Source organism: Schistocerca serialis, chromosome 2 (assembly GCF_023864345.2).
Source record: "Schistocerca serialis cubense isolate TAMUIC-IGC-003099 chromosome 2, iqSchSeri2.2, whole genome shotgun sequence".
NCBI lineage: Eukaryota > Metazoa > Arthropoda > Insecta > Orthoptera > Acrididae > Schistocerca > Schistocerca serialis.
In genome coordinates this window covers 377,987,759-378,055,084 of record NC_064639.1, presented here as the reverse complement: position 1 = coordinate 378,055,084, position 67,326 = coordinate 377,987,759, and the positions used below count along the sequence as shown (strand labels likewise).

General features: G+C 41.6%; 1 protein-coding gene and 1 non-coding gene across 2 annotated transcripts; both read right to left on the bottom strand.

Moving 5' to 3' along the window:
• Positions 1-13,493: 13,493 nt before the first annotated feature.
• Positions 13,494-43,417, bottom strand: LOC126456007 (postacrosomal sheath WW domain-binding protein-like). Its single transcript, XM_050091763.1, has 3 exons — positions 43,355-43,417; positions 20,665-20,773; positions 13,494-13,780 (listed from the first exon to the last, which is right to left on the bottom strand). The coding sequence occupies exons 1-3, from the start codon at positions 43,382-43,384 to the stop codon at positions 13,494-13,496; spliced, it is 426 nt and encodes a 141-aa protein (XP_049947720.1). The 5' UTR covers positions 43,385-43,417.
• Trnas-cga (transfer RNA serine (anticodon CGA)) lies at positions 32,354-32,428 on the bottom strand. The gene has a single exon. It is a non-coding gene; the product is annotated as a tRNA-Ser (tRNA).
• Positions 43,418-67,326: the final 23,909 nt, after the last annotated feature.

Below are 67,326 nucleotides of genomic sequence, written 5' to 3'. Positions count from 1 at the left end.
CACATGCGTGCCTTTCATGGAGACCTACAGGAGTTTGCAGTATTGACGAAAACGTTTTTTTCTGCGTGGGTCAGATACCACGAAAGAGGAGTTCCGAATTCGAATCCTAGTCCAGAACCAAATTTTTCAGTGTCTCAGGTTCAGTAAAATAAGAACCCTATGACCTTAAATGACCACTGGCTCATCAAATAAAATAAAAGTTCTAGTGTAGGGAAGCTCACTGGCGACAGAGTCTGCCGTGATCTTATATCGGCTCTGTCCCATGTGACAGCGAAGGGATATGATGTTTATAATGCGCATTCTGAATTACGGTGCAACCTGACGATCTTTACTTGGCATTACTAGAAGCGAAGGAGTTCTGTTCTTGTATGTTTAAAATACACGCCGGAAGTGGGAATCTAAGAAAGTAGGATCAATCCAGCAGACTACTTTTTTTTCTGATGTCATTCGTTTACGTAGAATTTACCTAGGTTTTAGTCGGGATAACACAACCTTCTTCAGAATAACGGTAACCACCGTTTGTCCATAGTGGAGATCGTCAAGCTAAAACTACAAATCCATAAATTATCGTCAGACTGTAAAAACTTATCTGAAGCTGCCTCGTCTCCTCATGGCGACCGCGATGCGACAACCACGAGTGCTGTACTCATATCATATCATTTACAGTATAACTACTAGAGATGTACTAAAAATGTGAAATATATCTGGCGATGAGCCTTTCAGCTTTAGTACACTTAAGGCAGAAAAACACAAATAATTGTGACAGTTACTTATTTGTGTTATTTACTTTGCAGTCGGCGCATCTGAGTATTATTAGTGACAACACTCTAGTCCCTAAACCAAGTTACGGAAACGCAAATAAGAATCATTAACATACACTTTCGGTATTTCAGCGCTCGACCGCTACGCCTTTGAGAGACGATATGTATCACTTCCTAAAATTCTCAGGGCTGGTGCTCTTCCTGCCAGAAGTGTAAATGAATCTTGGCAACAACGCAGGGTATGTGTGGCAACCCTGTGACGGACGAGTTACTTCCTGCATAATACAGAATTAGCCTACAAAATTCACTTGACACATTCGCATCATTTCCATTAACTAGCCCGAGTGATTTTCACGTAAGCTGTGAAATATAGTTATCAGTTTACGATTTTGAATGCAGGAAAGTCACCCGCCGTTGGAATTGCTATTAATCTCGACTTTTATGCTGTGGGTTTGTATGTCCTAGCGAGCACTGGAGCAATAAGAGAGAGCACAGAGCAACAAGTTGTGTGGCAATGTACTCGCCTGTAAAGCGGGGGCTGATTTGATTTCCGGTTTCATTCTCGCTGAAAGACATATTTGTAGCCGTTTCTTGGCAGGGCCACAAGCAGCCATATCGAAAATCAATGAGGAATTTTATTTATTAACTGCCACATGTCTGTACTACTTCACTGTGACACACTACGGCAAGTAAACACAGACTGTTTCGAGACCAGAGTGAGTAACATGTTTGTAATTCTTGCTGAAACAGGCACGCTTCTGTTACAGATACTTCACGTTTTATTAAAATAGACCTTCGTGTTAAGGATATCGTGGTAATTTGAATTTCATATGAATCGATACAGTGCATATTTTAATAGTATTGTCCATTATTTTATTGAACACAACAGTAAACTTCAGAGAGAAATTAACCATCAATAGTGTATGTCGAGTCTGACAGTGCACAGGTAATTTACCGATTCCATCTCTGTAGAAACCTACTGGATCTGAGTTAAAGCAGGCATCGAATGAGATTTGAAGTGCATTTTCGCCCAGAGAGGAATTTTCTAGACTGTTTCTCGTTAAGCAGCTGCAAGGTAAGCATTTGGGGGAATAACATCAGAAGAATAAGTGCATGAGGGATGTATTCTAAAACTCCTGGATGGTTTAGTCATTGAAATCGGCAGAGTACGTTATTGTGTTGTATCAGCAGGTCATGAAGTTTTGTTGGTCTTTTTTCGTACACTGCGACTGAGACGTGTCTTAATAGTCAACAAAAAGTATCGGCAACGGCATTCTCTCCCCTGGGAAGGTTTTCGTAATGCACAACGCCTTTTTTGAGCCACCAGAGGTAAAATACTATTCTCATACTGCCCTTTGCTCGAGTATATGTCTGTTGTTAGGGCTCAGCCATTAATTCTTTTTAAGAAGTTAATATAAAGACAATACCACTCTCAATGAGTCAATTGATAACTATCAAGGAGAAATTGATTTTTGTTGTTTTAAATTAGGGCATGCAGTACTACCGCTCTCGGATTCTGAACCTCGTCTTTTGAATGCAAACGTCACGCGACCACTAAATGGGAATAGGAGCGTTATCGTGGCTTTCAGACTGCGCAGAATCATTCGCGCCATAACGATCTTTCTTGGAGCAAAAAAGTCTTTTTCTTACTTGTTTTTGCCAAAAGCACTCTCCCCACATTCAGTGTAAAGGTTCAGAGCTGCCTCTACTGCCTTCACCCCTCTACTAAACCCAAAGAGAACAATATACCGCAAACGTTAGACCTTCTTCCAGTTGCGACAATATTTTATCACACTTGAACAACTTTATAAGCTTCAGGCATTCAATATCCAAATCGTAACTGCGAGATAAATACGAGAACTTCAAATAAGTAAATGACCGTTGATAAATATACTCATAGCGCCGCGCCACGTTCGCCTAGCCGGAAGCGTCTGACGGCGGCGAGTGGCTTGTGCGCGGTAGCCGATTGCTGTTGTGCGGCGAAGAAACTCTCGAGCGTAAGCTATTCTGACCTTGAAGCAGCTACGAGCTGTTTGGCGGAAATACTTCTGAAACTTTTTACTACTATAGATCCATTAGAAAATGGAACGAACTATGTCTGAGAGTCCATCAGTCTGATAACTTCAGCAGGTATTCGATATGCGATTTAAAGAAACTGCGGAAAGGAGCAGATTGGATCGCGCGACTTTACGTTTAGAAAGCACGAAGCTTACTGCTTTCTGATTTTTTTTTATGTCGAATTCCCCTGAGGCACCATGACTTGCCAGCAACACAATTTTTTTGCCAAATTAATTAAAATAATGGACACTAGGTAGCAACTCTCTTAACTGAAGCAAGCTAGCCAAAAATTACCTCTTCTTTACGGTAAAGTGCGAAGTTCGAAATTTTTAACCAAAGCTTTGTACTTCGGACTTTTTAAAAAAATCATGGTGCTCTTCTATTATATATTGTATATATTCACTTAAACTCGAATTTTTGATCGTAGCTGCTAAATATACGAACCGGCTTTCCGCACGAGCAGTTGCCACACGAGTAAATTTGCCTTCACTGTGTCGACATTTTATGTCACTTGCGTTCGCAGCTATTAAGTTCTTACACTCTCTCCCACACGACAACTCCAAAACAAGCAGATCTGATAAACACCTAGTAGAATACCTACTGTCTCACTTTCAATGAGTATATGTTCTTCATGACTCCGTTCATGGCCAACCGGTGTGGCCGTGCGGTTCTAGGCGCTTCAGTCTGGAACCGCGTGACCGCTACGGTCGTAGGTTCGAATCCTACCTCGGGCATGGATGTGTGTGAAGTCCTTAGGTTAGTTAGGTTTAAGTAGTTCTAAGTACTAGGGGACTGATGACCACAGATGTTAAGTCCCATAGTGCTCGAAGCCATTTGAAACATTTTTGAACTCCGTTCATGGAATTCAGTGTCAGATGACAAGTCTGCATTTCCGTCGTCGACACAACGAGCCGCTTTCATTCGGTGTATCATTTCTTTTTCATGGAAAAGGTGTGGCATCATAGACCATATGATACCATTTCGTAAATGTAATGTACGGTATTGGTGCAAGGGCGTAGTGCTTAAGGCAGTCCCTTTCTAATCTGCAGGTAGGGGGGTTCGAATCCTGATGCTTCCATGAATGTTAATTCGTGTAAGAGTTGTCAGTTTAGGAGGAAACGAGAATTACTAAGTAGCCATACTTTTGAAGTATTCAGAAGTACATAATTGAGGATGTAGTGGACTCAAATGTTTGACTTTACTTCCACGCCGCCGGTCTTTCGTCACTGGTTTTCTTTATGTATTGCAATTTCTGACTGGTGTTAAAAGAAAACGATATCTTCTTTGTGCTTTCGTCGGTATTGGCGTCCTGTCTGTGTGTAAATAAAAAAACACAAAGTAATATGATGCTTTTTCTCAGCATAAAAATACTAAATACTCTCTCATTAGCTCATGTGCCATGTGACAAAAAAAAATAAAAATTGTTTCATGTTTGTATCAGCTTTTTTCATCAATGGCTGTAAAAATTTTAAAAATCAAGTCTATTGAAAGACTGGAAGAGAGAGATAGATAGCCTAGCTTTTATGTATAATATTCTCCTCCTTTTCTTTTGTTTTTTAAATAAACTTCGAGGGAAAACAAAATGCTCATTTATCGTAAACAAAATTTTCTCCATTGTTGTTGTTGTGGTCTTCAGTCCTGAGACTGGTTTGATGCAGCTCTCCATGCTACTCTATCCTGTGCAAGCTTTTTCATCTCCCAGTACCTACTGCAAGCTACATCCTTCTGAATCTGCTTAGTGTATTCATCTCTTGGTCTCCCTCTACGATTTTTACCCTCCACGCTCCCCTCCAATACTAAATTGGTGATCGCTTGATGCCTCAGAACATGTCCTACCAACCGATCCCTTCTTCTGGTCAAGTTGTGCCACAAACTTCTCTTCTCCCCAATCCTATTCAATACTTCCTCATTAGTTATGTGATCTACCCATCTAATCTTCAGCATTCTTCTGTAGCACCACATTTCGAAAGCTTCTATTCTCTTCTTGTCCAAACTATTTATCGTCCATGTTTCACTTCCATACATGGCTACACTCCATACGAATGCTTTCAGAAATGACTTCCTGACACTTAAATCAATACTAGATGTTAACAAATTTCTCTTCTTCAGAAACGCTTTCCTTGCCATTGCCAGCCTACATTTTATATCCTCTCTACTTCGACCATCATCAGTTATTTTGCTCCCCAAATAGCAAAACTCCTTTACTACTTTAAGTGCCTCATTTCCTAATCTAATTCCCTCAGCATCACCCGACTTAATTAGACTACATTCCATTATCCTTGTTTTGCTTTTGTTGATGTTCATCTTATATCCTCCTTTCAAGACACTGTCCATTCCATTCAACTGCTCTTCCAAGTCCTTTGCTGTCTCTGACAGAATTACAATGTCATCGGCGAACCTCAAAGTTTTTATTTCTTCTCCATGAATTTTAATACCTACTCCGAACTTTTCTTTTGTTTCCTTTACTGCTTGCTCAATATACAGATTGAACAACATCGGGGAGAGGCTACAACCCTGTCTTACTCCCTTCCCAACCACTGCTTCCCTTTCATGTCCCTCGACTCTTATAACTGCCATCTGGTTTCTGTACAAATTGTAAATAGCCTTTCGCTCCCTGTATTTTACCCCTGCCACCTTTAGAATTTGAAAGAGAGTATTCCAGTCAACATTGTCAAAAGCTTTCTCTAAGTCTACAAATGCTAGAAACGTAGGTTTGCCTTTCCTTAATCTTTCTTCTAAGATAAGTCGTAAGGTCAGTATTGCCTCACGTGTTCCAGTGTTTCTACGGAATCCAAACTGATCTTCCCCGAGGTTGGCTTCTACTAGTTTTTCCATTCGTCTGTAAAGAATTCGTGTTAGTATTTTGCAGCTGTGACTTATTAAGCTGATAGTTCGGTAATTTTCACATCTGTCAACACCTGCTTTCTTTGGGATTGGAATTATTATATTCTTCTTGAAGTCTGTGGGTATTTCGCCTGTTTCATACATCTTGCTCACCAGATGGTAGAGTTTTGTCAGGACTGGCTCTCCCACGGCCGTCAGTAGTTCCAATGGAATATTGTCTACTCCGGGGGCCTTGTTTCGACTCAGGTCTTTCAGTGCTCTGTCAAACTCTTCACGCAGTATCATATCTCCCATTTCATCTTCATGTACATCCTCTTCCATTTCCATAATATTGTCCTCAAGTACATCGCCCTTGTATAGACCCTCTATATACTCCTTCCACCTTTCTGCTTTCCCTTCTTTGCTTAGAACTGGATTTCCATCTGAGCTCTTGATATTCATACAAGTCGTTCTCTTATCTCCAAAGGTCTCTTTAATTTTCCTGTAGGCGGTATCTATCTTACCCCTAGTGAGATAGGCCTCTACATCCTTACATTTGTCCTCTAGCCATCCCTGCTTAGCCATTTTGCACTTCCTGTCGATCTCATTTTTGAGACGTTTGTATTCCTTTTTGCCTGTTTCACTTACTGCATTTTTATATTTTCTCCTTTCATCAATTAAATTCAATATTTCTTCTGTTACCCAAGAATTTCTACTAGCCCTCGTCTTTTTACCTACTTGATCCACTGCTGCCTTCACTACTTCATCCCTCAAAGCTACCCATTCTTCTTCTACTGTATTTATTTCCCCCATTCCTGTCAATTGCTCCCTTATGCTCTCCCTGAATCTCTGTACATCCTCTGGTTCTTTTAGTTTATCCAGGTCCCATCTCCTTAAATTCCCACCTTTTTGCAGTTTCTTCAGTTTTAATCTACAGGTCATAACCAATAGATTGTGGTCAGAGTCCACATCTGCCCCTGGAAATGTCTTACAATTTAAAACCTGGTTCCTAAATCTCTGTCTTACCATTATATAATCTATCTGATACCTTTTAGTATCTCCAGGGTTCTTCCATGTATACAACCTTCTTTCATGATTCTTAAACCAAGTGTTAGTTATGATTATGTTGTGCTCTGTGGAAAATTCTACCAGGCGGCTTCCTCTTTCATTTCTGTCCCCCAATCCATATTCACCTACTATGTTTCCTTCTCTCCCTTTTCCTACACTCGAATTCCAGTCACCCATGACTATTAAATTTTCGTCTTCCTTCACAATCTGAATAATTTCTTTTATTTCATCATACATTTCTTCAATTTCTTCGTCATCTGCAGAGCTAGTTGGCATATAAACTTGTACTACAGTAGTAGGTGTGGGCTTCGTATTTATCTTGGCCACAATAATGCGTTCACTATGCTGTTTGTAATAGCTTACCCGCATTCCTATTTTCCTATTCATTATTAAACCTACTCCTGCATTACCCCTATTTGATTTTGTGTTTATAACCCTGTAATCACCTGACCAGAAGTCTTGTTCCTCCTGCCACCGAACTTCACTAATTCCCACTATATCTAACTTCAACCTATCCATTTCCCTTTTTAAATTTTCTAACCTACCTGCCCGATTAAGGGATCTGACATTCCACGCTCCGATCCGTAGAACGCCAGTTTTCTTTCTCCTGATAACGACATCCTCTTGAGTAGTCCCCGCCCGGAGATCCGAATGGGGGACTATTTTACCTCCGGAATATTTTACCCAAGAGGACGCCATCATCATGTAATCATACAGTAAAGCTGCATGCCCTCGGGAAAAATTACGGCTGTAGTTTCCCCTTGCTTTCAGCCGTTCGCAGTACCAGCACAGCAAGGCCGTTTTGGTTAATGTTACAAGGCCAGATCAGTCAATCATCCAGACTGTTGCCCTTGCAACTACTGAAAAGGCTGCTGCCTCTCTTCAGGAACCACACGTTTGTCTGGCCTCTCAACAGATACCCCTCCGTTGTGGTTGCACCTACGGTACGGCTATCTGTATCGCTGAGGCACGCAAGCCTCCCCACCAACGGCAAGGTCCATGGTTCTCCATAACAACACAGTAATTCAGTACCACAGTCAGTTTCTGTCCTCCTCTACAAATGCATTTAGACACCAGGGGATAGAGGCAACAAGCTTCCGGATGAATCTGTTATTCTGCTTCGGTCACCGCTGGCTTGGTTCTCGGTGCTGGTCTTCAACACCTAATAATTTTCTCCATCTCTGCCCATACGTGCTCAATTGGACTGAGGTGAGCATCTTTGAGAGGCCAGTCCAACAGTTCAACGTCTCAATTTGGAACCAGTACCGAGTGAATAGGAGAACCGTGATGTTGGAAGATTATTGTGCCTCCCGAAAATCTCTGAGGAACAGAAGGAAGCATTACGTTCTCCAATATTTCACAGCATTAATGACTAGAAAACGGACAATCCAGTTGCTACAGAACCCTGCAACCACCTGCTGATATCCATCTCCATCTGTGACAGCAGTTCGGACAACCTTTTGTCTGCGATGGACATATTTGCTGGTGAATCTCGCTCTACTTGGTCGATATACTGAAGTATTTGGTGCAGTAGAAGGCACCTTCTCGTCCATAAATATAACTTGCTCCCAGTACGAAAGCGTTTCCTTCTGTACGCCAATGCGAAGTTTAATCTGGCAGCCCGATGTTGTTCCTTCAACATTTCATTAACCGCCATATCTTCTTTTCTCGTCAAGACGACGGCGAATGGTCGACCTGCTTACACTCAGCTGGAGGATAGTCATAATTTCTGTGCTAGTCCTGAAAGGGTCTTCACCACTGCAGTGGTAGTCCGTGGATGCCGAGGACGATGGCGACGGTTGACGTGGATTTCGCAGCCATCGTCTTCATCCAGGGATGCATCTTATTATTTGCTGTGTCTTAGGCCACGGGAAATGGCGCTGATACAGTATCTATCTTCGTAAAGCGAAAGAATGCGACCTTTATCAAATTCCTTGACCTGTGGCATTTCACGAGTAAGAGCCTACTGTCAAAGCAGGAGGAAACGAAGTGCGATACGAGGTGGAGGGCTCTTCTTTCGCCTCAGAAGTCAGATTCATTCCCGATTACACGCTTTGAAAAAAGATTCAATGAATTACGAGGCGTGTTTTTTTAAGTAAGTACCGTTCTGAAATTGAAAAAAAGACGTGCTAAGATATCTCAATAATTTTATTTTTACACGAAAGCCTGTACCTTAATCTACTTCTCTACATAATTTCCGTCAATATTGAGGCACTTGTCATAACGTTGTACCAGTTTTTGAATACCCTCCTCATTGAATTCTGCTGCCTGACTTGTTAACCACTGCATCACCACTACATCATCTTGAAGACGCTGACCGCCCAGGTGTTTCTTCAAGTGCTGGAACAGATGGTAGTCACTGGGTACAAGATCGGGGCTGTCCCATCGAAAAGATGTGATGAGATCTTTGGTCTGATTCGGCGCATGCGGACGGGCATTGTCTTGCAGCAAAACGATGCCCTTGCTCAACTTGCCACGTCTTTTGTTCTGAACTGAACGGCGCAGATTGTACAATGTCTTACAGTAAGCTGCTGCGGTGATTGTCTCATTACGAGCCAGAAATTCCACAAGCATTACTCCTTTTATGTCCCAAAAGACTGTGCACATGATTTTCCGGGCAGAAATTGTTTGCTTAAACTGGGTGAATCTGAATGCCGCCATTCCATGGACTGTTGCTTTGATTCTGGTGTGACATAGGCCACCCGTGTTTCATCGCCCGTAACAATTTGGCTTAAGAAATCATCACCGTCGTTGTGGTACCGCTCAAGGAAAGTCAATGCACTGTCTAAACGTTTGGTTTCGTGCACATCCGTCAACATTTTCGGTACCCAACGTGTGCACAATTTTCGGTAATTCAAGTGCTCTTGTCACAATGCCATACAAAACACTACGAGAAACATTAGGAAAGTCATCCCGCAAGGAGGAAATCGTAAAGGGTCTTGTTTTCTCTCACCTTATTGTCCACTCCCTGCACCAAACTTTCATTAACAACCGAAGGTCGCCCACTCCGTTGTTCATCATGCAAATTTGTGCGGCCATCTTTAAATGCTCTCACCCACTTTCTTACCATGCCATCACTCATAATGTTTTCTCCGTAAACTGCACAGACCTCACGATGAATATCGATCGCTTTTAGGCCTTTAGCACTAAGAAATCTTATAACAGCCCGTACTTCACAGTCGGCGGGACTCACGATTATCGGAGGCATCTTAAACACTCAGTACACAACGTAAACAAGAAGAATTAGACTGTATTGGCGTCAGTGCGTAGACAACAGATGTAGGTACCCAATGCGCATGTGCCAACGCCGAGTTTTCAGAAATTACGTTTTGATGCAGGTCATGTTGATCCGCCTATTGCATTTTAGTCAGCTGTGTTACCCTACAGATCACGCTGCAGAAGTCTGTAACAGCGCTTCATGCAAGTGGTAGAATAGTGGTGTAGGTAAAGCGATGAGTTTATTCTTTCTTGTTATCGGTTTCGTGTCCTGCCGCTTCTACAGATCTCAATTAATTATAAACAAACAATTGTTGGTTTAGGAGGACAACATCAGTTGTAACGCTAAAGTACCCGTGCTATTGTAAACATTTGTGTATATGGGTTCCAATGCACGTTGGAGAAAGGCAAGGACAAACTGTCTCTTGCAATGGAAAACAGTGGAACTTCTACAATATTTTTTTCCTTGTTCTACTTGAGATAAGTGACGTCGAGGAAGTCATCTGGAGAAAATCATCGTGACATTTAACGAATGATGTTAATATCCACTGGCTTTGAAAATGGTGTTTACCGCCACTTTTAGCATTTTACAAGCATCGTTGGTAAGCACAAGTAAATGAAGTAATGCAGCACAATGTCTGTTATGAAGTAACGTCTTCTTCAGTTAATTTAGTTGTAATGTAATCTACAAATATTTGGAGATGTCCGATATTAACTTGAAAAGTATTCCCTATACATGGAAAGAACAAAATAACTTCTTCTTACGCCCCAATTACCACAGGAGGCCGCAACCATTTGCAGCGAATGTTTACCTATTTTTGAGCAACGGGTTCTAAGAATGACTGGGAAGCATTAAATGCTTCCTTCAAGCACGCGTGTAGCACCAGCAAAATGAAGAAGTTAATAGAGATAAAGGCGGTAATAATCGAAGTATCTAGTAACTTCATACTCTTCAGTGGTATTTCTCCATCTAAGAAATTTCTTGACATAGCGAAAATTCCAAAATGGCTCCAATCAACTAGCCGATGGAAAACCAATTCTTTTTAACCGTGCCTAATTTCTAAGCTAAGCGCACCCCATTATACTTATTTTATACTTAGAGATTGACTGCTCAGCAACACGAGTGATAGAGGCCAGCCGTCAACCGATCGTAGTTCTTTCTCGAGTGGCGGGCTCACTGTGTTGGCTGTTTTGTTGTATAGGAACATGCAGGTCACTTTCAAGTGTATCTGGCTGCACGACTGTAACATTGTCTCCCCCCCATCCACCCCCCTCCCCACCACACACATTCTGCTGCAATCTGTCAAAAAACTACTTTACACAATACTTACCATCGCAGATCAGAACAGATGTCTAACTACTATATTCCAATTAAAAACACTATGTGACTGACGTTTCAGAGAGTCGAGTGGTAGAGGCCAACCACCATCCAATCACATTTCTTCCTCTAACGCCACTTGCTCGCTGTATTGCTTATTTTGTTGGTACGTGCAGCGCCTTGTGAAGTGTGGTTGGTTGCATGCCGGCAACACTGCCCCCGCCACTTTAATCACAAAGTAATTCTAATTGGATTATACAGCCGATGAAGCTTGTAACTATTTCTCGACAATAGCCAGTTACCCCAGTACACGAACCAATTACCATGTTGCCTATCCAGTTTTCACATGAAATAATAATTTAATGAGATAATTTTAGAACTAGAGCAGCCACAGCTAAAATACTCATACGTAACTGATTGACCAATTCATACAGAGTATCAAGTGGATATATACATATGTTAAAACTATTAAAATAAAACTGAATGAAAAGTCCAATAAAGTCGATTAGGCAAAAAACGGTACACCGTCGGAAGACGCCTTTGAAGACCTAATGGTACCGACCGGTCACCGTGTTATCTTCAGCTCTTAGTCGTCACCGATGCGGATGTGAAGGGGCATGTGGTCAGCATACCGCTCTCCCAGGCGTTGTCAGTTTTCGTGAATGGTGCCGCTACTTCTGAATCAAATAGCTCGTCAATTGGCCTCACAAGAATTACGGAATGCCGCAGATTGACAGTAGTCGTGGGTAGGCAAAGTTCTCAGTCTTCAATTGGTAAAACCATCATCAACGATGAACGTTCAACCCTTAAGAGCGAAGGAATGGAATTAGAATTGCAGTATTCTGTAATAACTCCCTATACCATATGATATAGCATCGTGAGTAACCATCTTTTGGGATGAAAATACAATTCTTAGTTATTGTATATGAACAGGATTGTTCTTTGTGGGGCATATGTGATCCACACTTAGTTTCCTAGCTAGATGCATAATATTTTCTTCCTTGTTTAAGCTTATTCACTCAATATTTTAAGAGGAATCAGGTAATTTCATTTCCCTTTTATAAAAATACTAGTATACATAAATTTTGTGCAGATATACACCAGAAGATGCAACTTAAAAGTTGAGAAACAGGTCGTGTGCATCTCTAATCGACTTCAATGAAAACAGCTACTGTGGACTATTGGACTTTCATTTAGTTTTACATTTTAATAGTTTTAACATCTGTATACATACACCTGATATACCGTGTGAATTGGTCAGTCAGTTATGTGTATCTAATCATCCACAATGAAAGCTCTAACCCAAGCAATCAAAGTTGAATTGAAGAACTCTAGTGAGACACTTATGTTGGTATAATCGAAAATTACTTGTTTTCCAGGCTGTCAACATTGTTATGTTTAAATTATACAGCTATCGCTACACAGTTAAAATATGAAATTCAAAATATGTAAACAGGAAGCGAACCCCAGTTTTCCAGGTTGACTATGAAGAGAACATTCTCTTAGAATAGAAATATACATACTGCAGATTATGCACTAAGTACTTGGTGCAACAGGCTTTTCAACTGACAGACAATTAGAAGAATCAATAGCCAACACATTAATGCACTGTTTTGTTTGCTTCTAAAGTAGTGATCATATGAAAAGTAAAAACTGATGGAGTTAATGGTTTTAAAGGTTGAACCATGTGATTCTCCCAGTTTCAAATATTCATCAACGAATAAGCCCCAAAATTTGGAATATTCTGGCTACTTTCGGCACATTGTCATGTCCTGCGTTTATTCTTGGTATTCCATTTCAAAGTACTGTCTCTTTTTCACAACAAATGCAAAGCCCACATGCAGATAGCAACTTAATAATTTTAAGAACATTGATGTTCGTTTCTTCTCTTGTTGTCTAAGTTTAATAATTATGTCTGTAGTATACTATAACCTACAACCTTCTCTACCAATGCTACAGCAGCAGAATTCTTGAACTCCATGGAGTCATCTCGACCTTGCCAGTTCGACGTCTTTACCTTCATTCACTGTGACTGAACTCGTTCAGAGTTCCCAACGCAAATTTGTTTCGTTACTGACTATTTACATTACCTTAAATATAATTATGCTTTGTAGAAATAAGACTGACCAAGTTCTGTGTAAGATAATTTATTGTCATAAAATAAAAATGTTATATCATTACTATCACATTCAATAGAGTAACGAAAATGAGTTCAATAAATAGTATGTGATTTATGAGGTTTATAGCATTCATTCTTCGTTGGCGACCATAAATCTGTGTCTTGGTCTCAGAACCAAGTACTGCGGCTTGTGCACCGCTCTCCTAACGTAGCGAGGGACTGGAGGAGCCGCGTACGAGACGTGTGGCGCCGCGTAGAGGGCGAAGGGAGCACCAGGCGCCGACGGCGGCGCTGCGTAGTGGCCGGGATGGGAAGCTGCCAGCGGTTGTTGCAGTGGCAACTGCGGGGCGGTGTGCGGTCCTGGGAAGAAGTAACCCCGCGCAGGCACCAACGAACCAGCCGCGGGTACTGCAACTCCTACACACAAAAATACACCCTCACTTCATAGCGACCAGAAAATCGGGACATCATTGTGAAATATCACTCAGACCCTAGCTGTTGAAAAGTTCGCCGCCACGGTCGTATCACATGCGGTCTGACTTTCAAGCAAAGCGCTATCAATGGACGACGTAATTGCAGATGTAGTTTAAAATCTGTTTAGTTATAATAATTTTCTAACAATACATCAATTTTAAAATGATTAGTATGCCTCAGGATCTTACTGGCTAGCGCTGATGAGCGATATACCACATACACTGATAATCCTTCTTGTGAGGTAATATCTCATTTACAATCCATAGAGTGTATATATCCATAGAGTGAGCACACTCTACTGTGCATGTTCTCAACATCAAATAGGGTAGTCACATGATTTTGGGACGACGCTGCTTGCCTATAATTTGTGGTAATAGCGCAACTTGAATGTTATATGTATTCGCCTTGTTTGATAAACACGTCTGCACGTTTGAATTTTAGAACAGCTATGGTGCAATACTGTCGTGGTGCTACAGATGTGAAGAGAAATATGTTAAAATAGGACCAGTTACTTTTCATAGGTACATACAATGAATGTATAATTGTAAATGTCATATTGATATGAGGCACTTTATATTTTAAAAAATACCGAGGCATGGATTATAAAGTCTTGTACTGTAGAGATAATTTCTACGATTTATGGCATGTGTTTCCTAGACAAGTGCTGGATGAAATTGCAAGCGTGTTTGAGTAAACTGCTAGTCAGTGTGTATATATTGCTGCTATGTTCATTTGCAGATAAAATTTATGCTTGACTGTCTGATTAATTTCCTCAGACTTATCCGCATTCTCAAACCCTTACGTGTATCCAAACATTTTTGCATGATACATTTTTCTATGCAGAGACCCACCAGGTTAGCTGAGAGAGCTAATGCACTGCTTCCTGTACTTGGGTAGGCGCGGAGGATTAACGACGAGGACCAGTGTGCCAGCCAGCCTGGATGTGGTTTTTAGACGGTTTTTCACATCCCACTAGGTGAATACCGGGCTGGTCCCCATGTCCTGGCTGAGTTACACGATTCGCCGACATCTGAAAACGTACACACTATTTCATGGCTCACACAGCTGGGGTACACTACTTCCGTCACAGGGGGTGCGGTGTACCGACAGGAAGGGCATCTGGCCATGCTCTGACACTAACATTGCCAAATCCATAGTAACAGGGCTGACCCTGCATTCGCTACGGTCGCAGGTTCGAATCCTGCCTCGGGCACGGATGTGTGTGATGTCCTTAGGTTAGTTAGGTTTAATTAGTTCTAAATTCTAGGCAACTGATGACCTCAGAAGTTAAGTCGCATAGTGCTCAGAGCCATTTGAACCATTTGACCCCGCATTGAAGTGGGACAAAGGTTGAAGCAAATGATGATTACAATTTTCTATACAGTGTCATTGTAACGCAATTAATTAGAACAGATTCGGCGATATGAATCAGTGCAACAGAAAACGTAAAAAAATATTGTTGGCTGTCTCTTATTTTTGTTACTGTAAAATTCGAGCATTGATCTTTATTGTTGGCTGTCACTTCTTTTTGTTACTGCGAAATTCGAGCATTGATCTTGCATTTCTTACTTTTTATGCGTAGTTTATGGTTTTTCTTTTATGATGAGATGGCGAAAAAATGTTAAATATACGTTATTAGTCTATAAAGAGCAGAAGCGTAGATAAAAAAAATTGGAAATAATAAGGACAATCTTATGGCCTACCAAAAATCGAGAGCAAAAGCGTATGTCATCACATTCATTGACTTTCAAAAGGCGTACGACTCCATAGACAGGGAATCTCTAATCTCCATATTAAAAGAATTGAACCTAGACAATAAAACTACAAATCTAATTAGAGAAACCATCACCAACACATACTCCAAAATTAAATTTATGGGAGAACTCTCAGACCTATTTGAGATAAAAACTGGAGTACGACAAGGTGATGGACTCTCTCCATTGTTATTTAATTGTGCCCTAGAAAAAATAGTAAGAGAATGGAACAAGAAAATCAATAGTGGAATCCGACTAGGAACAAAAAACAAAGGCATCAAGGTTAATTGCCTAGCATTTGCAGATGATATGGCCCTACTAGCTGAAACATGGGAAGAAGCCAAAGAACAGATCCTCGAATTACAGAAACAAGCAGAGAAAATAGGCCTTAAAATTTCTTTTGAAAAAACCAAAATAATCACAAATATAAAAAAGCCAATGAAATATCTTAAAGTAAGAGACCAAAAGATCGAAATTGTTAAAGAATTCAAATATCTTGGTGAATGGATTAGCTGGAACGCCCTTGAGAAAAAAGCAATAGAATTAAGAAGAAACAAAGTTGAACTAGCCTTTCAGCTTACTAAAAATACTTATAATAAAAAGTCCCTTTGATGGAATTCAAAAATAAAACATTACAACACTGTCATTAAACCAGAAGCACTATATGCAGCTGAGACATTATCTATCACTAACCATGGCCCAATTGAAAGGCTAGAGATCAAAGAAAGAAAAATATTGAGAAAAATTTTAGGCCCCAAATTTCATAACGATAAACTAATTCATACCAAAAATGAAACACTCTACAAAACCACAGAAAAACTTTCGGATACAATGAGGAAAAGAAGAATTGAGTTGTATGGGCACATTCTCAGAATGGACCCAAATAGACTTACAAAAAGAATGTTTGACTACTTCAGGAATAAAAAATCCAAACCAAATTGGTTTATCCAAACAGAGAAAGACTTAAGAGAACTACACATCACAGAAAAAATGCTCACAGACAGGACCGCAAAAATGATAAGCAAAGACAGAAAAGAGGGATTCCAGCTCCAAAATAGAAAGAAAAGAACGATTGTCATCTCTGATGAGGAAAGAAAAGCAAGATCAGAAAGAATGAAGCAGTACTGGGCGAAAAGAAAGGCACAGAACACACAGAAGTGATTGATTCAACGTACCCCAAAGTTGGGTGAAACGAAGAAGAAGAAGAATGGACAAGCAGGTGGTGCAAATGATAGTCCCAACGCATTGTTTTTTCGTGACAATTCGGCGCCGTCTACATAGTCACTGTAACGTAATTAGTTAGGACAGAGATTCGACAATGTGAATAAGTGCAACAGAAAACGTAAAAAGTATTGTTGGCTGTCAGTTCTTATTCCATTACCGAATGAAGCGTAAATAAAGTGGACTCTAAGCTATGATACTGTGTCGAAAAAGCAGAATACTATTACTATTCATCTATTCAAGCTAACTTCAGTTCCTGGTATCAAATTGTTCAGATGTCTGTACGAAACTTATACAAAGTTTCATCGTACATCTGAATATGATCTATCAGCGAAGTAATAACATTCAAAATACGCTAAACACTATACAGGCCAAAGTACGCCATCCCAAAACCACGTGACTTGAGCTGCAGCAGATGTTGCAGATAGAATTATCGTTCTGCACATCCCAATGCTCACTCCATAGACATTTATACTCTATGCTGCACTCAGGCCTTTGAGTCATATGGACAAATGGTACGCGAAGCGCATCAGTCGTGACATGCAAAATTTCAAAATTACTTGTTAAGCTTATCGATTACGGATATTTTAGAACCCATGACTGTTAATTGAATATAGGCACATAAAACTGCAAACAGTCATTTTTTAATGTCCCTCTGACATCTGTAATGAAGGATGGCAGCCAACCCCACGACATCTGGACGAGGTTTCACCTTGGTTTCGCCACGTGTTGAAGACACTCACCACAACACTCCTCGAATTTCCGATATGTCGTGCAGCCTCCGAAATGCTCGTGCCGAGCCTCTGGACCATCACAATCTGCCCTCAGACAGACCGCGCGCCTTCCCCATCCTACACACGGAAAGCACGCTCACTGACGCTACACCCACCGTGCGTGTGTCTGACCAGCAGCCATTCCCTTGCCAGGTGACGCTGCTATCGCCTGGATGGGTTTATGTCGATACCTGGTCGGTGGTGATAATGTTCTAGCTGATCAGTGTATGAGTTCACAGTAATGAAAATTTAGTACATTTACTCACTGAGTAGTGCAGTCTTCATATAGCGGAAAGAAGCAAAAGGTGTGATTCTTTCCCCTAGAGACGAGTAAGGAAATAAAGCAAAATGTGGTTTGTGTTAACAGTCTGTCACAGGAGTGTCCACAATGAATTTTCCCACAAAAAGAAAAAAAAAAGGTTATATGTAAGGACACTGATTAACGAAAATAATGAGTAACGAATAAAATTTAATGGCTATGTGTCTCGACAATACCAAACACATAGAGTAGAAAATTTAGTTATTACTTTAACACCACTAGTGTCTGGGACGTTTTGTTATGGTGTTGTCTGAGAAGTCAGCAGTTGCTTGGCTATGGTTTCAATCTATTTTTTCTCCCTTTTATGTTCCTACGTTTCTGTGTGATTATCAGAAGTATCAAGTTCGTTTTGTTTTTGAAATGAGCTATTCAAACATCGAAAAATATGTGCTACCATTTTTGGAGTGCAGATTTGTATGCCATTAAAAACTTTTCTGATAAAATGTCAGACCTTTATTTGCAGAGCTTAAATGTTCTGGACTAATCTGCCATATTAGAATCTACAAATTAGTGGTAGTTCCGAATAACGGTGTTCCGCAGGTGGTAGTGTAGAAAAACCGGAACAGAAGAGAACTGAAGCACTAAAGATGTCGTGCTACAGACGAATGCTGAAAATTAGGTGGACTGATAAGGTAAGGAATGAGGAGGTTCTCCGCAGAATCGAAGATGAAAGGAGTACATGGAAAACACTGCGATGAAGAAGGGACAGAATCATATGACGCCTGTTACTGAATCATATGGCGTCTGTTACTGAAGGGAGTTGTAGAGGACACAAGTTGTAGAGGAAGCCGGAGATTGGGATACATCCAGAAAATAATTGAGGACCTAGGTTACAAGTGCTACTCTGAGACGAAAAGATTGGGACAGGAAAGGAATTCATGGCGGGCAGCATCAAACAAGTCAGAAGAGTGATGAGTAAAAAAACCAAGTCATATGTGGTACGGCTCCCACATACTGGAGCAATATTCTAGAATGAGTCACTAGACTGTTTTGTAATAATAATAATAATAATAATAATAATAATAATAATGATAATAATAATAATAATACACTACTGGCCATTAAAACTGCTACACCACGAAGATGATGTGCTACAGACGCGAAATTTAACCGACAGGAAGAAGATGTTGTGATATGCAAATGATTAGCTTTTCAGAGCATTCACACAAGGTTGGCGCCGGTGGCGACACCTACTACGTGATGACATGAGGAAACTTTCCAACCGATTTCTCATACACAAACAGCAGTTGACCGGCGTTGCCTTTTGAAACGTTGTTGTGATGCCTCGTTTAAGGAGGAGAAATGCGTACCATCACGTTTCCGACTTTCATAAAGGTCGGATTGTAGCCTATCGCGATTGCGGTTTATCGTATCGCGACATTGCTGCTCGCGTTTATCGAGATCCAATGACTCTTAGCAGAATATGGAATCGGTGTGTTCAGGAGGGTAATACGGAACGCCGTGATGGATCCCAACGGCCTCGTATCACTAGCGGTCGAGACGGCAGGCATCTTATCCGCATGGCTGTAACGGATCGTGCAGCTACGTCTCGATCCCTGAGTCAACAGATGGGAACGTTTGGAAGACAACAACCATCTGAACGAACAGTTCGACGACGTTTGCAGCAGCATGGGCTATCAGCTCGGAGACCATGGCTGCGGTTATCCGTGATGCTGCATCAGAGACAGGAGCGCCTGCGATGGTGTACTCAACGACGAACCTGGGTGCACGAAAGGCAAAACTACACTTGTTCGGATGAATCCGGGTTCTGTTTACAGCATCATGATGGTCGCAGCCGTGTTTGGCGACATCGCGGTGAACGCACATAGGAAATGTGTATTCGTCATCGCCATACTGGCGTATCACCCGGGGTGATGGTATGGGGTGCCATTGATTACACGTCTCGGTCACCTCTTGTTGGCATTGATGGCACTTTGAACAGTGGAAGTTATATTTCAGATGTGTTACAACCTATGGCTCTACCCTTAATTCGATCCCTGTGAAACCCTACATTTCAGCAGGATAATGCGCGACCGCATGTTGCAGGTCCTGTACGGGCCTTTCTGGATACAGGAAGTGTTCGACTGCTGCCCTGGCCAGCACATTCTCCAGATTTCTCACCAATTGAAAACGTCTGGTCAATGGTGGCCGAGCAACTGGCTCGTCACAATACGCCAGTCACTACTCTTGATGAACTGTGGGGTCGTGTTAAAGCTGCGTGTGCAGCTGTACCTGCACACGCCATCCAAGTTCTGTTTGACTCAATGCCCAGGCGTATCAAGGCCGTTATTACGGCCAGCGGTGGTTGTTCTGGGTACTGATTTCTCATGATCTATGCACCCAAATTCCGTGAAAATGTAATGACATGTCAGTTCTAGTATAATATATTTGTCCAATGAATACCCGTTTATCATCTGCATTTCTTATTGGTGCAGCAATTTTTATGGCCAGTAGTGTAACATGGTCTTGTTATAAGTTTAGATGCCGGCCGCGGTGGCCGTGCGGTTCTGGCGCTGCAGTCCGGAGCCGCGGGACTGCTACGGTCGCAAGTTCGAATCCTGCTTCGGGCATGGATGTGTGTGATGTCCTTAGGTTAGTTAGGTTCAAGTAGTTCTAAGTTCTAGGGGACCTAAGATGTTGAGTCCCATAGTGCTCAGAGCCATTTGAACCATTTTATAAGTTTAGATCTGTTGTAACTGAATGCACTAGTTATTTTCCTAAGATCAGAGACTCTGTGATCACTACTTTGCGGATACTAACCTGGATATCCATACGCTAAAGAAGCTTCGAGGCCCCTCTTCGGCTTGCTTTCATACTCGTATGTGTCAGACTGGCTGCCGCAGGCGTTGTACATCAGCGCCGACAGCACCTGCAAGTCAAACAGCATACACGAGTTTCACCGGAGGAACTTAATGTCGTGCAGAGTGCAGTCAAAGGGTCTCTTGCCATCTCCATTAGTGCTTGTGAGTACAGTGTATGTAGTGAAACATTCGTCAGTCGGAGGTTGGTTGGACCAGCGCTGGATCTAGCTATTTTGATGAAGCAGCTGTTTATTTTTTTTACTTTTTTACTGCATTATTACAAATCACATTAATTAACATAAACTAACAACAACATTCAAAAGGAAACGTGTAGGTTACAAATGTAGTTAACTGAACTATCTTACACTCAAGAAGTCGTCATATCGTTCCGTGTAGGTTCTTAGTGGACATGTCTGCGCTATGCGCTGTATTGTCTGCCTTTCTGCTTCGGAGATGTGTTTACTTTCTGTTTTTATAATGAATCCACGAGTTTGCCGCGGCTGGCCTCTAATTTGGTGTATAATTACCCAGAATTTTCTTGGGAGGTCAAAGCCAGTCGATTTTTCAGAGGTACATGGGAATTCCTTCAGATACACAGTTCCAGTATCTTCCAGACTTTCTTCTGCTATTGCATAATATAAAAGTCCTGATTTTCTAAGCACATAGGTTCCAAAAACGGTGGTTTTCTAGAGTGGAGTCGTTTAATACTTATATAATTTATTAGGGAACTGGTGAAAATAAAACTTAATTTTTTAAATTTTTATAAATTCTCTTAGAAATGCAAGTTATTTTTGGAGTTATGGTGGAGGTATATGACTTAAGACTAGTAGCCAGTAGGTGATAGGCTCTTAATCGTGCCTGAAATCGTTCGAATTCTGTTATTTAGTTCGATTTCTATTTTCTTGATGTGGACAGCAGTATTCTGCCATTGAATAAACCAGAGCCTAAGGTGTTGTTCATAGCATTGATGCAGAAGAGTCCCTTGTGGTGCGATATAGCTTCTGCATGATATTTTGCACCTGTCTTTTTCGGGTGTTCTTACAGTTTAACGTTCCCCCTAAAATAATTATATTATAATTTAAAGTGACACTGTTGGAAGAAATTGCAATATCCATATAGTATAAGCTCTAGGTAAAGTGGCAGGTTGATGGAAACAGAAAGCCACACACGTTGACTGGCATCGAATTCTTTCCGGTCACCACCAGCTTAGGGTAAGAGACAGCACCCCGTTTAATGCATATAACATGTCAATAAATAAGATGATTTCAAAGGCATTAACAAAATTTCGGCGACGGTCATCCCTTTTTGTCACCTCTGGTTGAATTTGTAATGTTATTTTGTTTAAACGGTGAGAATAAATGCCTATTAGGTTATTTAATTGGGACTGACTAAAGCATAAAGGTGAGCAGGCAAAGGGGTGATGTGGCGAGGGTGAGTCGAAGAACACTCAAGTGATCTAGAGACAAGACGCGTGTCTAGATCAGTTATTAACTTCACTGTAGCAGTAAGTATCAGCACTGCCGTTGGAAAAGATGCAAAAATTTCAAAAGCTACAGGCTGGTCGGAAACGGTGACTGTGGATTTGGAGCTCAAAGCTATTCTTTCCATACACCACCAGGACAAGGTATCTAGCGACGTAGCGGGATCTCCGCCCCGCTCTCAGCTCGACATGTCCAAGCTCGCGCCCACTATTACGAGAGTTTGAAGGACAACCACAGAATTACGCTGGGCATTGGTCAGAACAAATTTTACGTTGTACAAGGGCGAGAGAGCGTTCGTAGCACCCTAAGATCGTTCACTCTATGAAGAGCTGGCCAAGGAAGTGGACGTTAGCTTGTAGTTATCGGTGGTGTAGTCTTCACTGCCCGATTGAAAGTATCCGAATACCCGTATGCATTGCGGAATTGACCACTGGATGTCACGAGAGGCTGACCCGCTAGTATGAAAGGAGGCAAGAAGCGTTGTGTCGCCAGCAGAGAAGCAGTAAGAGCAGAATGGGTCGGTCAGTAGGGCTCACTGGTTTCGAACTTGGACTAATCATTGGATGTCACCTGAGTAACAGATCCATCAGGGACATTTCAACTCGCCTAAAGCTTTCCCCGTCCACCAGCGGTGAAAACGATTGAGAAGTGGAAACTCGAAGGAATGACGACAGCTAAACCAAGGCTAAGCAGAACTCATGTACTGACCGAAGGGATCATCGAACATTGCGGACGGCGTCATGAATTAGTCATGAGTTCCAAAGTCCTACCGGCAGACCAGCTAGCATAATAACCGTGCGTAATGAATTAAAAAAATGGGCTGCAATAGTCGAGCAGCTGACCATAGGCCACATATTTCTGTAGTCAATGTTAAACGACGCTGGAGGAAATGTAACGAGCGACGCCATTGGGCAGCGGATGACTGTAAATGAATTATTTGGAGTGGCAATCCGATGGAAGGATTTGGATTTGGCGAATGCCTTGAGAAGGTTACCTGCCATCATACGTAGTGGCAACAGCAATGTACGGAGGAGGTGTGTTAAAGTATGGTGGGGTTTCCCCCGTTTAGATTGTGGCCCCTTTATTGAGCTTAAGAAAACACTACATGCGCAAGGATACGAAAACACTTTACAGCACTGTGAACTGCACTCAGTAGAGTAACAGTTCGCAGACAATCATTGTTCATATCGGCATGACGATTACGCAGTGATTTGTGGACAATAATATTATTGAAATATCCTGGCCTGCGGAGAATTATTGAATTTCTGGGCCGTCTAACATTTATTATATTCTGCTTGCAATTATAAACAATAAAGCAAATGAAAGAGTAACTCAAACAGTTTTTGTTGCTGTTCAGTGCGAGCGCCATTCGTCGCTCATCGACGCGATAGGCGATTTCTTCCCAAACCTTGATCAGTGTGTCTAAAGTAATTGTTGCAACATTGCTGTTTCTAAAACCGGGTAGATCAGCTGGTAGTGGTGGCACATATACACTATCCTTTATGAACCCCCAGAAAGTGAAAATCGCATGGCTTCAGATCGCGAGTGAACGTGGAAGTCACGCGAACCAAGTTCTGCGTTTAACCAGCGGCGTACTGAGTTATGCCAGTGAGGTGGCTGCCAAAAAAAAAAAAAAGTTCTGTGATTCAGCTTCTTCTCATCGAGGGAATAGCCATAGTTCTAGCGCATTAAGAAACGAAACACCAGTTACAGTTGCTTCATCTGTAAACATTCTGTCGGGATATGGCATAACAAACATGCAATTTAGGGCAGTCTCGTTACAATTGTACCTTCTCGTGGGTATTTACTGATTACCAAATGTGCAATTTATGTGTTTTCACATTGTCACTTAGGTGAAATGTCAGTTGATAACTAAAGACGACACGATCCTGAAGATATTCATCGTCATGCAGCAACATTCCGTTTGCAAAATTTTTACGTAAACCGTAGTCTGTAGCCTTCAGAGTTTGTAACAGCTGCAAACGATAATGACATAGTTGTAAGCATCTCCACTCAGACGTCACTGGAATTGCTAGTTCACTACTAGCTTCTAGCTTTCAGAAATGATTTCTAGTTACGCGTGGAAGACTGTCACTCGTTCAGCACGTTATTCAGTCACTCTTGTTCATTCCATACTCATCCCTCTGTGCACAGGTATAACAAAACTGTTCAGCTGCTCTTTCATTTGATGTATTATTGTATGGTGAACGTAATAAATGCTACAAAGCTTTAAAATCCTTTTATTCATTTTGAAACACCCTGTAAATAACAATAATTAGAAAAAACTAATTAAGGTAACAGGAAACAAACGACTAACTGCAATGATAAGAGCTATTTTGAGAGACAAATTAAATGATTAGAAATGAGAGACAAATAATTGCAGTTTCGGCCCTTATCAAGAGGTATTGCGAAGAGTTTGTTGAGGTGAGACTTTTATAATCTTCCGACGTCTGTACACATCATCTTCAAAGCTAAGCCTTTTCACTGTGGGCTCACAACAACATCAAACTTGTGCAAAGCTCTGGACATCGTTTCTGTACATCATTCCACGATTTACAGAACTTTGCACACGCTTGATTTTACTGTGTCCGTAAAGTGAAAGACTTAGCTTTGACGATGACATGTATACGTGTCGAAAGGTTTTAAAAGTCTGACGTGTGTTGAAGAAAAATCTTCTGTAGTACCACTTCATAATGGCCCAAAGGCCAAAACCGCGATAGTGAAGTGAAATAAATAATTTTGTACTGTCAACAACGAACACGATGTCTTTTAAAAAGTCTGAATTTCTGTGAACCACGACCATGAGAAGTAATTCACATTTACTTAGTTTTCATTCATATTTTGGCCCCTAGTCGACTATACAATGTGCAACAAATGGGATTTCAGAGTTTTGTCTAGCCTTTCTTTGTGCCCATATTACTTTAATAATCTCAGAACGTTATCTCAACGAGTGCTCATACCTAGTGGATCCAGTTTTTTTATTTATTTATTTATTTTTTTTTTTGGGGGGGGGGGGGTGTTCTCCCTCCTTGCTCCTTGTCAGCTGAAGACGTAAGCTTTCTGCCTAAATTTTTATCTTTTTCTTGTATTTCCTGTTATCTATGCTTCTTTCAGTAACATTTAATGCTAAGATATATTTTAGCTCTACTGTGAGCTTCGTAGATCTCGGCGACTCATACAGGTTGCTCGGAAAGAGTCTGAAAAGCGTGTATGGTTGTTGCAGGGTAGGGTGTGGTGACAAGTAATTCATAAGAAAAAAGCTTGATACACTCCTGGAAATTGAAATAAGAACACCGTGAATTCATTGTCCCAGGAAGGGGAAACTTTATTGACACATTCCTGGGGTCAGATACATCACATGATCACACTGACAGAACCACAGGCACATAGACACAGGCAACAGAGCATGCACAATGTCGGCACTAGTACAGTGTATATTCACCTTTCGCAGCAATGCAGGCTGCTATTCTCCCATGGAGACGATCGTAGAGATGCTGGATGTAGTCCTGTGGAACGGCTTGCCATGCCATTTCCACCTGGCGCCTCAGTTGGACCAGCGTTCGTGCTGGACGTGCAGACCGCGTGAGACGACGCTTCATCCAGTCCCAAACATGCTGAATGCGGGACAGATCCGGAGATCTTGCTGGCCAGGGTAGTTGACTTACACCTTCTAGAGCACGTTGGGTGGCACGGGATACATGCGGACGTGCATTGTCCTGTTGGAACAGCAAGTTCCCTTGCCGGTCTAGGAATGGTAGAACGATGGGTTCGATGACGGTTTGGATGTACTGTGCACTATTCAGTGTCCCCTCGACGATCACCAGTGGTGTACGGCCAGTGTAGGAGATCGCTCCCCACACCATGATGCCGGGTGTTGGCCCTGTGTGCCTCGGTCGTATGCAGTCCTGATTGTGGCGCTCACCTGCACGCCGCCAAACACGCATACGACCATCATTGGCACCAAGGCAGAAGCGACTCTCATCGCTGAAGACGACACGTCTCCATTCGTCCCTCCATTCACGCCTGTCGCGACACCACTGGAGGCGGGCTGCACGATGTTGGGGCGTGAGCGGAAGACGGCCTAACGGTGTGCGGGACCGTAGCCCAGCTTCATGGAGACGGTTGCGAATGGTCCTCGCCGATACCCCAGGAGCAACAGTGTCCCTAATTTGCTGGGAAGTGGCGGTGCGGTCCCCTACGGCACTGCCTAGGATCCTACGGTCTTGGCGTGCATCCGTGCGTCGCTGCGGTCCGGTCCCAGGTCGACGGGCACGTGCACCTTCCGCCGACCACTGGCGACAACATCGATGTACTGTGGAGACCTCACGCCCCACGTGTTGAGCAATTCGGCGGTACGTCCACTCGGCCTCCCGCATGCCCACTATACGCCCTCGCTCAAAGTCCGTCAGCTGCACATACGGTTCACGTCCACGCTGTCGCGGCATGCTACCAGTGTTGAAGACTGCGATGGAGCTCCGTATGCCACGGCAAACTGGCTGACACTGACGGCGGCGGTGCACAAATGCTGCGCAGCTAGCGCCATTCGACGTCCAACACCGCGGTTCCTGGTGTGTCCGCTGTGCCGTGCTTGTGATCATTGCTTGTACAGCCCTCTCGCAGTGTCCGGAGCAAGTATGGTGGGTCTGACACACCGGTGTCAATGTGTTCTTTTTTCCATTTCCAGGAGTGTATATTGCTCCGTTTCCGATTTAATTAGCACTGAAGTTAGCCAATCAGATTGTTGCCCGAAAATTCAAGCAACTTGCCACAGACAATATCGCCAAAAATGTTCTTCGTTTCGTTTCTTATACTAAACTGATGGAAAAAAAACGCAAAAACAAGGAGTTGGCATCACAGACGGAAGTTGTTAGGCGTGTTTCTATATCGGAAAGAGGATGTCTACTCATACTTCACACCAGTAGCGCCACGATGAGGATGCAAATCAGCTGTGCTTTAAATACGCGCTGTAGCGGTCGCCAACGTTAGTTATCTTTGAGATTGGACGTGGTGAGCTGACGTTAGTCAAGAATGCCTTTAAAGCGACGAAGACGCCATTATCAACACCTCACCGAGTTTGAACCAGGTCGTGTAATATGGCTACGAGAAGCTGGATGTTTCTTCCATGATACTGCAGAAAGACTTGGCAGGAACGTAGCCATTATACATCATTGTTGACAGTGGTGGTCACGAAAATATATGGTTGCAAGATGACCGAACTCCGGAGGTGACGTGGCTTCACCAAGAAGGAAAACAGTTGTGTTCCACGTACGGCTCTGGTGCGTCGTAATTTATCTGTAGCACCAGTTTGAGCAGTAGCTTGCACCACAGTGACACAATGAACTATTGTAAAGCGGTTACTTCAAAGACAGCTCCGAACCAGACAATACCGCCGTTTGCGACTTCAGTGGTGTCAAGCGAGAGCTCATTGGACGGCAGGGTGGATGTTTGCTGTGTTTTCTGATGAAAGCTGGTCCTGCTCAGTGCCAGTGATGGTTAGAAGAAGGCCAGTTGAGGGCCAGCAATCGACCTGTGTGCATGCTAGACACGCTGGGCCTATACCTGGAGTTACGGTCCGGGATGGGATTTCGTATGACAGCAGGAGGACTTTAGTGGTTACCCCATGCACCATGGCTGCAGATCTGTACGTCAGTCTGGCGATTCCACCTGTTGTGCTGCCATTCATGAACAGCCTGCCAGGGAGTGTTTTCCAACTGGATAACGCTCTCTTACTCACCACTGTTGTAACCCAACATGCTCTAAAGAGCGTCAACGTGTTGTCTTGGACTACTCAATCACCAAATCTGTCTCCAGTTGAACACATATGACATATCATCGGACAACTCCAGCATCATCCACAGCCAGCACTGACCGTCCCTGTATTTACCAACCAAATGCAAAAGGTACTGAACTCCATCCCAAAATCGACGTCTGGCACCTGTACAACACGACGCAAGCACATTTGTATGCTTGCAATCAACATTCAGGCGGTTACACCGGTTGTTAATGTACCAGCATTATACATTTTCAACGGCTTATCTCGCACTTACATTAACCCGTGATCTTGCAATGTTAATCACTTAAATCTGTTTCTGAGCAAATGTGCTCCCGAAATTTCATTACTATACATTAATTATTTTTTGGTGTTGCGATTTTAGTTTGCATCAGCGTAAATTTATCACATCTGAAAAAGGCACATTTTAACTGGTGATGAGCATTTGAACAAGCGGTAACTGTTCATTACCGCATTTCAACGTGTAAAAATGCTTAAATTTACGCGCGCAAAGATGTAATTATCTAACTTCAACGCTAAATAAATCGGAAACGGCAGAACATATCGAATTTTTTTCGTAAGAAATATTTCCCAGCACAAACTGCCCTGCAACACCTTTACAAGTTTTTCAGTTTCTTTCTGACCAATCAGTATAGTTAAAAAATGGTTCAAATGGCTCTAAGCACTGTGGGACTTAACTTCTGAGGTCATCAGTCCCCTAGAATTTAGAACTACTTAAACCTAACTAACCCAAGGACATCACACACATCCATGACCGAGGCACGATTTGAGCCTGCGACCGTAGCGGTCGCGCGATTCCAGACTGTAGTGCCTAGAACCGCTCGGCCACTCCGGCCGGCCTCGGTATAGTTAATCCACAGAATTATAGGCTACGTTAAGTTTTATCTGTCTGGATTGTTTTCACTAATTATTTTGTCATTTTTATGTAATATTGTCGGCTCCTTAGACTTATACTTGGTCCGTCTCTGTAGCTGAATGGTCAGCGAGGCTGAGTGCCATGCAGAGGACCTGGGTTCGATTCCCGGCACTGATAGGGACTTTTCGTTGGTGGGAGGACTGGGACAGGGTGCACTCGCCCTCCAGTTGCCAACTGAGAAGCGACTTGACAGAGTAGTAGAGGTTCCACGCCACGAAATCTGACAACGGCCGGGAGAGCGGTTTTTTTGTCTCCACGCTGCTCATTTCCGCATTCAGTCACGCCATTGGCAAACGATGACACGGCGGTCGGTCGGTGCCGATGGGCTCGTCGGGGACTGTAGACGGAGTTGTGCTTGTACTTCGTTATGTTGTTACTAGTTATCTAAAGTTGCCGCAGTAGGATTTCACAATCACGTATTACCACTTACCCACTGCTTTTTAAAAATTTTAAAATTTAATTTGCTGTTTTACTGTATTCAGTTTTGTTGCTGTGAGAACTTATAACATTTTGTAATCTCAGAATAGTTTTTTCCTAATTGTAAGTTTTTACTTAACTGCGTTTTTGTATAGTTGCATATTGGTTAAATATGTGCACAGTAGCGACGCCTAACGAGGTTACGGCACAAATATATTTTTGTAGAAAATGTATCTTAGTTTGTTTTGAGCAGTAGCGCTGTTTACACAATCACTTCTCAGACACTCCGGTTACCAATTTATGTTTAGATATGTTCGAAGAAGCCTATCTAATTTTGTTTGTCCCTCTTGGCGATGCCATCCTGGCTTAATTATATTAGGACATGTTTCAAACAGGCACTCTTCGTTACGTTTTTAAGCGCACCTATGACAGCAGTACTTTTCCATAATTATTGTTCAAGACGTAGATTGTCCATTAGGTGTATATGTATGCCTCTTTTTTCTGAAGATGGTCACCACTGACCGAACTCGTTAGTCTGACGACAAAACTTTTGTGGTCACAGACTGGAATAAAAGAAATTGAGTATTAGAGGATGCCTTTCCTCGGTACTGAACGTCAAATGACTGATGAGGAACCTCTGGATTGTATCGTACTGTGCAAACGCGCAATACCTTTTTATTATGTAGGTGCGTCAAAGTTACTAATGTAGAGACTTCTGCGTCCGCTGTTTCTTGAGGAAGAAGACTTGATAACGTAAGCAAATTCCGTGGAATTCGATTAACTACTGGAATATTCCCGCGTAATTAAAGGTCAACATTATTATGCTCTTTCAATTTGCTTTTCTACTCCGCGTTGGAGAGACATCCATCGGCGCACTTTCTTTCGCTAGGAATTAGAGCGAAGCCAACTGAAACAGCGTCGTATTACCATTTAAGCGGCCAATGGAAACGCTTCTAGGCCACCTAGGAAAGCGGCGCTACCAGAGATTCAGTCGCTAGACTTGCAGCATAGAAAGTGCCTTCTTACACTTGAACGTGTCGATCAGCGATTCCCGAGGCTTGCGTGCGCCGTTACTGGCTTTATATGCGCAGAGATACAGTGGAACTGCAGCGGCGCTGGACGGCCAAATGAATATGTACATGAGTGGAAGGTGAAAGCGGAGCCTTACGTGATGTGTTTTTGGGCAGTTATGTGCTGTTGATTCTTTCCTGCGGCCGACGACTTTGAACATCATTTATGCGATTGTGTTCGACCTGTTGGTTCGAGGTGCGATGGTGGAAAACTTCTCATGTGTAACGTTAGGGTACCCCTAGTTTATTTCCGTCGAGTCCTTTGAGAAGAACAACATATTTATCGCCACCGGATTTCATACGGTTATTTAAAAAAATTTTTTGTACATGAATAGGCTAAGCAACAGAATACACAGTCGACTGAACATGGAGTACAAACACAGTTTGACGCACGGCAGCATAATCAGTCGTGTATGTTGCGGAATACAGTCCTCTTGTGTGGGCTAGAACCACTCTTGTCATCCTTGAGAATTGAGAATTACCACTGGCACTTTAAAATTAGTAACAGTTCCCTGGCTTCATGTCCTGTCTAAGAACCCTTGCCAGACTTCAGACGACAACAGTAAGGCTGTGCTTGTACACGACCCGAATTGTTCGAACAGTTCCGTCACACTTCGGGGAATGTCGGGTTCCGTTCGGTCTTTTGATCGGCCTGCAATTTAGTGACTTTCGTTGGTACTATCACAACTACCTATATTACTGTTTTTTTTATTCACTATGGATGTTAATAATAAAAATGACTGTGAGACACGGACTGAAATATCCCCTAGGGTGCAGGTCATATGCAACAACGGCAACTAATACATAAATACAGCATTGCATTCATGATTCTGTCCAATGTTGTTACTAATTCCAATACGGGTCTTCCTGCTGTAATTTCCACCTCGCAATTAAAATTACTATAATTTATTAAGATATGTTTCGTTTGTTCGGCATTTAATTCTGGATTGTTTGATCTGTTGCTGTCTTGTTTCAATCTAATTAAAATATGGTAAAGTTTTTATTTCTTATTATAAAACGTGTATGTGAACAGGGATTGAATTATCCATTTGCAACCTAGTCGTTAAATCATTAGCGCCTCTAGAAAACTAATAAAGTTTTATACTTGGTTCAATCACGTAACATTTTTGGAGGACAACATTTTTGTCTTTGTCTGTTACATTTACTTAAAAATCAACACAAGTGTATATAGCTGAAGAGCAAAAAAAAAAAAAAAAAATACTGGTACACCTGCGTAATATCGTGTAGGGCCCTGCGAGCACACAGAAGTGTCACGACGTGGCATGGACCCGACTAATGTCTGAAGCAGTGCTGGAGGGAATTGACACCATGAAGGAATATGGATTGAGAGTAAACCGGAGAAAGATAAAAGCAATTAGAAATAGCAGAAAATTGGTGATCACGAATGAGAACAGCGAGAAATTTAACATCAGGATTGATGGTTACGCAGTCGATGAAGTTAAGTAATTCTGCTATCTTGGAAGCAAAAATACGCTTGATGGGCGAAGCAATGAGGACATAAAAAGCAGGCTAACGAAGGCAAAAAGGGAATTCCCGGCCAAGAGAAGTTTACTGATATCAAAGATCGATCTTAATTTGGCGAAAGAAATTGTGAGGCTTCATTTGGAAGTAAATCACGGACAGTGAAGAAACTAACAGAAGAGAATCGAAGCGTTTGAGGCTATGATGCTATAGAAGAATATTAAAATTTAGTTGGACTAATAAGATAAGAAATGAGGAGGTTCTCCGCAGAATCGGCGAAGAAAGAAACATATGGAAAACACTGACAAGACGGAGGGGCAGGACAATAGTACATATGTTAAGACATTGGGGAGTAACTCCCATGGTGCTTGAGTTGGTAAAAGCTGCAGAGGAGGACGGAGATTGGAATACATCCAACAAATCCAGAATGAGATTTTCACTCTGCAGCGGAGTGTGCGCTGATATGAAACTTCCTGACAGATTAAAACTGTGTGCCGGACCGAGACTCGAACTCGGGACCTTTGCCTTTCGCGGGCAAGTGCTCTACCAACTGAGCTATCCAAGCACTACTCACGCCCCATCCTCACAGCTTTACTTCCCTTCCGCCAGTACCTAGTCTCCTACTTTCCAAACTTCATAGAAGCTCTCATGCAGACCTTACAGAACTAGCACTCCTGGAAGAAAGGTATAGGTCCCGAGTTCGAGTCTCGGTGCGGCATACAGTTTTAATCTACCAGGAAGTTTCACATACAACAAATAATTGAACAGATAATGGTACTGGTAGTGTCTCCGCCACACACCGTAAAGTGGCTTGCGGAGTAAATGTTTAGATGTAAATCAATCATTTCTTGAAAAACAAAATTCTTCCACATCGAGGCTTGAATTTAGATAGCCCGTGTGGGATCTCGACAATCTTTATCAACCTATTCCTTCTCATTCAGAGTGTGCCGCAGATCTAAACTTACACTGCTGGAGAAGCCACTGCGCGTTGGACTGACCCAACTTCACTGGCTACTGACACGACGATGCCTGGAAAAATCTACACCCGTCTCGGCCTCAACAGATTCAGGCATACAAGAAGCAAAAATCTCTCTATAAATTGGAGGTGCTACGCAGTCCTGAATTGGATTGTGGCGCAGTAGAGCCAACAGCAGACTACATTACTCGTGAATGTCCAAGAAAAAGATATCAAGGAGAGTGGAACGACTTCATAAACGACTCTGCAAAGTCAATTCCATGGTTAACCTACGACAACTTAAATTATGGTAGAACTGTGTAATTTGTAACATCTCTAAATGTTCACATGCTGTAATTTTATACTAGTACTAGCTTAGCGTTCGCCGCTCCGCTCGCGTAGACTGTATGTACTGCAGAGATTTTTATTTAATCGAATTTTTATGTCGTTCACAAACTGCAACACCTTCTAAACTTTTCACGCTAATTAAGGCCATGTAAGCATGTTCTTTTCCGATTATACTTCTGACCACAAAGTGATTCTGGTAGGTGGAGTCCAAACAACTTTTTGTTAATCAAGCCTTTTGAGTACCCTAACAAATATTTCTTTATGTATAATCAAGAAGTGAAATGCCAGTTTTCATAAATTCAGCTTTAATTTTTTTAATGTAACGTAATATTTCATTAAAAATGTTCATCCCCTACTGCCTAACTTAGCGATTGAATGTCCAGAAAAATCGAAACATGTATATATATTTCTTTTGTTTTAAACCGAAAAGTCCAATATCAATTGTAATAGATGTAGCGTTAGTTCTTTAGTGCTTACTTATTTTGAAAAAGCTTTCACCCATGTTTTACCCTTTTAGAAATGCTGAGACACGTATTTTTTATTTTCTAACTGAGAAACCAAATACCAGTTTACGTAGTTCTAGCTTCGAAATTCCTTTAATAGCGACATACTTCCAAAAAGACTTTCATATCCTATTTCACTCCCTTAGGAGTGGAATTTCGGAAATCCCTTTTTAAAGGATGCCTACAGTATAAGATACACGCCATCCCCAAACTTCAAGCTTCTATCCCTACCGGTTTGGGCTGGGCAATGAGGAATAAGTGAATCAGTCTGACACTATTTCACCCCCTTAGAGGTTGAATTTCCAAAAACAGTGAAACATCTATTTTTTCATCTCTAACCGGGAAGCCAACCACCAGTTTTCAAAGATTTAGCTTTAAAATGCTTTCGTGATGAGATATTTTCATTAAACGTTTCATCCCCTACTTCATGTTCATATAATCTCCTCTTTCACTCCCTTAGGAGTTGAACTTCCAAAAACAGTGACATGCGTGTGTTTTATTTCTAACAAACACCCAAATACAAAGTTTCATAGATTTAGCTTTAAAAATTCTTTCATAATAAAACCTTTTCATAAAAAAAGCTCATCCTCTAGTTTCCAAAAACACTGAAACACGTATTTTTTATTTGTAACCGAGAAGACAAATACTAATGTTCATAGACGTAGCTTCAAAAAATTTTTAGTAGTTCTTTAATAAAGACATTTTTTAAAATAAAATACTTCCACCCGCAATTTAAGGCCCATAGGATTAAATTCCCAAAAAAATATTGAAACACGTATGTCTTTATTTCTGACCAAGAAACCAGATACCAATTTTCGTAGCCTAGCTTCAAAATTGCCCTAGTAGTGTCATTTTCAAGAAAAACCTTTGATCCCTATTTCACCCCCTTATGGTTGGAATTTAGAAAAATCCCTTTCCAAACGAAGCCTACGATATAAGATCCACACCTTCTCCAGATTTCAAGTTTCTGTCCTGAGCGGTTTGTGCTGGGTGATGATGAGTCAGTCAGAAATTTTCTTTTGTGTACAGAGACTGTTAATACTTCCGAATGGTTCACATATTTCTTACATTTCTGGTTTACACGTCACATTTTTCTGCAGTTTTCCCCTATGCTAAATCATAAATAAAATAAATCAAATAGAGAACACAAGGGCAACATTTTGAAATTTTGAAAAGAGAATTTGGAGAAAAGGAATGATGCTCCACTTGCAACTGCAACGACGATACGTTTTTATTACAAGTATGTTTGCTTGGAATTCTCAATGTCACGTATTCATTTTAATGTATAATTTTGCAACCTCTTGTCTAACATTTAATGCGTACACACGCGCTACACTAACTTGATTTGCAGCTAGTGCTTCATGTTATTGACCTAATAAGTGGTTCAAATGGCTCTGAGCACTATGGGACTTAACATCCATGCCCGAGGCAGGATTCGAACCTGCGACCGTAGCGGTCGCGCGGCTCCAGACTCTAGCGCCTAGAACCACTCGGCCACCCCAGCAGGCAAGGAAGATTACAGTTTAATGTTCCGTCGACAGGACGAAGTCATCAAGACGAAGCGCATTTTCGATTTGGAGAAGAGATTGGCCGTGTCCTGTCGAAATGAACCATCCTGGCCTTTAACAGATGTCGGGGACGATCAGCCGGGGACCTGAACCTCCCCCCCCCCCCCCCACTGTCCCCCTGCCCTCTGATCCCCCCCCCCTCTGCCCCCCCCCCCCTCTCCCGGCTAGGAGCCGCAGTGCTACCCATTGTGCCACCTCTCACTTTCACTTCACTTTCAAAATATCATTAACTACCACGACAAATAATGAACATGCGATATGAGACGAAGATGTAAAAGTTTCATGTTCTTTAATTGAGTCGTTGTCAAAAAATAAATATAGAAATATTTACTCAGCGGAAAGATCACACTTAATGGTAATTTTGTCAGTGATAGTTCCCCAAGTTAATGTTAACCATGCCACTGCTCCCAGTGTTGTAACAGTTCTGTATCCTTTCCACACGATACCTCACTGGTGACAGAACTTCCTCGGGAATTTTGTTTCTGTCGCTGGTCAGTGTTGCCTGATACTGCGCTGTGTGAATGTTTCCTATACATGGACGAAAGTTCTGTTGGATGGCAGCATGTTGACGGTTGCTCTGGTGCTAAGGCAGCCTGACTCTCAAAATCACGGTAGCCTACTTATAGGTAGGAATCAAGAGACATATCTATTCCTCCAGTGTATAAGTCATATTATGACCTCGAGGGCAAAATAAGAAATGTGACTTTGTTGCACCACTATCCTCTGCTACACACCATGCGGTTACTTGTGGAATAACAACATAAATGTAGTATAGTTGACGCATTTTTATGTCCCACAGTTCAACTGTAGACAGGCAAAGATAAATAACATCCGCTAGGGCCTCTGTAGTAAAATACTGCAGTTTTTCCACATTGTCACGACAGTCAGCATATATAGATTAACCCATATGCAAAGTTACCAATTACCTTGGTAAACGAACAAGTCAGAAATGCCAGATGTTGGTTGACGGGCAAGTTTATGACATTTTGTTGACTCTAATATCCTGCTGAGGCCTGCGCTGGGATATTGAAAGCACACTCTTAAGATTAGAGGAAGACAACGGACGGAAATGGCTGTAGAGCTTACTCAGAAACTAGTGCTTCATTAATTGGGATTGCATGTAAGGCTCAGGGTTTAACCGCATAGCCACTTACCTATGTGCACTCATGAGATTTAAGCGCATTTACATTCCTAATGGCTTGAGTGGTGGAGAGCATATGAACTTTCCCGTGCAGAGTGCTTCGTAAAGGTGCGGTCTTCATGTAAATCCATAATCTATACTGGTGAGTCGAGAAAAGATGCAATACTACGAAATCTATTCGTTCCGTAGGATTTGCTCGAGCGGCATCAACGATTTTGATGACAACACTCGCAAAGAATTGCTTCATTTATCGTCGAATATTTTTGTTGGTAAAGTTTCAAATCACCATTTTGCCAATTTTAAGTTAATGGTACTGTGATGGGTGAAAGAGTATCTAATTCTTGGACAAATCATTTAACTATCTACGGCCCAGAAAGGAATCAATAATTATTTAGTGAAAAGCACCATGAAAATATAAGTGCGCAGAACTGGAGGAAAACACGAAACGAGATATTAAAGCTTTAAGGAATAAGGCAGAATTGTATCGTAGCAACTTAAGTTCTTCAGTGTTATTGGAACATATGGCTTTACGAGAAAACGGATCTCCTTTGAAATATATCTAAATTTCATCGAGAGAGTAGGATACCTTGGAAAAACAATAAGTGGACTTATGCCTTGGGTGTCTAAGATACAAAATGGTCAATTTACCGTTCAAAACATGTTCATAATCGTATACTTACGATGTATGGCGAGAGAGACATCTACAACTTTCGGCCTATATCCCCTGTTTTGTATGATTGACTTCGAAATATTCCTTGAATTTGTCAAGTATGACAGGTTAGGTTATCGTAGAGCACCACTCATATTGCTTTCTTTCTCACTTGCTTATTTAATAATATTTATCATTTCCTACCCCTAAAGTTAGAACGGGTTGTGGAGTGAATTACTGAAGAGTCGGGGTTCCGGCCAAATATCAGACGACCTGGTAGTGGTACAGAGGGAGCGGCAGTCGGTAATATTTGGCAGGGGATTTTCTGTGCTGGCATTTGCCTTAGAACCAAGGGAAACCTCCCGAAAGCCCTGATCCGAACCGGGAGATGGAGACTATTTTTAAATTCTGAAACGATGTATCCCAGACTAATAATATGAAATCTAGTTTATGTCAATAAGTACTTCGTACGTGTATTCAGATTAAAGCCGATGTTTTGTTCGACGTGTATCGACACCAGCGTTGATATTCCGCCGCCGCTGATTCTCCTGCACCGCTGGAGATTCTACTCAAGGCGAGCAATTTAAAACTGTCGTAAATGTTTATTTCAACGCACGTCCTATTCTCGCAGTAAAATGTTAATTTTTGGTATTTATTATGTGTACCAGCAATCATGACGACGTGTTATGTTTAAACTCCAGGCTGATGTCCAATATGTTTTGTACTGACGGTGAATCGACATAGTTTCCGACAACTGAAGTTAAATTACTCCGATTAAACTTACTGTGCCTTTGCTCGCTCTTGGGCACCTCATCCTTCAACAACATGGCGATCAGTAGCAAGTTTAGTTGGTAACTGTATTAAGTAGTTCTTGCAGATCTTTCAGCATGGATGCAGGTAAGACAGTGTCATCAGCATATCTGAGTTTATTGATGATAATTCCAGTAACCACCACTCCTTGAAAATTCTCATCTAAAGTACACTGAAGAGGCAAAGAAACGTACGTCTGCCTAATATCGTGTGGGGCCCCCGCGAGCACACAGAAGTGCAGCAACACGACGTGGCATGGAATCGACTAATGTCTGAAGTAGTGCTAGAGGGATTTGACACCACGAATCCTGCAGGGCTGTCCATAAATCCGTAAGAGTACGAGGGGGTGGAGATCTCTTCTGAACAGCACGCTGCAAGGCATTCCAGATATGCTCAATAATGTTCGTGTTTGGGGAGTTTGGTAGCCAGTGGAAGTGTTTAAACTCACGGAAGTGTTCTTGGAGCTACTCTGTAGCAATCGTAGACGTGTGGGGTGTCGCTTTGTCCTGCTGGGATTGCCCAGGTTCGTGCCAATGCACAATGGACATGAATAGATGCAGGTGACCAGACAGGATGCTTACGTACGTGTTACCTGTTAGGGTCGTATCTAGACGGATCAGTGGTCCCATATCACTCCAACTGCAGACTCCCCACACCATTACAGAGCCTCCATCAGCTCAAACAGTCGCCTTCTGACATGCAGGGTACATGGATTCTTGAGGTTGTCTTCATATCCGTACACGTACATCCGCTCGATACAACTTGAAACGAGACTCATCCGACCAGGCAACATGTTTCCAGTCATGAACTGCCCAATTTCGGTGTTGACGGGTCCCAGGCGAGGCCTAAAGCCTTATGTCGTGCTGTCATCAAGTGTACGAGAGTGGGTCTTCCGCTCCGAAACCCCATATCGATGATGTTTCGTTGAATGGTTCGTACGCTCTTGTCGATGGCCCAGCACTGAAATCTGCAGCAATTTTCGTAAGGGTTCCACTTCTTTCACATTGAACGGTTCTCTTCGGTCGTTGTTGATCCCGTTCTTGCAGGATCTTCTTCCGGCCGCAGCGATGTCGGAGATTTGATGTTTTACCGGATTCCTGATATTCACGGTACACTCGTGAAATGGGCGCACGAGAAAATCCCCACTTCATCGCTACCTCGGAGATGCTGTGTCCCATCGCTCGTGCGCCGACTATAACACTTCTTTCAAACTCACTTAAATCTTGATAACCTGTCAATGTAGCAACAGTAACCGATCTAACAACTGCGCCAGACTTGGTGTCTTGTATAGGCGTTGCCGACCGCGGCGCCGTATTCTGCCTGTTTACATATCTCTGCATTTGAATATGCCTATGCAAGTTTCTCTGGCGCTTGAGTGAATATCGGAAAATCTTTACAGAATAGACTGTAAAAAGTAATATGGAGTGTGGAATGCAGCCCTAGCGAATTCTTGTTTTCCGTGACTTGTCCGAAGAGCGATTCTGTGCTCAATCGAAAGCACTGGCTGAAGTTTTTCAGCGATGATAATCTTCTACGTCTTGGACCACGTCTGCCGTCAACGTTTCCTTGAAGTATTAGTCGCGCAAGTTGTATTTGTTCTTGCGCATTATATGGACAATGATTTCGAGCTTTCTTCTCTTGACAGTACTAAGAATTTACCTACCTCCCAAACTTCGCATGAGAGCTTCTGTAAAGTTTGGAAGGTAGGAGACGAGGTACTGGCAGAAGTAAAGCTGTGAGGACGGGGCGTGAGTCGTGCTTGGGTAACTCAGATGGTAGAGCACTTGCCCGCGAAAGGCAAAGGTCTCGAGTTCGAGTCTCGGTCAGGCACACAGTTTTAACCTGTCAGGAAGTTTCATATCAGCGCACACTCCGCTGCAGAGTGAAAATCTCATTTTACATTTAAGGTGGTTCAAAGTGAACAAGATACCAGAGCTTGACGGGATTCATATTAAATACAGTGTGAATTTCGCCATTTACCTAACTCATGTTTACGGAGAATCTCTTGGGCAGCTAATAGCATCGCGTGACTTGAAAAAGATTGATGGTTTCTCCTGTTCATGAAAAGAGCAAAAGAAAGTATGCACAAATTTAAATACCAAGATCACTGACGTTTGTCTCTTGCATCATCCTAGAGCACATTTTAAGTTAATACATAATGACGTTCCTGGAGGAATAGACGCGTGTCTCAAAGAATCAGCACGGATTCAGGAAAAAACCACTCGCGTAGAACACAACTTGTTTCATTCCTATACGATGTATTGTGAACAGTAGATGCACATGAGCAGGCGAGTTCAGTCTTCCTAGATTTCCGACAGCCACGCCGCTATTGCAGCCCAGGTCATTTCAAAGAAAAGCTTGAGTTTTTGTTTTTTTGGGTTGTAGCTATTTTCGTTTTTTCATCGGGGTCACACTTTGATAACGAATTTGATAAACGTCCCCTATCGCTCTGCTGCAGAGCTTTGACGTTCTTTGTTTCGAGCCAACGTCTCCCTTCATGTCGTAATTGCTGTTAAGGATTCTAAACTTCCGGAATTGTATATACGCTAGCTATCCTGGATGTGGCTGACTTTATCTTAATCTTGTATCATTTAAACTGTACTGCTCTAAGAGAAATACTCACTTAGTTTTTTTTTTCAATCATGGCCTGCTACAATGACAAGAAAAAATATTACAGCCACTTGGCTAATATCGTGTTGGTCTACCATTGGAACGCAGATTCGACAAGTCCTAAGTAGGTTTCCGGAGGTACGTAGCACCTGTTATCTACGCAAAGATCAGGCAGTTCCCCTAAATTTCCGGCCTATGGTTTGTGGGTCCGCAAATGGCTCCCAATAGCGTTCCCAGATATGTTCCACTGGGTTCAGATCAGTCGAGTTTGGACATGAGTGTGAATTTACTGTTATGCTCTTCACACCACTGTAATACGATTCTGGCTTTGCGATACGGATAAGTACTCTCCTGGAAGATGCTGCCGCCGTCGGGGAAGACAGGGGTCCGCAATAATGCCCATGTGGTCTACAGCTCCAAGAGAAGAATACTAGCATCAAACATAGGCCTTAAATTGGGGAAGAAATTTCTGAGAATATACGTTTGGAGCACAGCATTGTATGGTAGTGAAACATGGACTGTGGGAAAACCTGAAAAGATGGGGATCGAAACTTTTGAGAGGTAGTGCTGCAGAAGAATGTTGAATATTACGTGGACTGATAAAATAAGGAATGAGAAGGTTCGGCGCAGAAACGGCGAGGAAAGAGTACGATATATGGAAAACACTGACAAGAAGAAGGGAAAGTATGATAGGACATCTGTTAAGACATCAGGGCTATAACTTCCACGGTACTAGAGGAACTGTAGAAAAACACAGGAATTGGAAAACATCCAGAAAATAATTGAGGAAATAGGTTGCCAGTGCTACTCTCAGATTTGTTCGGTTGTACAAGTACATCACATCTACCGATTTCCGACCCATTCGGATAATTTCTTCGTGGTGCGTCTTTTTTTGTCTTAGAAAGTATTTTAAATAGAATATTTCTTCCTTTATTCCTTTTCTCAAGAGCTATTGCAGTTTCTGCAGTAGTTTAACAATTTTCATCCATTAAGGGGATTTATGGCAACCATTATTTCACGGAAGAATTATTTCACCGAAGATCCGCTTTGATTCGGCTTTGTGAGAATGGTTAAATTATACCCAAGACCAAGTATCGTCTGTCTATTGTTGTTTGTTACAGTAAAGAGATGTTTGTAAATGTGTAATAGTTACGTAAACGTTTGTGCAGTATACAAACCTTGGATAATCGTTTGGAGTTCGTTTGAAAGACACCTGCGGTATCGGATTCAGCTTTTTTAGCGCTCTTTCTGTTCGAACGGCTAGAATAAGGTGGCAACATTATTACCTTTGTACTTCTTCGATTAATAATATGCCCTTGAAAGATATGGTGCTTTTATTTAATGTTATCACAGTTCCTTGCCCGAAGATAGTTTTTTAAAATATTTTTTGCAGCATTTTGTTCTGTTGAGCGTCGAGTTAAGCTGCAAGTTTCTAATATGGCGATCGTATTGATCGGACGCCATTGCAGCAGCCTTAAATGCACATCGTATGTTCAATAACAGAAAATGAATTTATTCTAAATTCTTCACATGAAGCCCGATACCTTCTTAAGAATCGTTGCGATGCAAAGCCCATACAGACATTTTAAATACCGATATTTCTTCTCGCAGCCGTGCATCGACATGTTAGCAACGAGCCTGAGGTCACTGACTACGCCAGTTTCGTCCTTAGCTCATGCTGTTAAGATAATTCCGCTTTTTCTTCTTGCTACTAATCAAATATGTTGGGCTGTCAAATGAAAACTACCACAACGGGACCATAGAATGGATCCATTCAGAAGTAATCACCACAGGCCACGAGGGCAGGCGCGTGGTCAAGGGTTCCTTGTACGGTTCGCGTGGTCCCCGCGTCGGAGGTTCGAGTCCTCTCTCGCCCATGGGTGTGTGTGTTGTCCCTAGCTTAAGTTAGTTTGAGTTAGATTTAGTAGTGTGTAAGACTAGGGACCGATGACCTCAGCAGTTTGGTCCCATAGGAATTCACCACCAAGCATCATGCAATCACCACACTCGATAAGACATTTATCCCACTGGGAGACGAGAGGATCAGTTCTTGTTTCGTAGAACCAAGTCGGCCGCTGACGGATCCACAACCGCACCCACTCTTGTACTTCTCCTCTGACTGAAACCGACGCCCACTCACGTCTTTCTTCAGGTCGCCAAAGACGTGAAAATCACACCAAGAACGATTCGGCCTGTACTGAAAATGTTGCAGTGGTTCCCAACGAAATCTCTGAAGCGTAGACTTCTTCCAGTTGGTAGGGCAGGCGTTATCGTGTAACTTCGACTACCAGGGTCCTCTGCTGATCGAATTCCTCGAGCGTGGAACCACGATCAATGCGCAGCGCTATGAAGACACTAAGCAGAAACTGCGACAAACGATAAAGTCAAAATGGCCAGGAATACTGTCGGACGGACTCATCCCGTTACACGACAAGCCGCCCCCACACGAACGAAGGCTACGCTTCAGCGATTTGGTTGTAAAACACCGCAACATCTCCCGTACAGCCCGGATCGTTCACCTAGTGATTTTCAGTTCGTTGTCGACCTGGAGAAAGACGTTCTTGGACGACGGTTTCAGTCGGACGAGGAAGTGGGTGCGGTTGTGGACCCATCAGCTGCTGACTGCGTCCTACGAAACAGGACTTGAATGGCACCATTCCATCACCCCATTGTGGCGGGTGTTCGGTTTTTATTTTACTGCCCCTTTATAGAACGAACCTTTAATATTCAGTCTAAGAGAAAGAAGAATTATAGAAGGGCATCTTTTTGTATCTTGTGGAGGTGACAACGTCACATTAACTGCCAGTAAAATAATTTTCATCCGAGGATCGAGGTCAAGGCTTTTAGCATTGTACGTAGCTGTTTTCAACTGTGTTTAATGGGAATGCAAGTGCAGCCGCCTACTCACCAGTACCACGGCGGTTCCTCTGCAGGCCATACTGAAGACGAGTTGAGTACTGCGAGTGGTCGTTCTGCGGAGTGCGGTCGCGTGCCCTTGTGACGTTTGCCCCGGCCTTGGACGCGGTTTATATAGGTGCGAAACACGCGCCCTGCTCCACTGGCGCAGAAAGGGAAACAGCGCTTTTACCGCCACACTGCTGGCACTCGGACTCACCGGCCGAGAAATCGCCACTCTGCGGAGAAAGCAGCGACCTTCACAGCGCAGACGCAGGTCAGGGGCCTCTCCACAGGAGCCAGGGGCGCATGTAGTTCCAGATCCACATCCAGATAGCGCACGGCGAGGTGTGGCCTGGAGAATTCGCGACCACCCGATATGGATGCTGGCTGGCACTGTACGCGCTGGGAAACGTGACCGGGCGCTCATCTCTATAGCAAGGACCGGCAGGGGCTCTTTTCGGTTTTTGTGGTCTTCAGTCCAGAGACTCGTTTGATGCAGCTGTCAACGCTACTCTATCCTGTGCAAGCTTCTTCATCTCCCAGTACCTACTGCAACCTACATCCTTCAGAATCTGCTTAGTGTATTCATCTCTTGGTCTCCCTCTACAATTTTTACTCTCCACGCTGCCCTCCAACACTAAATTGGTGATCCCTTTATGCCTCAGAACATGTCCTAACAACCGATCCCTTCTTCTAGTCAAGTTGTGCCACAGACTTCTCTTCTCCCCAATCCTATTCAATATCTCCTCATTAGTTATATGATCTAACCATATAATCTTCAGCATTCTTCTGTAGCACCACATTTCGAAAGCTTCTATTCTCTTCTTGTCCAAACCATTCATCGTCCATGTTTCACTTCCATACATGGCTACACTCCACACAAATACTTTCAGAAATGACTTCTTGACACTTAAACCTGTACTCGATGTTAACAAATTTCTCTTTTTCAGAAACGCTTTCCTTGGAATATATGCACCCAAATTTGCAATACAGTGAAATCTCGTTTATCCGGCCCTCATTAGTCCAAATTTTCTCTTTTATATGCAGTAACAGTACAGTAATCAATACTCAAAATAGTTCAAATGGCTCTGAGCACTATGGAACTCAACTGCTGAGGTCATTAGTCCCCTAGAACTTAGAACTAGTTAAACCTAACCAACCTAAGGACATCACACACACCCGTGCCCGAGGCAGGATTCGAACCTGCGACCGTAGCGGTCTCGCGGTTCCAGACTGCAGCGCCAGAACCGCGCGGCCACTTCGGCCGGCAATCAATAATCCGGAAACCATAACGGCAACAACCGACAACCACCATCTTTAAAATTAACTTCATCGGACCCATACGTATGTAGTATTGACTTTTACTTAAATGTAAAATAGTTACAGTATAACATCGATTATCCGAACTAATTCTGCGACATTGGTGTTCGGAAAACCTCTTTATTCGGATAATCGAACTGTATACTTTTAATTACCAATTTAGCAATAAAAATACATATTTACTTTTGAATACATTATGGGAGAGGCAGTGATCAATGTCTTACAAATATTTACTATTAAAAACAGTCTTGATCACGATTTATTTATCAAGGTGACAGGTTTCGACCACTACTGTGGTCATCTTCAGACCTACAAGTTGTGTAGAAAGCTTTAATTAGAGGGCTACATACATTAAAGAAAATACATAAAGTTATAAAGCTATAAAACGATGAATTACCACTGAGTAGGAACCTTTTTCTGTTGGAGAATCACTACTCTAATTAAAGCTTTGTATACAACTTATAGGTCTGAAGATGACCACAGTAGTGGTCGAAACCGGTCACCTAGATAAATCAGTCATGATCAAGACTGTTTTTAATAGTAAAAAAATACATACATTCATAATAACATCACTCTCCTTTATAATTACAAAGAAAAGTACAGCGGCACTGTATGCATTACAACCTCAGAAACCAAAAATATGTCATGTATTTTGCATGTACAGTACAAATGTACAGAGTTAACGTGAAAAATTCACGAATTTTGGTCTGTTTAAGCAAGTATACCCCTTTACGAGCAGCTAAGTCATAAACTTTTTTTAGGGCACATAGCTGATACTGGTCGATATCATCTTGAGCTTTAAACCATCGCAAGGCAATATTCAAACAAGTAGAACCTTCAGAAGCAGCCGGTATATTTTCATGTTCGTTTTCTGGACCGCTAATTGATGAGATGCTGGCGGCATCGGCTTCATCTGTGATGAGGTTTAAAATTTCGGTATCCTGCATGATTTGGTGCCCTGGGTCTCCAGCGTAGGCAGTCATCCTTTGTTGAACGTCTTCCTCATAACGTGCATGACGAATAACTTCTTTTAACATGTTAAGCACTTGAGGCATATCATTCTGTTCGCCATTTTCTATTAGACTTTGAGAACTTTCCACCATCCCAAATATATGTCCTAGATTTTTTCAAATTATGTTCCGTTACAATCTATACTGTCCTACGTTGCTCCGATCATGTAGGATGCATTTTTCAAATCAATACTTTTATGATTTTTTCAACAAACTTTCTTCTTCCTCCTCTTTTTAACAACAGCTTACATAACAATTCGTTTCTGCAATGCCAATTGAAAACTCACAACGAGATTACGTTAGGTCGGAGAAACACCACTTTCATGAAACTGTCCTTTTCGTTTATTATGGATGAGTTGGTGTGGTGTCGAAGAGCAATAATGTTTTCTCTCCTTTTCTATTCTTTAACTGATGAATCACAGAGGGTACAAAAAACTCCATAAGGCATCCAGTTAAAATCGTACTATCCATCCAGGCTGTCTTTTACGAGATGTAAACAATAGCAATCGGAGACATATTACAGTACTTTAAACAACGCGGTTGCTTACTTTTACCAATGAGGAGCTCAGACATTCGGTGGCTACAACTACCTTTACCACAAGCTAAAGCAGCAATACCATCTTTGTCTATTATAGGAGAAGGAGTTGCTGTTTCAAAAGAGTTTTTCTTGGCAAAACTTTCGAATTTAGCCCAGTTTCATCAGCTATTGTAAACGTTTTCGAGAGCATAATCTTCTTCACTCAATATTTCCCTTAGTTTATTTTTGGAAGAATGAGCTGTCAAAGAATCAGCAGAAAGTTTTTCTCCTTATATTTGAAGCTCGCGAATGCCGTGTCCTGTCTTAAAGCATTCCAACCAGGCCATGTTTGCGTTAAAATTCAACGGCCCTCCAAGATTTTCATTAAACTGAATTGCTCTTTCACACGGAATGGGACTAGGGAAAGATTCTTCTTGTGATCATTTTCGTGTAAACCTATTGTAAACAGAATCACCTAGATCCGTGCTTGTGACGAGCTTCGTAGTTTCCTGACTTCTCCATCCATCAGCAGAATCAAGCTTAGTTATAAAATTTGTGTTGCACGTCTTTTGTCTTTTTATGTCCATAATTATCCACTTACCAACCTTGTACTCATTAAATAACTTGGTTGCAGATTCACCTTCCTCTAATCTTTAATTACTATCGTATTTATCTCTCATTGAAAGGCCAAAACGTTTACGTTTAGGCATTTTATATCACAAGTTTATTTTATGCGGCGTCTCGGCATTGATGCTTGAGGGGACGCGCACGAGCGAGCAACAGTTCAGTTGGGAAGTCGGTCGGTTGACCGACATTCGGATAATCGGTGCACTACTGTATTACATTGAAACTAGAATAGGCATACGTATTCAAATACAGAGATATGTAAACAGGCAGAGTACGGCGCTGTGGTCGGCAACTCCTATATGAAGGGCTTATTTCAATAGTGGTAAAAGTCCATTTTTGTTCATTGTGAGATACAGAGTCTTCAGGTTAAATGAGCGCTGAAAAATCTACAGTTGAGATACCGGAAATATCCAAGCATATGGCTTCTTGCTAGAGATGAACCTTTCTTTCTGTTTGTTTGGATCATTAATTGCAGAAGCATTATAGCCAGAAAAGTGGAGGTAAAGGACTTGTACCACTATTAAAATAAGCCCTTCATATAAGACAAGAAGTCTGGCGCAGTTTACAATTTAAGTCACCGTTTTTATCGCCTGTTTTTATTGTTTATTATCTTCTTCTTCTGTTTTAAAAATCTGTAGGCTGAAGAGCGGTGTACTAAGCTGCTGGCAGCCCGTCCCCTTCGGGGGAATCGAGACTCAATAAAGGAAAAAAAAAAAAACGAAGTTGTTAGATCGCTTACTGCTGCTTCAATGGCAGGTTATCAAGATTTAAGTGAGTTTGAACATGGTGTTACAGTCGGTGCACGAGCGATGGGACGCAGCATCTACGAGGTAGCGATAAAGTGTGGATTTTCTCGTACGCCCATTTCACGAGTGTATATATATCAGGAATCCGGTAAAGCATCAAATCTCCGACACTGCTGTGGCCGGAAAAAGATCCTACAAGAACGGTACCAACGACGACTGCAGAGAATCGTTCAACATGACAGAAGTGCAACCCTTCCGAAAATTGCTGCAGATTTCAATGCTGGGCCATCAAGAAGTGCCAATGCGCGAACCATTCAACGAAGCATCATCGATATGGGCTTTCGGAGCCGAAGGCTCAAACGTGTGCCATTGATGATTGCACCACACAAAGCCTTACGCCTCGCCTGGGCCCGTCAACACCGACACTGGACTGTTGATGACTGGAGACATGTCTCATTCATATTGTATCGAGCGGATGGACGTGGAGAAAACCCCCTGAATCCATGGACTCTGCATGTCGGCAGGGGACTGTTCAAACGGGTGGAGGGTCTGTAATGGTGTGGGGCGTGTGCAATTGGAGTGATATGGGACCCCTGATACGTCTAGTTACGACTCTGACAGGTGACACGTAGGTAAGCATCCTGACTGATCACTTGCATCGACTCATGTCCACTGTGCATTCCGACGGACTTGGGTAATTCCAGCAGAGCAATGTGACACCTCGCATGTCCAGAAATGCTATAGAGTGCCTCCACATTTTAAACACTTCCGCTGGCCACCACACTCCCCAGACATGAACATTATTGAGCATACCTGGACATTACTGAGCATATCTGGGATGCATTGCAACGTGCTGTTCAGAAGAGATCTCCACCCGCTCGTATTATTACGGATTTACGACAGCTTTGCAGGATTCATGGTGTTAGTTTTCTCCAGCACTACTTCAGACACTAGTCGAGTCCATGTTAGGTCGTGTTGCGGCACTTCTGAGTGCTCGCTGGGGCACTACACGATTTTAGACAGGTGTTCCGGATTCCTTGGCTCTTCAGTGTATGTGCCCTCTAGAAGGACGCTCACTTGATTGTGGAAACTAATCTCCTTAAACTCGGTGGCACTGATGTTTACGACGGGTCTCTTAATAAGTAAGTTACACATGTCGCCCCACGGTAAGGCCATTGCGCAGCAAGATTGGTGCATTGGCAGAAGAGAGTACAAGTTCCGGGTTTCCTGCAGATGCAGGTACGGATAACAGCTGCATCACAGTGTGTATGTGAAATGGCGCGGCAACCGTAATCGTACTCGAAAGTTTAAGTACAAGGGACAGTACGATTCTTGTGGACAAAACATCTAAACTGCATACAGATTTACCGTGAAATTGTGGCGGTATATGGAGCAAAGGTAATGTCGCTTCGCAACAGTGAAATGGTGACGATAGTTTGACCAAGCCCGCACAGACGTGCGTGATGCTGATCAGGGAGGAAGGCCATCGATATCATCCAGAGACGACAGTATCCGTGCAATCGGGGAACTGATTCGCAGCAGAAATCACAGATTTTCTGACGATGAGAAAGTTCACACAGCTGTCCTTTAATAGCTCCGTGGTCAGGGAGCGGATTTCTATCTTCGAGAAATTGAACGATTGGTAGAATGTTCCCAACCGTTGTTTATGGAGAAGAGGTAACTATTTTTAAAGACAGTGTCATATATCTGCATCACTTTCTAAAGTATAGTGCAACATTCAGTAAAAATTACTTTGGCAGCCATAATCCTGTGTAATTTACTTCTAAAAGTACTTTATTTTCTAGCAGTACTTTGTTGCTCACGTTTGTTGCGAATGTTCAGAAGGGTTCAAATGGTTCTGAGCACTATGGAACTTAGCTTCTGAGGTCATCAGTCCCCTAGAAATTAGAACTACCTAAACCTAACTAACCTAAGGACATCACACACATCCATGCCCGAGGCAGGATTCGAACCTGCGACCGTAGCGGTCGCGCGGTTCCAGACTGTAGCGCCTAGAACCGTTTGGCCACCCCGGCCGGCTTTGCGAATGTAAAACAATATCAAGGAGAAAAAAGTGGGTTGTGTCCACGTACAAAAAGATACACTTCGCAGGATGGATGGAAAAGAACTGCCGAAAAACATTGCTGCTGAATTTGGAAATGGAACTTCAACAGTGCTGCACTGAAGGAATAATCATTGAAGCAGTCTGCACAATGAATAAAGAAACTGGCGACAACGTCGAAACGTCGGACTTCGTTGAAGCATTTGTAAAATTCGTGGACGTTCAGATATGTGTATTAATGAGGTAAATGCTTGGCTGTGAAATGAAAATATATGATTTCTGATAATAAAATTAGCGCTGCTTGTGTGACAATGGACAGCGACGATATTAATGACGGATCAGCTGACGATTTTGGTGCTCAATTTGAAGACTTTGTGACACTTAGAGAAACCATAACGCAGCTGGACAAAATGGCTAATTTGGAACACGAGAGAGAAACGACTTTGGCTGAAGCAATGCTCGTGAAACGCCACCGTATGAATCTGGATCATTAAAAGCGTACTGATATTTCAATGTATAAAACTAGTGCACTTTTTCAAAATCCGGGTTCGGTAAGACTACATCTTCGGATCTGCAATCTGTATCTAGTTGACAGGGTAACAGGTTTACAAGTACATTTGAAACGTCCCCTTTGAACAATTATAAATGACTGTGCTTAAACTGACACACAATATTTTGTTAGCGCAACGCAATCTGACTTTCAAAATTCCCTACAAAAGAATGGCCCTGACTAACATCAAACTATACCTTTCACAAATCACTTACCTCACAAAAATCTTCGCTGCTCAAGCTACTGCAATACAGCGAGCGCCACTACTGCCAGCTAAATAAAAGATTCAAACTATGGAAGGCACTAACTACTGATAGGGATAGTTAGCAAATGAAAGATATTAATAGAGAACAAACAATGTATTTACCTTGATATCATCATATATAAATATAGCAGTTCATGACAAATTTCAAAACTCCGCCATCTCTCTCCCCACATCCACCACTGCTGGCGGCTCACCTCCAACTGCCAATGCTATGCGCTGTTCACAGCCAGCTGCCTAACACTACAATGGCGAGTATTACAACAATGCAAAGCAACCACAGACTGCCCACAGCACAGCCAGTGATTTTTATACAAAGGTGGCGTTACCAATAAAAAAACCTAAACAGCCTATTTACATAGAGAAAACATAAACAGCCTTATTTACATAGAGAAAACATAAACAGCCTACTTACATAGCCCCCATGCTCCCCACAAAAAATTTTACAAATTTTTTTTGGGCAGTGGCCAATAATGATTTGATAAAATTTTTCATAATTACAATAACAAAGAAATTAAATGCACACACTTATTGATACAATGTTGGTCAAAAGCTAAAATTTTCTCACAGTCCATAAAGATATTCCTGATCATTCATCATAACAGTAATTACAGGTTTTTTTTCACAAAGTCTCATTAGTAAAAGAAATTGCACACAGAAGTAGTGGATTTCCATGCAGTCTTGAAGAAGTAGTGTTGTCCTTCCAACGGAAAGACAGTGCTGACTCTTGACATGCTGACAGGTAATGGGCCACAATGGAGCAAACCCACAGCAGAGTCATTCGAAGTTTTGAAGAGTATTGGTAGGTAAGTCATCACAGAGCAGACCCACGGGAGTCCTGGTAGAGATTGTGGTATTGGTGGGCCACCAGAGGTGCAGACCCACTGCAGTCCTTGTAGAAATAATGGCGTTGGTGGGTCATCATAGATGCAGACCCACTGTAGTCCTTGTAGAGATAATGATATTGGTGGATCATCAGAGGTGCAGACCCACTGCAGTCCTTGTAGAAATAATGATATTGATGGATCATCAAAGATGTAGACCCACTGTAGTCCTTGTAGAGACGGCCAGCAGCCATCTGTTGCAAATGTGCAGGTGCACAATCACCATCGAAGAGTCTTGCAGACAATATAGCAAGTCCATAACCACCACTTGTGCACTCACAAAGTTTTTGGAATTGTCCATAGAACCAGCAATGCTGTTATCCAGTCCCTTGCAGAATTATTAACACACGTGCAAACACTAACAGTCCCTACTTCTCACATATTGTCCATATACTATGACCAACAGAAACGTGTGCAGTGAAATGTAACTAACAAGTTAATAATATCATGAACTGGTGACAATTACAATTTGGTAACATAAAAATACAATAACAAAGGTACAAAATACATCATTAAAGAACATAATAATACAGATAACATTTGTAGTACAGGCCTTACAAAAGAATCGAACTAACATACACATCAGTGGAATTATGACATGAGTACATACATAAAAGATCACAATAACTTTTGAAACATCAACTTCACACATGAGCATTAAACAGAACGGAATTAATAATGTCTAACGTCTTTACAAAGTAAATAACATATTATTAATGCCAATTATATTCGAGGATAACAGTATTCCTCATCATAGTGAATGTAGCTTAATATTAAAAGAAGAAAAAATTCTATGAAACTACACAGAGACAGGAAGAAAACAAATACACAAGGGTACACAAACATATATTGGGATAACACAAAAGGGAAAGGACAGGGTTTGTTTTACTGCAATATTTTGCATGGAGATCTCCCTTTGTTCATCATTATTCCCAAAAAGTCCTATCTAAGCCTGCCTTCTGTATTTTGTTCACATCCTCTGTCAATAATAGTTTTTCTCCACTGTACAGTATCCTATTTCTTATAAATTTATAATAGTTAGTTTCTTATATAGTCTACCCCCTCTTAAGCTAACTTAAATCTACTGAGCTCAGATGCTAAACTAAGGGACGAGGCAATGCAGCAGCACATAAAACAATTAATATAAACAGCAATAAAAAAAATGGAAAATCGCAAAGCAAGCTACAGTAAATCTAAATTACCAAGCAATTCAACATTACAACTAATATGAGGCAATGTACAGTAGCAAGAAAAATAAGTCAGTAGTAAAACTAGCTTAACAGAGTAACACAATTTAAAATTCAGTAGCACTATGCCTAGCAAACAGCAGCAGCAAATATAAAAAATATAAAACTTATATCTATACATGACAAAGCTCAAGCAGAAAAAATAGTACACTAAAGATAACAATGCAGATAAGGGAAATGTATAATCACATCTTAATGTCTAAGTAATTAAAGTGGTGCACCACAACAACTTATTGTAAAAAAAATATTACCATGTACTTGAAAAGAAAATTATGTGTCCAGTTACTGTTACTAGTCCCTTCTTATTGTTCTTTCCTTTCCAAGTGCTCCTTTTTTTTAAAGAATGTGGATTACAAAATTATCATTTAATAGATCTGTTGACAGAAAGTGTTCACATTAGCAAATGCATCTAAGTTTATTTTATAAAACTAATGCTGTAACACAGCTGGAAAACTGGTATCAAATGAAATAAGCAATTACGCAAACCAAAGCATACAAATATCATTCAATAGTCATGTGACATTTCATAAGTCAGTAGCTCTCAACTCTCATAGAAAGACGCTTGTCATAATCAGGTGTGCAGATGTAAAAATATTTCTTGTCATTTTATTAGGCATTTCAGTAAATATCATAAATTACGAGCTCCACAGTATGCTTTCAACAAGGAAATGTCAGTAGCGCGGACAATGGCCCCCCCCTTTTTTTTTTCTACCTGTGCCGCTGAAAGGCTAATGGCTTTTTTTTTCGGGCGGCTGTCGCTCAGGTGGGTGCCCGCGACGCATTACGTGCAGGTGGTCACTTAACTTTCTTACGGAAATATTTACGACAGCAGTTTCCGCTACAGTGACAGTCTCACATAAAAATATTTCACAGGTCAAGAATTAGCGTTGCAAATCTGTAGAAAGAAAATTCTATAAATATAAGTGTCCAAATAAAATATTCGTCAGCATTGTGATACAGTCACGCATTTACGCACATTTCATAACTCTTAAAGTACGGTTCTTGGTTTCCAACATCCTGTATCACAAGTCAAGAGTCCCTACCCACTATTCATTACTCCTTACCTTATTACACATATACGTATCCATCGACACTCGTCAATATTTCGTCATTATAAATATGAAGCATAATCAAATAACTCATATAGCCTCAGCCTATTAATCATAAACATACCTCAGGAGCATAATACAAATCGTCGTCGTAAAAATAACATCATAACACCTCAGTCAAATCTCAAAAACGTCGTAGCTTTCTGTAATAATTTCAAAACCTAAAAAAAATTCTCTGCTCATTTCAATAGTGTCATCTACCTCAAACGTACTTTAAAATCATGCTCCCTTACCAAATACATCATTCAAAGCTCTCATAGTATCACAATGATTCCGAAAAAATATGAACAGTTTACAAAGTACAGACAAAATACAGTTTCATAAGTGTGAAGTAATCCAACTCTGTAATTGCGTAAACATATGTCACTGATGTAATAAAAAAGTTTATCTCTCAGTTAAATGATCAGATAGCTGTGTAATTTATGTTTTAGAGAAATATGGTACCGATGTGTAAAGTTGTATAAGCAAATACCATATTAGCTAGGGTTCCTTGTGCTTGCCAAACACATGGTACACAAAGTAAGCATGTACCCCCCTGAGGATAAATGTAATTATACTCCCAGGTATTACAAATTACAGCAATGGAATGAAATGTATCACGGAAAACTTTCTTTGTAATTCAAAAATCTTTAAAAATAAATGTTTTAAGTACAAAATTAATCACTCAAATACGTGTCCTGTAGCGCTAAATATGCGTCTTGCTGTAAGATAATCCTGTGGAAGTGTCGTACTTATCGTCCTCCGAAAGCTAAGTTCTGCAGAAGTCAATGTACTTACCTCATGATAAACAAAAGTGAAATGCTTTATGTATAGATATCTTAGTTATTACGCTTATTGTTGTGATGATGAAAGTACTGTGCTGTAACGTATTGTTGTGCTATGGAAAAGGCTGTCTCCTTGTAGCTATACCACAAAAGTTACTACTAAAACATGTTTTACTTTGCAGAATAAAACAGAAAAACTGTGCAGAAATAAAACAGAAACACTACAAAAGCAACATTGTATATTGTCACTCATTAGTAGCGTCGTGATAAAATCGTGTAGCTGCCACATAAACTAACCACTGTGTCATCTGGTATCTCACAGAAAGTACTTTAAATCCAGAATATATTTTCAAGTAAACCAAAATGTTGCATTAAAATCTCATTAGCAGTACCAGTAAATGTTTTAAGTATGTAAGCCTGATAGTTGTTAGGTAATCGTGCAACTAACAAGCAAGAATGTACAAATACAATAGCGATGTGTCGTCAGTTCACTATAACAATGCATTCTTAATTTCTGTTTAAAAATGTTCCCTAGGTTCTAGACTGGATATTTAACTTCAAACATTGTTGCATGTTAACAGATTCTAAGTCTAAGCATACTAGTAATGTAACGTGAAAAATTTTATAGCAAAGACTAAGTTAAAAAGCAGATTATCTTTCAATAAACGGTTTTACGTGTGAAATGTGGTGCAAACCTTTACTCTTCCTAGTGCACAGAGTTTCAACTTCAAAGCAATTATCATGTTGTATACAACGGTAAAGAATGCTAAAATTTTTCTCAAGGCTAGCGTCTTATGTTATTTTTCTCGGAGTCAGCGGGCGCACGCGGCTGCCTGCTGTGCGAGTCATTGTCTGTCTCTTTGTTGGCGCGCGCCGTTATTGGGATTAGGAGACCTAACTTCTACAAATTCACTCTGAAGAGAAGGCCCTGCCCTGTTTGAATCCCGCCAGTTGTGATGCAATTCAGCTCTGTCGTTACAAATATATCGCCTGTCGTCATGACGGTAGATTCCGTAGTTTCTTCCTTGTCCGTCACGTGGTGGAGAATTTCTCCCTGAATCGTAACTGTGCGCCGAACTGTTGCGTCTGAAATTATTCTGCCTCCCTTGATAATAATTGTTCTGGTTCCCATATTGTCTGTTTCTCTGATTGTCTCTGTGATAGTCATTACTACGGAAATGTGATCTTTCTCTGTAACTATTATTACTCTGCCAACGGTTGTCGTACGGGTGGTGTCTATTTTGGTCACGATTTGCGTTGTAAGAATAGACCACTCGTGTCCGGTTATTGTTTCTGTCGTCATGGAATTGTGACGGATGTGACCTGTAATTGTTGTGTCCTTGTTTTCGCGTTCTGCGATTATCAGTGTCAATTTCTAGTTCTTATAACAGTCCCTGAAAAGCTTCAATGTCGTCTTTGCAACGTCCTGCTAAAATAATATGTCGTAAATGTTCAGGCAATTTGAGTAAGCAAATGCGGATGAGTTCTGAGGGGCTGTATGGGTTTGACAGGTACTGATTCTTGTGCAACATGTCTTCAAAATATTTCACAAGACTGGATAATTCAGATTGTTCGAAATGTTTCATCATTATGATACCATGTTTTACTCGGTCTTGTGTGGCTTGAGACCAATATGCTGAGAGGAAGGCATGGTAAAATTCTCCTTCACTGTGGCAATCGTGAATGACCGATCGCATTCTTACAGCTGGTTCATTCTCTAAGTAGCCACACATAAATTCTAATCTGTGTTCCAACGACCAGTTGGGAGGAAAACAATGAGAGAATTGATGGAGCCATGCTTGTGGATGAATGTCGTGGCCAGAATTCTTAAATGTTTTGAATTTACGTGTAGTAATGAACAGCTTATAGTCAAAATCATCATGTCGGCGAGTCACATATCGGTCATTGTTAGGTCGTGTCGGCTGTTCCATCTCAAAATTCGGTGCACATTGCCAATTTCTTTCATAACTTCCGAAATGCCCTGTGTTATTATTTTGCGGCTTTTCCGTGTTTCTAAGTCCCTCTTCCCGTGTTGGAGCGCCGGTGTTCTCTGAAATACGTAATTCTTGTATTACCTGTGTCAGCTGATCTTGTACTTCCCGGATTTCTCTTTGGTGTTGTGTATTAATTTGATTCTGATTTTGTTTGAATTTTCTTATTTGTTCATACTCTTCTGTGTCAGTGAAAGGCTACGGGTCTTGTGTCATTCAGATCATCATCTACCTTTGTAGATAAGTTAGTGACCTGATCCGAAAGTTTGGCTACTTTCTCCGATAGTGTACTTATTTCTTCAGTGTGTTTTTCTGAACCAAGTTTCAGAGTATCTACTGTGTCCTTAAAGTTTTCCTGAGTTTTTGCAAGTTGCGTAACCGAATCGATAGATGCAACTGAGTCAAATTTAGCTTGCAAGGTCTCATGATTTTCATGAACAATAATTTGCAGTTCTTTTATGGCTGCTTCGTGATTCTGTAATACATTTTCATGACGCCAAAAAATAGGTTGGAAATGCTCACAAATTTGTGTTTTTACGTCATTACAGACCTTTTGACAATTCGATTCGATGTTATGTAACTCAGTGGTTAAATCTTCACGTGTTTGTTCAAGTGTAGCGTCTAACTTTTTGAGATTTTGTTCCACTGTGTCTAACTTTTTGAGATTTTGTTCCACTGTGTCTAACTGTTGCTGTGTTTGTCTCTGGTGTTGTTCCATTGTGTCTAACTTTTCAAGCTTTTGTCCCATTTGTTGCATTAATTGTAATAACAATGCACTGGTGTCTGAAACATGTTCCGCAGTGCTTTTCGGCAGTGAAGTTGCACCGGCAACATTCACATTTTGACAAGCAGAAAATGTGACTTAACTCATTTGAGAAAACGGTGAGAACCCAAAACCTGAGTCTACAGTATTTGCAAAATTGTGTCCTGGCATTCCCGATTCCTGAGGCAAGCTGTTGCCGACCGATCGATCGATAATGCGTCCCTCTTCACTAATTGTTTCACTGTCCACGCCATTGTTTGCCGCCCGCTCCATTTCCCTATGCACAGTTACCAAATTACTACTTTGAATGTCTGTTAATTCATTACTCTGCGGCGCTATCACACTGCTTTCGTCTTCACTGTCATTTCTCAGTTTACTTTGGAGCCTAGTATTACGTTTTTCACACGCCATTATTGTCACAATATTTCACACAACAACACAGAAAAGCACAATTTGAAGAGCAAAAATAAGAGAACACATTAACATAGCACTGAAAATAATATCTAGTTAATTGCAGCTGCGAAATACTTGGTGCAAATCTACATGCATGCCACAACTGTTTTACTGTACAACAATGAAAGTCTGCAACTACAAAGGAGATTTTCTCTACAATTACGCGCTAGCAATAAACAAAATCTACACTAATTACACAAACTACAACAAAAAATCAGAAGATTCCAGTGAGGTATCCTCGGCTAAGGGTCGACATATGAAACGTCCCCTTTGAACAATTATAAATGACTGTGCTTAAACTGACACACAATATTTTGTTAGCGCAACGCAATCTGACTTTCAAAATTCCCTACAAAAGAATGGCCCTGACTAACATCAAACTATACCTTTCACAAATCACTTACCTCACAAAAATCTTCGCTGCTCAAGCTACTGCAATACAGCGAGCGCCACTACTGCCAGCTAAATAAAAGATTCAAACTATGGAAGGCACTAACTACTGATAGGGATAGTTAGCAAATGAAAGATATTAATAGAGAACAAACAATGTATTTACCTTGATATCATCATATATAAATATAGCAGTTCATGACAAATTTCAAAACTCCACCATCTCTCTCCCCACATCCACCACTGCTGGCGGCTCACCTCCAACTGCCAATGCTATGCGCTGTTCACAGCCAGCTGCCTAACACTACAATGGCGAGTATTACAACAATGCAAAGCAGCCACAGACTGCCCACAGCACAGCCAGTGATTTTTATACAAAGGTGGCGTTACCAATAAAAAAACCTAAACAGCCTATTTACATAGAGAAAACATAAACAGCCTTATTTACATAGAGAAAACATAAACAGCCTACTTACACATTAGTAATTCAGACCATACTACTTGTAGTGTTTACTTAGGTACATGCACAACAGCGAGTTTGTATACGACTGCCACAAATAATTTTCTTCTGATAGGTATCTACATTCTGTTAAACGATATATCTAGACATCGAGCAAGAAATTTTATGTGTATTGAAATTAATTTGTGTAGTACGGGCTCTTTACTGAAATCGTCGCATTCGCACGCTATGGACTTATACTGTATGTATGATGTAAATTAAAATGGTTAACGCTCCCACCTTACGTCCAGCCATAACATACATTCACCTAGACACCGAGAGAAACGTAGATATCATACTCCGTTGATAGTCGTGTAAAATGTAAGATACCATAATAACTATATACATACTGCCACTTCAAGGTATGTAATCTGAATACTTAGCAGGTTTAGGTTCGGGGTTCGTTGTTCCAAACACAAATTTGAAAATTTAGAGCCTGTTTTATCCAATTACGTTATAGAGAATGCAGAATGTTTGGCTTGCTTACTTACTGGATTACATCATAAATTGATTATATTACCCAGTATCACATGTTAATGGCAACGGGTCTTTAAAGAATTTCCTACCGTGTCTGATTTGGATTAAGCTTTGTATATAAATAATGATTTTTTAAAAACCTGTTTCTTAATTAGAATATTAAGATTTACTTGGCACTGTATATTCATGCTTTTGCTGTACACAAAACTATTCCAGACTGTACTACCTCGGTGCCACCTGGTGGGCTCGTAGAAGAGTTGTTGTGTTTACATAGTAGTTGTATTTACTCTGTATCTCAGTCTGTAATCAGCTGTTTTTATGAGCATGAGCACTTGTATGCGGAGCACTAATGTTTGTACATATTATTTACTTTAAGTTTGAGATGCCGATATACAGTGATTTTCATGGGCTTCACAGTGTATTCGTGATGTGACACGATACACAGCACACATGGAGGAAGAGAAACTGTAGAGTATAAGGTATGCTACTTTTACAAGTGAATGGACAATTAATTAATTTTGTAGATTGTTGGACTTGACTTGTAAACATATTGCCCTGCCAACTAGGCACTATCCATTGCAGATCCGAAGATGGTAATGTAAACTTAGCAGAACCTGTTATCGAAATAATTGCTATACTAGCGACCTCGGCTTTTTGAAGTTTTTCTTCTGATTTTTTTTCAGAATAATACAGAAATGGAGCATTTTAACACTAACCCTACCTTTCAAATGGTCCCTAATTTTAAAGATTAGTTGTCAGAACTGGGGTAAATATTACAGTTGCTATTGCTTAACACATTCTTCATTACGCAGAATGGACATTCACTTGACAGTTCGCACGTACAACTACAATTTAAAACGTAGTCCACTCGAAAACCTGTAAACTCCCAGATCGCGAAGGAACGTGTAAGCGAGGTAGACTGCAGCACAGGACTACTGGAAGTCCCCTGCAGCCGCTTCGGCGGCCGGATTTTATCTCCGGTTGACGTCAGCGCGAGACCCATGTGGCAGCCTACGGGCGCCTGTTACCGGTTCCCAGAGGACTCGATGACGGCGAACATCGCAGGGAGCCGACCTCGCTGTCATCGGATGACAGAAATATAGCAGTAACAGAAGTTAAACATTCGTGGACAAGGGTGTATGAGACAATTTAAACGTCGACGCTTATCGCTGTACAATGCTGTCAAAATCACTTAGATTTAGGAACTGACAACAAGGAAGCAGGACTCACCCATGCACGAAACCATTTCAGAACTGTTATCTGTCGTACATACAAACACATACACGTAGGAATCGTGTCTGCTTCAGCAACGACAGTGCAGTGCCGCAGTTGCTTTTATCATCTAAACGATTACTCAATGCACTCACTCCGTCTTCAGGCCACGAGTGGCCTACCGGGTCCGTCCGATCGCCGTGTCATCCTCAGAGAAGGATGCGTATAGGAGGGGCGTGGGGTCAGCACACCGCTCTCCCGGTCGTTATGATGGTATTCTTGACCGAGGCCGCTACTATTCGGTCGAGTGGCTCCTCCATTGGCATCACGAGGCTGAGTGTACCCCGAAAAGTGGCAACAGCGCATGGCGGCTGGATGGTCACCCATCCACGTGCCGGCCACACCCAACAGCGCTTAACTTCGGTGATCTCAAGGGAACCAGTGTATCCACTGCGGCAAGACCCTTGCCCATTACTCACTGCAATGTATTACAAATTATCTTTGGCAGTTTTACGATTGTACTATTGAATATAATAATCTTGCGTTCGAAAAATAAATCAGGTATATTTTTCTGTCAGTGCCCAATTTTGAAACTGCCCATCGGTACTGACAAGCAATATGTTCTAATGAGTAAATCATTATAAAAGACAAAACTTCTCCCTTTTTTTTAAAAAAGAAATTACCTTCATGCACTACTTTTAGTCTTAATAAATGAAGTGAGAGGCTAGGATTACAATTCAAACGTAGCTGCTTATCTGGAAAAAGCACAGAAATGACGCATTAGCGGAATGTTGCAGCCCACGCGGTCAGCTTCGCAATTGTGTGCGTACCTCCACTCATTTACATCTCCGTCTTCGTGCAAATGGACTACCCCTTTGACCAATGAGCAGTTTAAAGTGCCCATCACAGGGTTATGTGCATGCCAAGTTACAGGCCGGCTAACGGCGAGCTTTCTTCTTGAGCGTACTGTAAGGGTTTAGTGACTCTCGCTTACTCTTTTTTTGCTTGCAGCACATTAATAGTAACTCAAAGGGACAGTATTACTGGCCGGCCGGTGTGGCCGAGCGGTTCTAGGCGCTACAGTCTGGAACCGCGCTATCCCTACGGTCGCAGATTCGAATCCTGCCTCGGGCATGGATGTGTGTGACGTCCTTAGGATAGTTAGGTTTAAGTAGTTCTAAGTTTCTAGGGGACTGATGACCTCAGCAGTTAAGTCCCGTAGTGCTCAGAGCCATTTGAACCATTTTTGGACAGTACTACTATTTGAGCAATCTTCCCGATATTGTGTTTTCATATTGTGCTTTATCTTATTACGATTTAGATTATTAACATTTATAATAACAGTAATAACGATGCGAAAGACTTTTGATAATGTGATCTGACAACAGACTGTCAGTGTGCTGAAGAAAGAAAGTCCTAAAATACAGAGACACACGGATTGGGTGTGATTAGAATTTTCGTAAGAAGCAAGAAGAAAAAACTAGGAGTGCATGAGAAAGCGATGTGCTTTCTCTCCTCTTAAATTACGCCTAGAAGAGATAGACTAAGTTCGCGAAATAACTGAGTTGCAGATCAAAATGAATGGAGAGAACATAGTCATACAGTGATATGCAGATGATATTGTTGTGATCATGGAGACTAGGTATGATGTAGAGAAGTTCCTCAGCACAAAGGACAGGATTTTCTGTAACCCGTATTATATGACAATAAACAAGGGAAAGAACAAAGTCATGGTATGCGGTAGATAGACAGATATTCTATTCAGCGATCACAGGCCCTGCAGACCACGCGCTGCTTCCACAAACTGCCTCCATTCCTCCTGTTTTGTGCCCGGTTCCTCCAGGTGTCTTCAATTCCCAGGGCTGCTAGGTCCTTCGCCAGGTCGTCCATCCAGCGCTGCCTTGGTCGTCCAATGGGGCGTTTGGTTCAAAAATGGCTCTGAGCACTATGGGACTTCTGAGGTCATCAGTCCCCTATAACTTGGAACTACTTAAACCTAACTAACCTAAGGACATCACACACATCCTACCCGAGGCAGGATTCGAACCTGCGAACCGCTCGCCCAGTCCGGCCGACGGGCGTTTGGTGTTTGGTTTCCCCGATAGTGGCATCTTCGCCTGTCTTCCATCTGACATACGGGCTACATGGCCCACCCAATGTATTCTTTTTCTCTTTATCTTCTGTATGATAGTTGGTTGTCACATCAGAAGGTAGATTTCCTCGTTTTTCCTCCTCCTCCATTCTCCCTTATCTAAAACTGGTCCCCATATCTTCCTCATTACTCTTCTTTCAAATATTAATAGTTTTTCCCTTTCTCGCTTAGTCATGCTCCATGTTTCCGAACCATACATTACTGCTCACTGTGTTGTAGACTTTCATCTTAGTGTTCACTGAGATCGATTTAGAGCCAAGCGTCTCTCTGGGGGAATGCATGCATTTCGTTCCCACTGCTATTCTTTCCTTGATGTCCATTTTTATGTTGTTGTACGTGGTAAACCAAGATCCCAAGTATTTGAACTGGTCTACTCTCTTGAACGTCTTGCCATCTATCTCAAGAAATTCTACCTGCTCTTGTCTTCTTCCTAACTGCATGAACTCTGTTTTGTCTCGATTCACTTTGAGCCCTACCTTCTGTGCAGAATTGTCTATTTTCTGGTACATTTCTTTCAACTCGTGCTTTGATTCACTTAATAGTACTATGTCATCTGCATATGCGAGGTAATTGAAGTTACCGTCCATCTCATCTCCAGCCTACTCCTGTTGCCTACACTCTTTTATTTCTTTCTCTAAGATGACATTGAACAGAACACATGAGAGAGCATCCCCTTGTCTGAGGCCTGTCTCAACCTCGAATGTTTCTGATGTGGCTCCTCGGAAACGTAATGCTGCCTTTGACCCTTCCATACAAGCTTGCACCATTCTCACTAGCTTCTCAGGGATTCTGAAGTCCCGCATTGCATTGTTTAGGTATGCGGTAATGAGGAAGAATATGAACCTTCAAATGGTTCAAATGGCTCTGAGCACTATGGGACTCAACTGCTGAGGTCATTAGTCCCCTAGAACTTAGAACTAGTTAAAACTAACTAACCTAAGGACATCACAAACATCCATGCCCGAGGCAGGATTCGAACCTGCGACCGTAGCGGTCTTGCGGTTCCAGACTGCAGCGCCTTTAACCGCACGGCCACTTCGGCCGTCATGAACCTTCAAGAATGAGAATTGCAAGAGAAGTTGGAAGCGGTAGAAGAATTTCTCTATTTGTGAAGCAGGAACACAAGGGATGGTCGAAGTCGGAAAGAAATTGCGTGCTGAATACAGCAGAACAAAACTGCATTTAATTTGAGAAAGAAATGACTCATCAGCAAGAACATTAGTCCGAAAATTAGATCATGAAAAGGTTTGTTTGGAGCGTGGCCCTATATGGGTGTGGAAGCTGGACAATAGGGAATCAAGAGAGAAGATGGCTAGAAGCGCTGTAGATTTGGTGGTACAAAGTGTTGAAGACCAGTGGACAGATAGTTATCAATGAAGAGGAGTCGAGAACAGTACAGGATATCAACTTGTTGTATGTTCCACAGATTGGTTATCAAATTATATTGCCTTTTCGCAAGGTATATTGGTTAGTCGGTACATTGGTACAGTAATATTTGGCATTCTACGCATGTTTTGTACATGAGAATTAATTATTAGCCCTCTCCCTGATGTAATCGATAGAGAGTTCAATTAGTGACAACAGAGTGATATGTACGTGCAACATTGCAACATTTCTTGCCGTTACTAGGCTGCTTTCTAATTATTGTATGTTACACAGATTGGTTATCAAATTACATTGCCTCTTCACAAGGTTTATTGGTTAGTCGGTACATTGGTACAGTAATATTTGGCGCTCTACGCATGTTTTGTACTTGTTATCTCGGTATGTGCGCCCACATAGTGGCAACGTACCTGCAGCATATTTGTTTCGTAGTCCGCTCGTTGTGACTGGGTTCCTTTAAGTGTGTCGCAAGATTGTTTCTTTTCTTGAACGTGTTCAAATGAAAATGCTCCAAATATAAATTTTAATTTACGTAAGAAGTTTTAACATTTCTTGGTCAGTTGTGGTACCTGGACGTGTTTTGGTGTCTAGTGCGTATAGTTGGGTGAAGTTGCTTTAGTGGTCAAACGGTGCCTACAGTATCTGAGACAGGTTTATAGTGGTTACCAAAGCACTGGCAACGTAAGGGCAGTGCGAATAATTTGGAGGAGTGTGGTTGGTGGATACTTTCACCAGCGACAATTCAGGCTTCTAAGTTCGCACCTCCACAGTCTCTCGCTACAATTACCACTGAAACAGTCTAATTGATCAGTTTACTAACTCTGCTTTTAACAGAATGATATTTACCTGCCCTTTCTTGAAGAGAAGGAAACATCGTCCATCGTCTTGATAAAGAACGCAGTAAAATACAATCACAATTGAGGTCGCCGTTGTTCTAGAAGACTGCAGGTCCTTGTGCTTCCAGGTATAGGTACAGTTTCCAAGAGGAATATTTTAGGAATGAAAGAAACTTCGTCCGTTTCCAAAAGATCTGTGTAAAAACTTTTCACAAATACACCTAGCTCACTCGTTCCAAACGCCCATCCAGAATCACGGACGGGAAAAGACAGATAATTGAAGAGTGAAAAAATTGATATCGACCAAAGAAAAATTAGAAAATAGATAAATATTTTTCCTTCATTACATGACACTTTTTGGTGTGGGCATGTTTATAATGCTTCTTTGCTCCTCACAGTGTTCCGACGCTTACTAAATAATATATGCTTTATGGATAAACGAAAATAAGATCCATCACAACTGCCCCCCGTACTGTATACTGGCGTTGTCCATGGTTACTGGACGAGATTATGCAGTAGTGGTGCCTTTTACAAAGCATACATAACAATAATAATTAAATTTCATACGAAAATACCGTATAAACTACTTTTTGCCCTGCTTGGGGATCATATCCCTTTATTTGTGGCCAAGTTTATATCTTATCTATCCTCTGAACGCGTCAGCTTTATTTATAATTAATTTAGATGAAATTTACAAAATTTCGAAAGTTCTCTTTATGAGAGATCATGGCTCGACAAAGGGCATGTTTAAATTAGAGTCAGTTGCTACAGTATTGAGACGCTGCCGCCACCAGTAGCTCTTGCAGCCACATCTCCACACGTTAAGCGGTAAAATGGAAATGAGCGTTTGGCGTCATTGGCCAGGAGGCCCCTTACGGCGCAAGTCCGGCCGCCTTGGTGCAGGTCTTATTACATTCGACGCCACATAGGGCGACCTGTGCGCCGGATGGGGAAGACATGATGAAGACAACACAACAATCAGTCCCTGAGCGGAGAAAATCCCCGACCCAGCCGAGAATCGAGGCCCGTAGGACGGCAATCCGTCACGCTGACCACTTTTTTTTTGTTAGTTTTCGTTTGTTGAATCTGCTCGGTGCGGACGTCGCAAGACACGCGTTTCAGTTCGTCGTTGATCCATTAACTGAGTTTTTTTTTATTACAGAGGGCAGCTAACCCTCTGACGGAACACGCTGAGTTACCGTGCCGCCGGCAAAACTTTATACACTGCGCCAACTGCACAGTACGCCTTTCATCAATCGGGGCAAGCGGTGTTCGCTGTGTACGTGCCTTGCGGTATCATCGAAGCAACTACGGAAAACATTTCAGCCTCGGATCTATAACTTTGTAGACGATGACGAACTGCACGTCACTATAGTTCCAGAGGTTAGGATAAGTGCGCGTTGATTTGTGTTTGGTTAAGAAGTTCGATGGCGCGACAGTGATGCCATAAAGTTTCGACTGTGGTTATAGAGACCACGTCGTCCATCACACACTTCAGTGTCCAAAAGGCCATTCCGTATCATTGGCATCACATCGGGAGCTCACTATATTCCAGGTAAGTACGTAAATTACTTGCTTTAATGCCTCCTTCGTAGTTAAGTTCAGCGTCCAACACCACTACAAAGGGCACTTTGTTTATGTCATTGTAGTCACACGCAAGTTTGATCACAGTTTCACACGAATGTGTATTCCTCACTTAATGCACGCTAAATATATGATATGTGGCCAGTTTTTCTTGAAGTCTCTTTTCATTTCACGTGTGTTAAACACCCTTTTCACTTACAGTTTTCCTGACATGTCTTTGTACAAGTGCGTAAAATTTTGCATGATTTGCATAAAGAAATTGAAATGTGACGTAAATTTGTTCCTTCTGTCATTTTAATAATAGCAGACACACGATGTGTAATACGTTTCACTTATACACAAGTTTATACATGAATCTGTCACATCATTTTCGGTATTTGAATAACAATATTTAAATACACGTGAATAACACTTAAGAGGTCGTTTCCGCCTACAAAATTCCTAAGGCAAAATTTTAATGACAAGGTATTTCATATTAATTCTCATCATCAATAAATCATTTGTGTTGAAAACTTTTATGATGAGCTAGTACTTCCTTTAACTTTTAAACTCATGACGTAATCTTTGTTTTCATGAATAATTTGCAGAACATGTTACATGTGATGACTGAAAAAACAATATGCAAACTGATGATATGATTTAACTGCTGTCATCATCTCGTGTAACTCAAGAGTCTGTAATTCCAGATTGCTAACGAAAGGAACAGAAAACTTTACCGTCACGTTTCCAACGCAAGCACGCATAACTACGCCTAGCCACGTCTCTCTCATTTCTACTGGGAGGTGGTTTAGGGATCTACAGGGAGTTATGATAAGGAATGGAAAGAAGTATTTATGATCTGCTGAAATCCATCGTTTACACGTCTCACAATAATTGAGCAAATTCTCTGTTAATGCTTCTTTCTGTTTTACTCAGTGTTTGCAGCACTATAGATAAACTTCTAACATCATTGTGCCATAAAAGTTTATAAATATTTTTTGCTTAAAACCGCTTGTATTGATTGTACTTAATTTATACTTTTCTCTGCGGGATATAGCTCCTATGTACTACAATATGTATGGTACTTTGCTACGAATGTTGTGTGAAAAGATATGTTTGTGGAAGGACATACAGATAAGCCGTGATCATGTGTAATTGTGTCCTG

Coding starts and splice junctions, on each gene's coding strand:
- LOC126456007 (XM_050091763.1), bottom strand. CDS start 43,384: ATGGCCTGCAGAGGAACCGCCGTGGTACTG. Junction 20,774..43,354: donor GAGGAACCGCCGTGGTACTG/GTGAGTAGGCGG, acceptor TTTGACTTGCAG/GTGCTGTCGGCGCTGATGTA. Junction 13,781..20,664: donor TTTAGCGTATGGATATCCAG/GTTAGTATCCGC, acceptor TTTTGTGTGTAG/GAGTTGCAGTACCCGCGGCT.